Here is a 72,089-nt window from a genome sequence, read left to right as displayed (position 1 = left end):
TGGGCTTCGTGCAACATAATTCTGGGTGCCATTTAAAAACCATAAGTGCTAATGACTCCATTCCTTTTTGTGGTTGTAGGGGCTGTTGATTGGAGTATACTAAAACAAACCTGATCTCTCTAGGACATTCAGAAGCCAAGTTATAAGCCCACAAATGTGTAACTGGACTACTTCTTTAAATTGACACCAGATCCGGTGACCTTTGGGACATGGTTTGACCCCCTTAGGAAAGTGCTATCATCTTGAAATGTTCAGATCACTTACAACTCAATAGATTCTACCTTCCTGTAACGTTTCAGCCTGATTGGACCTTGTTTTCACACAAATGGACCCAGAATGATGTGAAATTGTGCTTCGTGCAACATAATTCTGGGTGCCATTTAAAAATCATAAGTGCTAATGTCTCCATTCCTTTTTGTGGTTGTAGGGGCTGTTGATTGGAGTACATTAAAACAAACCTGATCTCTCTAGGACATTCAGAAGCCAAGTTATAAGCCCACAAATGTGTAACTGGACTACTTTAAATTGACACCAGATCCGGTGACCTTTGGGACATGGTTTGACCCCCTTAGGAAAGTGCTATCATCATGAAACGTTCAGATCACTTACAACTCAATAGATTCTACCTTCCTGTAACATTTCAGCCTGATTGGACCTTGTTTTCACACAAATGAACCCAGAATGATGTGAAATTGTGCTTCGTGCAACATAATTCTGGGTGCCATTTACAAACCATAAGTGCTTATGACTCCATTCCTTTTTGTGGTTGTAGGGGCTGTTGATTGGAGTACACTAAAACAAACCTGATCTCTCTAGGACATTCAGAAGCCAAGTTATAAGCCCACAAATGTGTAACTGGACTACTTCTTTAAATTGACACCAGATCCGGTGACCTTTGGGACATGGTTTGACCCCCTTTGGAAAGTGCTATCATCATGAAACGTTCAGATCACTTACAACTCAATAGATTCTACCTTCTCGTAGCGTTTCAGCCTGATTGGACCTTGTTTTCACACAAATGAACCCAGAATGATGTGAAATTGTGCTTCGTGCAACATAATTCTGGGTGCCATTTACAAACCATAAGTGCTAATGACTCCATTCCTTTTTGTGGTTGTAGGGGCTGTTGATTGGAGTACATTAAAACAAACCTGATCTCTCTAGGACATTCAGAAGCCAAGTTATAAGCCCACAAATGTGTAACTGGACTACTTTAAATTGACACCAGATCCGGTGACCTTTGGGATATGGTTTGACCCCCTTAGGAAAGTGCTATCATCATGAAACGTTCAGATCACTTACAACTCAATAGATTCTACCTTCCTGTAACATTTCAGCCTGATTGGACCTTGTTTTCACACAAATGAACCCAGAATGATGTGAAATTGTGCTTCGTGCAACATAATTCTGGGTGCCATTTACAAACCATAAGTGCTTATGACTCCATTCCTTTTTGTGGTTGTAGGGGCTGTTGATTGGAGTACACTAAAACAAACCTGATCTCTCTAGGACATTCAGAAGCCAAGTTATAAGCCCACAAATGTGTAACTGGACTACTTCTTTAAATTGACACCAGATCCGGTGACCTTTGGGACATGGTTTGACCCCCTTAGGAAAGTGCTATCATCATGAAACGTTCAGATCACTTACAACTCAATAGATTCTACCTTCTTGTAGCGTTTCAGCCTGATTGGACCTTGTTTTCACACAAATGGACCCAGAATGATGTGAAATTGTGCTTCATGCAACATAATTCTGGGTGCCATTTACAAACCATAAGTGCTAATGACTCCATTCCTTTTTGTGGTTGTAGGGGCTGTTGATTGGAGTACATTAAAACAAACCTGATCTCTCTAGGACATTCAGAAGCCAAGTTATAAGCCCACAAATGTGTAACTGGACTACTTTAAATTGACACCAGATCCGGTGACCTTTGGGACATGGTTTGACCCCCTTAGGAAAGTGCTATCATCATGAAACGTTCAGATCACTTACAACTCAATAGATTCTACCTTCCTGTAACGTTTCAGCCTGATTGGACCTTGTTTTCACACAAATGAACCCAGAATGATGTGAAATTGTGCTTCATGCAACATAATTCTGGGTGCCATTTACAAACCATAAGTGCTTATGACTCCATTCCTTTTTGTGGTTGTAGGGGCTGTTGATTGGAGTACATTAAAACAAACCTGATCCCTCTAGGACATTCAGAAGCCAAGTTATAAGCCCGCAAATGTGTAACTGGACTACTTCTTTAAATTGACACCAGATCTGGTGACCTTTGGGACATGGTTTGACCCCCTTAGGAAAGTGCTATCATCATGAAACGTTCAGATCACTTACAACTCAATAGATTCTACCTTCCTGTAACGTTTCAGCCTGACTGGACCTTGTTTTCACACAAATGAACCCAGAATGACGTGAAATTGGGCTTCGTGCAACATAATTCTGGGTGCCATTTAAAAACCATAAGTGCTAATGACTCCATTCCTTTTTGTGGTTGTAGGGGCTGTTGATTGGAGTATACTAAAACAAACCTGATCTCTCTAGGACATTCAGAAGCCAAGTTATAAGCCCACAAATGTGTAACTGGACTACTTTTTTAAATTGACACCAGATCCGGTGACCTTTGGGACATGGTTTGACCCCCTTAGGAAAGTGCTATCATCATGAAACGTTCAGATCACTTACAACTCAATAGATTCTACCTTTCTGTAACGTTTCAGCCTGATTGGACCTTGTTTTCACACAAATGAACCCAGAATGATGTGAAATTGTGCTTCGTGCAACATAATTCTGGGTGCCATTTAAAAACCATAAGTGCTAATGTCTCCATTCCTTTTTGTGGTTGTAGGGGCTGTTGATTGGAGTACACTAAAACAAACCTGATCTCTCTAGGACATTCAGAAGCCAAGTTATAAGCCCACAAATGTGTAACTGGACTACTTCTTTAAATTGACACCAGATCCGGTGACCTTTGGGACATGGTTTGACCCCCTTTGGAAAGTGCTATCATCATGAAACGTTCAGATCAATTACAACTCAATAGATTCTACCTTCTTGTAGCGTTTCAGCCTGATTGGACCTTGTTTTCACACAAATGAACCCAGAATGATGTGAAATTGTGCTTCGTGCAACATAATTCTGGGTGCCATTTACAAACCATAAGTGCTAATGACTCCATTCCTTTTTGTGGTTGTAGGGGCTGTTGATTGGAGTACATTAAAACAAACCTGATCTCTCTAGGACATTCAGAAGCCAAGTTATAAGCCCACAAATGTGTAACTGGACTACTTTAAATTGACACCAGATCCGGTGACCTTTGGGACATGGTTTGACCCCCTTAGGAAAGTGCTATCATCATGAAACGTTCAGATCACTTACAACTCAATAGATTCTACCTTCCTGTAACATTTCAGCCTGATTGGACCTTGTTTTCACACAAATGAACCCAGAATGATGTGAAATTGTGCTTCGTGCAACATAATTCTGGGTGCCATTTACAAACCATAAGTGCTTATGACTCCATTCCTTTTTGTGGTTGTAGGGGCTGTTGATTGGAGTACACTAAAACAAACCTGATCTCTCTAGGACATTCAGAAGCCAAGTTATAAGCCCACAAATGTGTAACTGGACTACTTCTTTAAATTGACACCAGATCCGGTGACCTTTGGGACATGGTTTGACCCCCTTAGGAAAGTGCTATCATCATGAAACGTTCAGATCACTTACAACTCAATAGATTCTACCTTCTTGTAGCGTTTCAGCCTGATTGGACCTTGTTTTCACACAAATGGACCCAGAATGATGTGAAATTGTGCTTCGTGCAACATAATTCTGGGTGCCATTTACAAACCATAAGTGCTAATGACTCCATTCCTTTTTGTGGTTGTAGGGGCTGTTGATTGGAGTACATTAAAACAAACCTGATCTCTCTAGGACATTCAGAAGCCAAGTTATAAGCCCACAAATGTGTAACTGGATTTCTTTAAATTGACACCAGATCCGGTGACCTTTGGGACATGGATTTGACCCCCTTAGGAAAGTGCTATCATCATGAAACGTTCAGATCACTTACAACTCAATAGATTCTACCTTCCTGTAACGTTTCAGCCTGATTGGACCTTGTTTTCACACAAATGAACCCAGAATGATGTGAAATTGTGCTTCGTGCAACATAATTCTGGGTGCCATTTAAAAACCATAAGTGCTTATGACTCCATTCCTTTTTGTGGTTGTAGGGGCTGTTGATTGGAGTACATTAAAACAAATCTGATCCCTCTAGGACATTCAGAAGCCAAGTTATAAGCCCGCAAATGTGTAACTGGACTACTTCTTTAAATTGACACCAGATCTGGTGACCTTTGGGACATGGTTTGACCCCCTTAGGAAAGTGCTATCATCATGAAACGTTCAGATCACTTACAACTCAATAGATTCTACCTTCCTGTAACGTTTCAGCCTGACTGGACCTTGTTTTCACACAAATGAACCCAGAATGATGTGAAATTGGGCTTCGTGCAACATAATTCTGGGTGCCATTTAAAAACCATAAGTGCTAATGACTCCATTCCTTTTTGTGGTTGTAGGGGCTGTTGATTGGAGTATACTAAAACAAACCTGATCTCTCTAGGACATTCAGAAGCCAAGTTATAAGCCCACAAATGTGTAACTGGACTACTTCTTTAAATTGACACCAGATCCGGTGACCTTTGGGACATGGTTTGACCCCCTTAGGAAAGTGCTATCATCTTGAAATGTTCAGATCACTTACAACTCAATAGATTCTACCTTCCTGTAACGTTTCAGCCTGATTGGACCTTGTTTTCACACAAATGGACCCAGAATGATGTGAAATTGTGCTTCGTGCAACATAATTCTGGGTGCCATTTAAAAATCATAAGTGCTAATGTCTCCATTCCTTTTTGTGGTTGTAGGGGCTGTTGATTGGAGTACATTAAAACAAACCTGATCTCTCTAGGACATTCAGAAGCCAAGTTATAAGCCCACAAATGTGTAACTGGACTACTTTAAATTGACACCAGATCCGGTGACCTTTGGGACATGGTTTGACCCCCTTAGGAAAGTGCTATCATCATGAAACGTTCAGATCACTTACAACTCAATAGATTCTACCTTCCTGTAACATTTCAGCCTGATTGGACCTTGTTTTCACACAAATGAACCCAGAATGATGTGAAATTGTGCTTCGTGCAACATAATTCTGGGTGCCATTTACAAACCATAAGTGCTTATGACTCCATTCCTTTTTGTGGTTGTAGGGGCTGTTGATTGGAGTACACTAAAACAAACCTGATCTCTCTAGGACATTCAGAAGCCAAGTTATAAGCCCACAAATGTGTAACTGGACTACTTCTTTAAATTGACACCAGATCCGGTGACCTTTGGGACATGGTTTGACCCCCTTTGGAAAGTGCTATCATCATGAAACGTTCAGATCACTTACAACTCAATAGATTCTACCTTCTCGTAGCGTTTCAGCCTGATTGGACCTTGTTTTCACACAAATGAACCCAGAATGATGTGAAATTGTGCTTCGTGCAACATAATTCTGGGTGCCATTTACAAACCATAAGTGCTAATGACTCCATTCCTTTTTGTGGTTGTAGGGGCTGTTGATTGGAGTACATTAAAACAAACCTGATCTCTCTAGGACATTCAGAAGCCAAGTTATAAGCCCACAAATGTGTAACTGGACTACTTTAAATTGACACCAGATCCGGTGACCTTTGGGATATGGTTTGACCCCCTTAGGAAAGTGCTATCATCATGAAACGTTCAGATCACTTACAACTCAATAGATTCTACCTTCCTGTAACATTTCAGCCTGATTGGACCTTGTTTTCACACAAATGAACCCAGAATGATGTGAAATTGTGCTTCGTGCAACATAATTCTGGGTGCCATTTACAAACCATAAGTGCTTATGACTCCATTCCTTTTTGTGGTTGTAGGGGCTGTTGATTGGAGTACACTAAAACAAACCTGATCTCTCTAGGACATTCAGAAGCCAAGTTATAAGCCCACAAATGTGTAACTGGACTACTTCTTTAAATTGACACCAGATCCGGTGACCTTTGGGACATGGTTTGACCCCCTTAGGAAAGTGCTATCATCATGAAACGTTCAGATCACTTACAACTCAATAGATTCTACCTTCTTGTAGCGTTTCAGCCTGATTGGACCTTGTTTTCACACAAATGGACCCAGAATGATGTGAAATTGTGCTTCATGCAACATAATTCTGGGTGCCATTTACAAACCATAAGTGCTAATGACTCCATTCCTTTTTGTGGTTGTAGGGGCTGTTGATTGGAGTACATTAAAACAAACCTGATCTCTCTAGGACATTCAGAAGCCAAGTTATAAGCCCACAAATGTGTAACTGGACTACTTTAAATTGACACCAGATCCGGTGACCTTTGGGACATGGTTTGACCCCCTTAGGAAAGTGCTATCATCATGAAACGTTCAGATCACTTACAACTCAATAGATTCTACCTTCCTGTAACGTTTCAGCCTGATTGGACCTTGTTTTCACACAAATGAACCCAGAATGATGTGAAATTGTGCTTCATGCAACATAATTCTGGGTGCCATTTACAAACCATAAGTGCTTATGACTCCATTCCTTTTTGTGGTTGTAGGGGCTGTTGATTGGAGTACATTAAAACAAACCTGATCCCTCTAGGACATTCAGAAGCCAAGTTATAAGCCCGCAAATGTGTAACTGGACTACTTCTTTAAATTGACACCAGATCTGGTGACCTTTGGGACATGGTTTGACCCCCTTAGGAAAGTGCTATCATCATGAAACGTTCAGATCACTTACAACTCAATAGATTCTACCTTCCTGTAACGTTTCAGCCTGACTGGACCTTGTTTTCACACAAATGAACCCAGAATGACGTGAAATTGGGCTTCGTGCAACATAATTCTGGGTGCCATTTAAAAACCATAAGTGCTAATGACTCCATTCCTTTTTGTGGTTGTAGGGGCTGTTGATTGGAGTATACTAAAACAAACCTGATCTCTCTAGGACATTCAGAAGCCAAGTTATAAGCCCACAAATGTGTAACTGGACTACTTCTTTAAATTGACACCAGATCCGGTGACCTTTGGGACATGGTTTGACCCCCTTAGGAAAGTGCTATCATCTTGAAATGTTCAGATCACTTACACCTCAATAGATTCTACCTTCCTGTAACGTTTCAGCCTGATTGGACCTTGTTTTCACACAAATGGACCCAGAATGATGTGAAATTGTGCTTCGTGCAACATAATTCTGGGTGCCATTTACAAACCATAAGTGCTAAAGACTCCATTCCTTTTTGTGGTTGTAGGGGCTGTTGATTGGAGTACACTAAAACAAACCTGACCTCTCTAGGACATTCAGAAGCCAAGTTATAAGCCCACAAAGGTGTAACTGGACTACTTCTTTAAAGTGACACCAGGCCCGGTGACCTTTGGGACATGGTTTGACCCCCTATAGGAATGTTCGATCATCATGAAACGTTCAGATCACTTACAACTCAATAGATTCTACCTTCTTGTAACGTTTCAGCCTGATTGGACCTTGTTTTCACACAAATGAACCCAGAATGATGTGAAATTGTGCTTCGTGCAACATAATTCTGGGTGCCATTTACAAACCATAAGTGCTAATGACTCCATTCCTTTTTGTGGTTGTAGGGGCTGTTGATTAGAGTACACTAAAAAAATTCTGACCTCTCTAGGACATTCAGAAGCCAAGTTATAAGCCCACAAAGGTGTAACTGGACTACTTCTTTAAAGTGACACCAGGCCCGGTGACCTTTGGGACATGGTTTAACCCCCTATAGGAATGTGCGATCATCATTAAACGTTCAGATCACTTACAACTCAATAGATTCTACCTTCTTGTAACGTTTCAGCCTGATTGGACCTTGTTTTCACACAAATGGACCCAGAATGATGTGAAATTGTGCTTTGTGCAACATAATTCTGGGTGCCATTTACAAACCATAAGTGCTAATGACTCCATTCCTTTTTGTGGTTGTAGGGACTGTTGATTGGAGTACACTAAAACAAACCTGACCTCTCTAGGACATTCAGAAGCCAAGTTATAAGCCCACAAAGGTGTAACTGGACTACTTCTTTAAAGTGACACCAGGCCCGGTGACCTTTGGGACATGGTTTGACCCCCTATAGGAATGTGCGATCATCATGAAACGTTCAGATCACTTACAACTCAATAGATTCTACCTTTTTGTAACGTTTCAGCCTGATTGGACCTTGTTTTCACACAAATGGACCCAGAATGATGTGAAATTGTGCTTTGTGCAACATAATTCTGGGTGCCATTTACAAACCATAAGTGCTAATGACTCCATTCCTTTTTGTGGTTGTAGGGACTGTTGATTGGAGTACACTAAAACAAACCTGACCTCTCTAGGACATTCAGAAGCCAAGCTATAAGCCCACAAATGTGTAACTGGACTACTTCTTTAAAGTGACACCAGATCCGGTGACCTTTGGGACATGGTTTGACCCCCTTAGGAAAGTGCTATCATCATGAAACGTTCAGATCACTTACAACTCAATAGATTCTACCTTCCTGTAACGTTTCAGCCTGATTGGACCTTGTTTTCATACAAATGAACCCAGAATGATGTGAAATTTTGCTTCGTGCAACATAATTCTGGGTGCCATTTACAAACCATAAGTGCTAATGACTCCATTCCTTTTTGTGGTTGTAGGGGCTGTTGATTGGAGTACACTAAAACAAACCTAACCTCTCTAGGACATTCAGAAGCCAAGTTATAAGCCCACAAATGTGTAACTGGACTACTTCTTTAAATTGACACCAGATCCGGTGACCTTTGGGACATGGTTTTACCCCCTTAGGAAAGTGCAATCATCATGAAACGTTCAGATCACTTACAACTCAATAGATTCTACCTTCCTGTAACGTTTCAGCCTGATTGGACCTTGTTTTCACACAAATGAACCCAGAATGATGTGAAATTGTGCTTCGTGCAACATAATTCTGGGTGCCATTTAAAAACCATAAGTGCTAATGACTCCATTCCTTTTTGTGGTTGTAGAGGCTGTTGATTGGAGTACCGTAAAACAAACCTGATCTCTCTAGGACATTCAGAAGCCAAATTATAAGCCCACAAAGGTGTAACTGGACTACTTCTTTAAATTGACACCAGATCCGGTGACATTTGGGACATGGTTTGACCCCCTTAGGAAAGTGCTATCATCATGAAACGTTCAGATCACTTACAACTCAATAGATTCTACCTTCCTGTAACGTTTCAGCCTGATTGGACCTTGTTTTCACACAAATGAACCCAGAATGATGTGAAATTGTGCTTCGTGCAACATAATTCTGGGTGCCATTTACAAACCATAAGTGCTAATGTCTCCATTCCTTTTTGTGGTTGTAGGGGCTGTTGATTGGAGTACAATAAAAAAAAACCTGACCTCTCTAGGACATTCAGAAGCCAAGTTGTAAGCCCACAAATGTGCAACTGGACTACTTCTTTAAAGTGACACCAGATCCGGTGACCTTTGGGACATGGTTTGACCCCCTTAGGAAAGTGCTATCATCATGAAACGTTCAGATCACTTACAACTCAATAGATTCTACCTTCCTGTAACGTTTCAGCCTGATTGGACCTTGTTTTCACACAAATGAACCCAGAATGATGTGAAATTGTGCTTCGTGCAACATAATTCTGGGTGCCATTTGAAAACCATAAGTGCTAATGTCTCCATTCCTTTTTGTGGTTGTAGGGGCTGTTGATTGGAGTACACTAAAACAAACCTGATCGCTCTAGGACATTCCGAAGCCAAGTTATAAGCCCACAAATGTGTAACTGGACAACTTCTTTAAATTGACACCAGATCCGGTGACCTTTGGGACATGGTTTGACCCCCTTAGGAAAGTGCTATCATCATGAAACGTTCAGATCACTTACAACTCAATAGATTCTACCTTCCTGTAACGTTTCAGCCTGATTGGACCTTGTTTTCACACAAATGAACCCAGAATGATGTGAAATTGTGCTTCGTGCAACATAATTCTGGGTGCCATTTACAAACCATAAGTGCTAATGTCTCCATTCCTTTTTGTGGTTGTAGGGGCTGTTGATTGGAGTACAATAAAAAAAAACCTGACCTCTCTAGGACATTCAGAAGCCAAGTTGTAAGCCCACAAATGTGCAACTGGACTACTTCTTTAAAGTGACACCAGATCCGGTGACCTTTGGGACATGGTTTGACCCCCTTAGGAAAGTGCTATCATCATGAAACGTTCAGATCACTTACAACTCAATAGATTCTACCTTCCTGTAACGTTTCAGCCTGATTGGACCTTGTTTTCACACAAATGAACCCAGAATGATGTGAAATTGTGCTTCGTGCAACATAATTCTGGGTGCCATTTGAAAACCATAAGTGCTTATGACTCCATTCCTTTTTGTGGTTGTAGGGGCTGTTGATTGGAGTACACTAAAACAAACCTGATCGCTCTAGGACATTCCGAAGCCAAGTTATAAGCCCACAAATGTGTAACTGGACAACTTCTTTAAATTGACACCAGATCCGGTGACCTTTGGGACATGGTTTGACCCCCTTAGGAAAGTGCTATCATCATGAAACGTTCAGATCACTTACAACTCAATAGATTCTACCTTCCTGTAACGTTTCAGCCTGACTGGACCTTGTTTTCACACAAATGAACCCAGAATGATGTGAAATTGGGCTTCGTGCAACATAATTCTGGGTGCCATTTAAAAACCATAAATGCTAATGACTCCATTCCTTTTTGTGGTTGTAGGGGCTGTTGATTGGAGTATACTAAAACAAACCTGATCTCTCTAGGACATTCAGAAGCCAAGTTATAAGCCCACAAATGTGTAACTGGGACTAATTCTTTAAATTGACACCAGATCCGGTGACCTTTGGGACATGGTTTGACCCCCTTAGGAAAATGCTATCATCTTGAAACGTTCAGATCACTTACAACTCAATAGATTCTACCTTCCTGTAACGTTTCAGCCTGATTGGACCTTGTTTTCACACAAATGGACCCAGAATGATGTGAAATTGTGCTTTGTGCAACATAATTCTGGGTGCCATTTTCAAACCATAAGTGCTAATGACTCCATTCCTTTTTGTGGTTTTAGGGGCTGTTGATTGGAGTACACTAAAACAAACCTGATCTCTCTAGGACATTCAGAAGCCAAGTTATAAGCCCACAAATGTGTAACTGGACTACTTCTTTAAATTGACACCAGATCCGGTGACCTTTGGGACATGGTTTGACCCCCTTAGGAAAGTGCTATCATCATGAAACGTTCAGATCACTTACAACTCAATAGATTCTACCTTCCTGTAACGTTTCAGCCTGATTGGACCTTGTTTTCACACAAATGAACCCAGAATTATGTGAAATTGGGCTTCGTTCAACATAATTCTGGGTGCCATTTACAAAGCATAAGTGCTAATGACTCCATTCCTTTTTGTGGTTGTAGGGGCTGTTGATTGGAGTATACTAAAACAAACCTGATCTCTCTAGGACATTCAGAAGCCAAGTTATAAGCCCACAAATGTGTAACTGGACTACTTCTTTAAATTGACACCAGATCCGGTGACCTTTGGGACATGGTTTGACCCCCTTAGGAAAGTGCTATCATCATGAAACATTCAGATCACTTACAACTCAATAGATTCTACCTTCCTGTAACGTTTCAGCCTGACTGGACCTTGTTTTCACACAAATGAACCCAGAATGATGTGAAATTGGGCTTCGTGCAACATAATTCTGGGTGCCATTTAAAAATCATAAGTGCTAATGTCTCCATTCCTTTTTGTGGTTGTAGGGGCTGTTGATTGGAGTACACTAAAACAAACCTGACCTCTCTAGGACATTCAGAAGCCAAGTTATAAGCCCACAAATGTGTAACTGGACTACTTCTTTAAAGTGACACCAGATCCAGTGACCTTTGGGACATGGTTTGACCCCCTTAGGAAAGTGCTTTCATCATGAAACGTTCAGATCACTTACAACTCAATAGATTCTACCTTCCTGTAACGTTTCAGCCTGACTGGACCTTGTTTTCACACAAATGAACCCAGAATGATGTGAAATTGTGCTTCGTGCAACATAATTCTGGGTGCCATTTACAAACCATAAGTGCTAATGACTCCATTCCTTTTTCTGGCTGTAGGGGCTTTTGATTGGAGTACACTAAAACAAACCTAACCTCTCTAGGACATTCAGAAGCCAAGTTATAAGCCCACAAAGGTGTAACTGGACTACATCTTTAAAGTGACACCAGGCCCGGTGACCTTTGGGACATGGTTTTACCCCCTATAGGAATGTGCGATCATCTTGAAACGTTCAGATCACTTACAACTGAATAGATTCTACCTTCCTGTAACGTTTCAGCCTGATTGGACCTTGTTTTCACACAAATGGACCCAGAATGATGTGAAATTGTGCTTCGTGCAACATAATTCTGGGTGCCATTTACAAAGCATAAGTGCTAATGACTCCATTCCTTTTTGTGGTTGTAGGGGCTGTTGATTGGAGTATACTAAAACAAACCTTATCTCTCTAGGACATTCAGATGCCAAGTTATAAGCCCACAAATGTGTAACTGGACTACTTCTTTAAATTGACACCAGATCCGTTGACCTATGGGACATGGTTTGACCCCCTTAGGAAAGTGCTATCATCATGAAACGTTCAGATCACTTACAACTCAATAGATTCTACCTTCCTGTAACGTTTCAGCCTGATTGGACCTTGTTTTCACACAAATGAACCCAGAATGATGTGAAATTGTGCTTCGTTCAACATAATTCTGGGTGCCATTTACAAAGCATAAGTGCTAATGACTCCATTCCTTTTTGTGGTTGTAGGGGCTGTTGATTGGAGTATACTAAAACAAACCTGATCTCTCTAGGACATTCAGAAGCCAAGTTATAAGCCCACAAATGTGTAACTGGACTACTTCTTTAAATTGACACCAGATCCGGTGACCTTTGGGACATGGTTTGACACCCTTAGGAAAGTGCTATCATCATGAAACGTTCAGATCACTTACAACTCAATAGATTCTACCTTCCTGTAACGTTTCAGCCTGATTGGACCTTGTTTTCACACAAATGGACCTAGAATGATGTGAAATTGTGCTTCGTGCAACATAATTCTGGGTGCCATTTAAAAACCATAAGTGCTAATGACTCCATTCCTTTTTGTGGTTGTAGGGGCTGTTGATTGGAGTATACTAAAACAAACCTGATCTCTCAGGGACATTCAGAAGCCAAGTTATAAGCCCACAAATGTGTAACTGGACTACTTCTTTAAATTGACACCAGATCCGGTGACCTTTGGGACATGGTTTGACCCCCTTAGGAAAGTGCTATCATCATGAAACATTCAGATCACTTACAACTCAATAGATTCTACCTTCCTGTAACGTTTCAGCCTGATTGGACCTTGTTTTCACACAAATGGACCCAGAATGATGTGAAATTGTGCTTCGTGCAACATAATTCTGGGTGCCATTTAAAAATCATAAGTGCTAATGTCTCCATTCCTTTTTGTGGTTGTAGTGGCTGTTGATTGGAGTACACTAAAACAAACCTGACCTCTCTAGGACATTCAGAAGCCAAGTTATAAGCCCACAAATGTGTAACTGGACTACTTCTTTAAAGTGACACCAGATCCGGTGACCTTTGGGACATGGTTTGACCCCCTTAGGAAAGTGCTATCATCATGAAACGTTCAGATCACTTACAACTCAATAGATTCTACCTTCCTGTAACGTTTCAGCCTGATTGGACCTTGTTTTCACACAAATGAACCCAGAATGATGTGAAATTGTGCTTCGTGCAACATAATTCTGGGTGCCATTTACAAACCATAAGTGCTAATGACACCATTCCTTTTTGTGGCTGTAGGGGCTTTTGATTGGAGTACACTAAAACAAACCTAACCTCTCTAGGACATTCAGAAGCCAAGTTATAAGCCCACAAAGGTGTAACTGGACTACATCTTTAAAGTGACACCAGGCCCGGTGACCTTTGGGACATGGTTTTACCCCCTATAGGAATGTGCGATCATCTTGAAACGTTCAGATCACTTACAACTCAATAGATTCTACCTTCCTGTAACGTTTCAGCCTGATTGGACCTTGTTTTCACACAAATGGACCCAGAATGATGTGAAATTGTGCTTCGTGCAACATAATTCTGGGTGCAATTTACAAAGCATAAGTGCTAATGACTCCATTCCTTTTTGTGGTTGTAGGGGCTGTTGATTGGAGTATACTAAAACAAACCTGATCTCTCTAGGACATTCAGAAGCCAAGTTATAAGCCCACAAATGTGTAACTGGACTACTTCTTTAAATTGACACCAGATCCGTTGACCTTTGGGACATGGTTTGACCCCCTTAGGAAAGTGCTATCATCATGAAACGTTCAGATCACTTACAACTCAATAGATTCTACCTTCTTGTAACGTTTCAGCCTGATTGGACCTTGTTTTCACACAAATGGACCAAGAATGATGTGAAATTGTGCTTCGTGCAACATAATTCTGGGTGCCATTTACAAACCATAAGTGCTAATGTCTCCATTCCTTTTTGTGGTTGTAGAGGCTGTTGATTGGAGTACAATAAAATAAACCTGACCTCTCTAGGACATTCAGAAGCCAAGTTATAAGCCCACAAATGTGTAACTGGACTACTTCTTTAAAGTGACACCAGATCCGGTGACCTTTGGGACATGGTTTGACCCCCTTAGGAAAGTGCTATCATCATGAAACGTTCAGATCACTTACAACTCAATAGATTCTACCTTCCTGTAACGTTTCAGCCTGATTGGACCTTGTTTTCACACAAATGAACCCAGAATGATGTGAAATTGTGCTTCGAGCAACATAATTCTGGGTGCCATTTAAAAACCATAAGTGATAATGTCTCCATTCCTTTTTGTGGTTGTAGGGGCTGTTGATTGGAGTACACTAAAACAAACCTGATCGCTCTAGGACATTCAGAAGCCAAGTTATAAGCCCACAAATGTGTAACTGGACAACTTCTTCAAATTGACACCAGATCCGGTGACCTTTGGGACATGGTTTGACCCCCTTAGGAAAGTGCTATCATCATGAAACGTTCAGATCACTTACAACTCAATAGATTCTACCTTCCTGTAACGTTTCAGCCTGACTGGACCTTGTTTTCACACAAATGAACCCAGAATGATGTGAAATTGGGCTTCGTGCAACATAATTCTGGGTGCCATTTAAAAACCATAAGTGCTAATGACTCCATTCCTTTTTGTGGTTGTAGGGGCTGTTGATTGGAGTATATTAAAACAAACCTGATCTCTCTAGGACATTCAGAAGCCAAGTTATAAGCCCACAAATGTGTAACTGGACTACTTCTTTAAAGTGACACCAGATCCGGTGACCTTTGGGACATGGTTTGACCCCCTTAGGAAAGTGCTATCATCATGAAACGTTCAGATCACTTACAACTCAATAGATTCTACCTTCCTGTAACGTTTCAGCCTGATTGGACCTTGTTTTCACACAAATGAACCCAGAATGATGTGAAATTGTGCTTCGTGCAACATAATTCTGGTTGCCATTTACAAACCATAAGTGCTAATGACTCCATTCCTTTTTGTGGTTGTAGGGGCTGTTGATTGGAGTACACTAAAACAAACCTAACCTCTCTAGGACATTCAGAAGCCAAGTTATAAGCCCACAAATGTGTAACTGGACAACTTCTTTAAATTGACACCAGATCCGGTGACCTTTGGGACATGGTTTGACCCCCTTAGGAAAGTGCTATCATCATGAAACGTTCAGATCACTTACAACTCAATAGATTCTACCTTCCTGTAACGTTTCAGCCTGACTGGACCTTGTTTTCACACAAATGAACCCAGAATGATGTGAAATTGGGCTTCGTGCAACATAATTCTGGGTGCCATTTAAAAACCATAAGTGCTAATGACTCCATTCCTTTTTGTGGTTGTAGGGGCTGTTGATTGGAGTATATTAAAACAAACCTGATCTCTCTAGCACATTCAGAAGCCAAGTTATAAGCCCACAAATGTGTAACTGGACTACTTCTTTAAAGTGACACCAGATCCGGTGACCTTTGGGACATGGTTTGACCCCCTTAGGAAAGTGCTATCATCATGAAACGTTCAGATCACTTACAACTCAATAGATTCTACCTTCCTGTAACGTTTCAGCCTGATTGGACCTTGTTTTCACACAAATGAACACAGAATGATGTGAAATTGTGCTTCGTGCAACATAATTCTGGGTGCCATTTAAAAACCATAAGTGCTAATGTCTCCATTCCTTTTTGTGGTTGTAGGGGCTGTTGATTGGAGTACACTAAAACAAACCTGATCGCTCTAGGACATTCAGAAGCCAAGTTATAAGCCCACAAATGTGTAACTGGACAACTTCTTTAAATTGACACCAGATCCGGTGACCTTTGGGACATGGTTTGACCCCCTTAGGAAAGTGCTATCATCATGAAACATTCAGATCACTTACAACTCAATAGATTCTACCTTCCTGTAACGTTTCAGCCTGACTGGACCTTGTTTTCACACAAATGAACCCAGAATGATGTGAAATTGGGCTTCGTGCAACATAATTCTGGGTGCCATTTAAAAACCATAAGTGCTAATGACTCCATTCCTTTTTGTGGTTGTAGGGGCTGTTGATTGGAGTATACTAAAACAAACCTGATCTCTCTAGGACATTCAGAAGCCAAGTTATAAGCCCACAAATGTGTAACTGGACTACTTCTTTAAATTGACACCAGATCCGGTGACCTTTGGGACATGGTTTGACCCCCTTAGGAAAATGCTATCATCTTGAAACGTTCAGATCACTTACAACTCAATAGATTCTACCTTCCTGTAACGTTTCAGCCTGATTGGACCTTGTTTTCACACAAATGGACCCAGAATGATGTGAAATTGTGCTTCGTGCAACATAATTCTGGGTGCAATTTACAAACCATAAGTGCTAATGACTCCATTCCTTTTTGTGATTTTAGGGGCTGTTGATTGGAGTACATTAAAACAAACCTGATCTCTATAGGACATTCAGAAGCCAAGTTATAAGCCCACAAATCTGTAACTGGACTACTTCTTTAAATTGACACCAGATCCGGTGACCTTTGGGACATGGTTTGACCCCCTTAGGAAAGTGCTATCATCATGAAACGTTCAGATCACTTACAACTCAATAGATTCTACCTTCCTGTAACGTTTCAGCCTGATTGGACCTTGTTTTCACACAAATGAACCCAGAATTATGTGAAATTGTGCTTCGTTCAACATAATTCTGGGTGCCATTTACAAAGCATAAGTGCTAATGACTCCATTCCTTTTTGTGGTTGTAGGGGCTGTTGATTGGAGTATACTAAAACAAACCTGATCTCTCTAGGACATTCAGAAGCCAAGTTATAAGCCCACAAATGTGTAACTGGACTATTTCTTTAAATTGACACCAGATCCGGTGACCTTTGGGACATGGTTTGACCCCCTTAGGAAAGTGCTATCATCATGAAACATTCAGATCACTTACAACTCAATAGATTCTACCTTCCTGTAACGTTTCAGCCTGACTGGACCTTGTTTTCACACAAATGAACCCAGAATGATGTGAAATTGGGCTTCGTGCAACATAATTCTGGGTGCCATTTAAAAACCATAAGTGCTAATGACTCCATTCCTTTTTGTGGTTGTAGGGGCTGTTGATTGGAGTATACTAAAACAAACCTGATCTCTCTAGGACATTCAGAAGCCAAGTTATAAGCCCACAAATGTGTAACTGGACTACTTCTTTAAATTGACACCAGATCCGGTGACCTTTGGGACATGGTTTGACCCCCTTAGGAAAATGCTATCATCTTGAAACGTTCAGATCACTTACAACTCAATAGATTCTACCTTCCTGTAACGTTTCAGCCTGATTGGACCTTGTTTTCACACAAATGGACCCAGAATGATGTGAAATTGTGCTTCGTGCAACATAATTCTGGGTGCAATTTACAAACCATAAGTGCTAATGACTCCATTCCTTTTTGTGATTTTAGGGGCTGTTGATTGGAGTACATTAAAACAAACCTGATCTCTATAGGACATTCAGAAGCCAAGTTATAAGCCCACAAATGTGTAACTGGACTACTTCTTTAAATTGACACCAGATCCGGTGACCTTTGGGACATGGTTTGACCCCCTTAGGAAAGTGCTATCATCATGAAACGTTCAGATCACTTACAACTCAATAGATTCTACCTTCCTGTAACGTTTCAGCCTGATTGGACCTTGTTTTCACACAAATGAACCCAGAATTATGTGAAATTGTGCTTCGTTCAACATAATTCTGGGTGCCATTTACAAAGCATAAGTGCTAATGACTCCATTCCTTTTTGTGGTTGTAGGGGCTGTTGATTGGAGTATACTAAAACAAACCTGATCTCTCTAGGACATTCAGAAGCCAAGTTATAAGCCCACAAATGTGTAACTGGACTATTTCTTTAAATTGACACCAGATCCGGTGACCTTTGGGACATGGTTTGACCCCCTTAGGAAAGTGCTATCATCATGAAACGTTCAGATCACTTACAACTCAATAGATTCTACCTTCCTGTAACGTTTCAGCCTGATTGGACCTTGTTTTCACACAAATGGACCTAGAATGATGTGAAATTGTGCTTCGTGCAACATAATTCTGGGTGCCATTTAAAAACCATAAGTGCTAATGACTCCATTCCTTTTTGTGGTTGTAGGGGCTGTTGATTGGAGTATACTAAAACAAACCTGATCTCTCAGGGACATTCAGAAGCCAAGTTATAAGCCCACAAATGTGTAACTGGACTATTTCTTTAAATTGACACCAGGCCCGGTGACCTTTGGGACATGGTTTGACCCCCTTAGGAAAGTGCTATCATCATGAAACATTCAGATCACTTACAACTCAATAGATTCTACCTTCCTGTAACGTTTCAGCCTGATTGGACCTTGTTTTCACACAAATGGACCCAGAATGATGTGAAATTGTGCTTCGTGCAACATAATTCTGGGTGCCATTTAAAAATCATAAGTGCTAATGTCTCCATTCCTTTTTGTAGTTGTAGGGGCTGTTGATTGGAGTACACTAAAACAAACCTGACCTCTCTAGGATATTCAGAAGCCAAGTTATAAGCCCACAAATGTGTAACTGGACTACTTCTTTAAAGTGACACCAGATCCGGTGACCTTTGGGACATGGTTTGACCCCCTTAGGAAAGTGCTATCATCATGAAACGTTCAGATCACTTACAACTCAATAGATTCTACCTTCCTGTAACTTTTCAGCCTGATTGGACCTTGTTTTCACACAAATGAACCCAGAATGATGTGAAATTGTGCTTCGTGCAACATAATTCTGGGTGCCATTTACAAACCATAAGTGCTAATGACTCCATTCCTTTTTGTGGCTGTAGGGGCTTTTGATTGGAGTACACTAAAACAAACCTAACCTCTCTAGGACATTCAGAAGCCAAGTTATAAGCCCACAAAGGTGTAACTGGACTACATCTTTAAAGTGACACCAGGCCCGGTGACCTTTGGGACATGGTTTTACCCCCTATAGGAATGTGCGATCATCTTGAAACGTTCAGATCACTTACAACTCAATAGATTCTACCTTCTTGTAGCGTTTCAGCCTGATTGGACCTTGTTTTCACACAAATGGACACAGAATGATGTGAAATTGTGCTTCGTGCAACATAATTCTGGGTGCCATTTACAAACCATAAGTGCTAATGACTCCATTCCTTTTTGTGGTTGTAGGGGCTGTTGATTGGAGTATACTAAAACAAACCTGATCTCTCTAGGACATTCAGAAGCCAAGTTATAAGCCCACAAATGTGTAACGGGACTACTTCTTTAAATTGACACCAGATCCGTTGACCTTTGGGACATGGTTTGACCCCCTTAGGAAAGTGCTATCATCATGAAACGTTCAGATCACTTACAACTCAATAGACTCTACCTTCCTGTAACGTTTCAGCCTGATTGGACCTTGTTTTCACACAAATGGACCCAGAATGATGTGAAATTGTGCTTCGTGCAACATAATTCTGGGTGCCATTTACAAACCATAAGTGCTAATGTCTCCATTCCTTTTTGTGGTTGTAGAGGCTGTTGATTGGAGTACAATAAAACAAACCTGACCTCTCTAGGACATTCAGAAGCCAAGTTATAAGCCCACAAATGTGTAACTGGACTACTTCTTTAAAGTGACACCAGATCCGGTGACCTTTGGGACATGGTTTGACACCCTTAGGAAAGTGCTATCATCATGAAACGTTCAGATCACTTACAACTCAATAGATTCTACCTTCCTGTAACGTTTCAGCCTGATTGGACCTTGTTTTCACACAAATGAACCCAGAATGATGTGAAATTGTGCTTCGTGCAACATAATTCTGGGTGCCATTTAAAAACCATAAGTGCTAATGTCTCCATTCCTTTTTGTGGTTGTAGGGGCTGTTGATTGGAGTACACTAAAACAAACCTGATCGCTCTAGGACATTCAGAAGCCAAGTTATAAGCCCACAAATGTGTAACTGGACAACTTCTTTAAATTGACACCAGATCGGGTGACATTTGGGACATGGTTTGACCCCCTTAGGAAAGTGCTATCATCATGAAACGTTCAGATCACTTACAACTCAATAGATTCTACCTTCCTGTAACGATTCAGCCTGACTGGACCTTGTTTTCACACAAATGAACCCAGAATGATGTGAAATTGGGCTTCATGCAACATAATTCTGGGTGCCATTTAAAAACCATAAGTGCTAATGACTCCATTCCTTTTTGTGGTTGTAGGGGCTGTTGATATGAGTATAGTAAAACAAACCTGATCTCTCTAGGACATTCAGAAGCCAAGTTATAAGCCCACAAATGTGTAACTGGACTACTTCTTTAAATTGACACCAGATCCGGTGACCTTTGGGACATGGTTTGACCCCCTTAGGAAAATGCTATCATCTTGAAACGTTCAGATCACTTACAACTCAATAGATTCTACCTTCCTGTAACGTTTCAGCCTGATTGGACCTTGTTTTCACACAAATGGACCCAGAATGATGTGAAATTGTGCTTCGTGCAACATAATTCTGGGTGCCATTTACAAACCATAAGTGCTAATGACTCCATTCCTTTTTGTGGTTGTAGGGGCTGTTGATTGGAGTACACTAAAACAAACCTGATCTCTCGAGGACATTCAGAAGCCAAGTTATAAGCCCACAAATGTGTAACTGGACTACTTCTTTAAATTGACACCAGATCCGGTGACCTTTGGGACATGGTTTGACCCCCTTAGGAAAGTGCTATCATCATGAAACCTTCAGATCACTTACAACTCAATAGATTCTACCTTCTTGTAGCGTTTCAGCCTGATTGGACCTTGTTTTCACACAAATGGACCCAGAATGATGTGAAATTGTGCTTCGTGCAACATAATTCTGGGTGCCATTTACAAACCATAAGTGCTAATGACTCCATTACTTTTTGTGGTTGTAGGGGCTGTTGATTGGAGTACATTAAAACAAACCCTATCTCTATAGGACATTCAGAAGCCAAGTTATAAGCCCACAAATGTGTAACTGGACTACTTCTTTAAATTGACACCAGATCCGGTGACCTTTGGGACATGGTTTGACCCCCTTAGGAAAGTGCTATCATCATGAAACGTTCAGATCACTTACAAATCAATAGATTCTACCTTCCTGTAACGTTTCAGCCTGATTGGACCTTGTTTTCACACAAATGGACCTAGAATGATGTGAAATTGTGCTTCGTGCAACATAATTCTGGGTGCCATTTAAAAACCATAAGTGCTAATGACTCCATTCCTTTTTGTGGTTGTAGGGGCTGTTGATTGGAGTATACTAAAACAAACCTGATCTCTCAGGGACATTCAGAAGCCAAGTTATAAGCCCACAAATGTGTAACTGGACTACTTCTTTAAATTGACACCAGATCCGGTGACCTTTGGGACATGGTTTGACCCCCTTAGGAAAGTGCTATCATCATGAAACATTCAGATCACTTACAACTCAATAGATTCTACCTTCCTGTAACGTTTCAGCCTGATTGGACCTTGTTTTCACACAAATGGACCCAGAATGATGTGAAATTGTGCTTCGTGCAACATAATTCTGGGTGCCATTTAAAAATCATAAGTGCTAATGTCTCCATTCCTTTTTGTGGTTGTAGGGGCTGTTGATTGGAGTACACTAAAACAAACCTGACCTCTCTAGGACATTCAGAAGCCAAGTTATAAGCCCACAAATGTGTAACTGGACTACTTCTTTAAAGTGACACCAGATCCGGTGACCTTTGGGACATGGTTTGACCCCCTTAGGAAAGTGCTATCATCATGAAACGTTCAGATCACTTACAACTCAATAGATTCTACCTTCCTGTAACGTTTCAGCCTGATTGGACCTTGTTTTCACACAAATGAACCCAGAATGATGTGAAATTGTGCTTCGTGCAACATAATTCTGGGTGCCATTTACAAACCATAAGTGCTAATGACTCCATTCCTTTTTGTGGCTGTAGGGGCTGTTGATTGGAGTACACTAAAACAAACTTAACCTCTCTAGGACTTTCAGAAGCCAAGTTATAAGCCCACAAAGGTGTAACTGGACTACATCTTTAAAGTGACACCAGGCCCGGTGACCTTTGGGACATGGTTTTACCCCCTATAGGAATGTGCGATCATCTTGAAACGTTCAGATCACTTACAACTCAATAGATTCTACCTTCCTGTAATTTTTCAGCCTGATTGGACCTTGTTTTCACACAAATGGACCCAGAATGATGTGAAATTGTGCTTCGTGCAACATAATTCTGTGTGCCATTTACAAACCATAAGTGCTAATGACTCCATTTCTTTTTGTGGTTGTAGGGGCTGTTGATTGGAGTACACTAAAACAAACCTGATCTCTCTAGGACATTCAGAAGCCAAGTTATAAGCCCACAAATGTGTAACTGGACTACTTCTTTAAATTGACACCAGATCCGGTGACCTTTGGGACATGGTTTGACCCCCTTAGGAAAGTGCTATCATCATGAAACGTTCAGATCACTTACAACTCAATAGATTCTACCTTCTTGTAACGTTTCAGCCTGATTGGACCTTGTTTTCACACAAATGGACCCAGAATGATGTGAAATTGTGCTTCGTGCAACATAATTCTGGGTGCCATTTACAAACCATAAGTGCTAATGACTCCATTCCTTTTTGAGGTTGTAGGGGCTGTTGATTGGAGTACATTAAAACAAACCTGATCTCTCTAGGACATTCAGAAGCCAAGTTATAAGCCCACAAATGTGTAACTGGACTACTTTAAATTGACACCAGATCCGTTGACCTTTGGGACATGGTTTGACCCCCTTAGGAAAGTGCTATCATCATGAAACGTTCAGATCACTTACAACTCAATAGATTCTACCTTCCTGTAACGTTTCAGCCTGATTGGAACTTGTTTTCACACAAATGAACCCAGAATGATGTGAAATTGTGCTTCGTGCAACATAATTCTGGGTGCCATTTACAAACCATAAGTGCTAATGACTCCATTCCTTTTTGTGGTTGTAGGGGCTGTTGATTGGAGTACATTAAAACAAACCTGATCTCTCTAGGACATTCAGAAGCCAAGTTATAAGCCCACAAACGTGTAACTGGACTACTTCTTTAAATTGACACCAGATCCGGTGACCTTTGGGACATGGTTTGACCCCCTTAGGAAAGTGCTATCATCATGAAACGTTCAGATCACTTACAACTCAATAGATTCTACCTTCCTGTAACGTTTCAGCCTGACTGGACCTTGTTTTCACACAAATGAACCCAGAATGATGTGAAATTGTGCTTCGTTCAACATAATTCTGGGTGCCATTTACAAAGCATAAGTGCTAATGACTCCATTCCTTTTTGTGGTTGTAGGGGCTGTTGATTGGAGTATACTAAAACAAACCTGATCTCTCTAGGACATTCAGAAGCCAAGTTATAAGCCCACAAATGTGTAACTGGACTACTTCTTTAAATTGACACCAGATCCGGTGACCTTTGGGACATGGTTTGACCCCCTTAGGAAAGTGCTATCATCATGAAACGTTCAGATCACTTACAACTCAATAGATTCTACCTTTCTGTAACGTTTCAGCCTGATTGGACCTTGTTTTCAGACAAATGGACCCAGAATGATGTGAAATTGTGCTTCGTGCAACATAATTCTGGGTGCCATTTAAAAATCATAAGTGCTAATGTCTCCATTCCTTTTTGTGGTTGTAGGGGCTGTTGATTGGAGTACACTAAAACAAACCTGACCTCTCTAGGACATTCAGAAGCCAAGTTATAAGCCCACAAATGTGTAACTGGACTACTTCTTTAAAGTGACACCAGATCCGTTGACCTTTGGGACATGGTTTGACCCCCTTAGGAAAGTGCTACCATCATGAAACGTTCAGATCACTTACAACTCAATAGATTCTACCTTCCTGTAACGTTTCAGCCTGATTGGACCTTGTTTTCACACAAATGAACCCAGAATGATGTGAAATTGTGCTTCGTGCAACATAATTCTGGGTGCCATTTACAAACCATAAGTGCTAATGACTCCATTCCTTTTTGTGGTTGTAGGGGCTTTTGATTGGAGTACACTAAAACAAACCTAACCTCTCTAGGACATTCAGAAGCCAAGTTATAAGCCCACAAAGGTGTAACTGGACTACATCTTTAAAGTGACACCAGGCCCGGTGACCTTTGGGACATGGTTTTACCCCCTATAGGAATGTGCGATCATCTTGAAACGTTCAGATCACTTACAACTCAATAGAATCTACCTTCTTGTAGCGTTTCAGCCTGATTGGACCTTGTTTTCACACAATTGGACCCAAAATGATGTGAAATTGTGCTTCGTACAACATAATTCTGGGTGCCATTTACAAACCATAAGTGCTAATGTCTCCATTCCTTTTTGTGGTTGTAGGGGCTGTTGATTGGAGTACAATAAAACAAACCTGACCTCTCTAGGACATTCAGAAGCCAAGTTATAAGCCCACAAATGTGTAACTGGACTACTTCTTTAAAGTGACACCAGATCCGGTGACCTTTGGGACAGGTTTGACCCCCTTAGGAAAGTGCTATCATCATGAAACGTTCAGATCACTTACAACTCAATAGATTCTACCTTCCTGTAACGTTTCAGCCTGATTGGACCTTGTTTTCACACAAATGAACCCAGAATGATGTGAAATTGTGCTTCGTGCAACATAATTCTGGGTGCCATTTAAAAACCATAAGTGCTAATGTCTCCATTCCTTTTTGTGGTTGTAGGGGCTGTTGATTGGAGTACACTAAAACAAACCTGATCGCTCTAGGACATTCAGAAGCCAAGTTATAAGCCCACAAATGTGTAACTGGACAACTTCTTTAAATTGACACCAGATCCGGTGACCTTTGGGACATGGTTTGACCCCCTTAGGAAAGTGCTATCATCATGAAACGTTCAGATCACTTACAACTCAATAGATTCTACCTTCCTGTAACGTTTCAGCCTGACTGGACCTTGTTTTCACACAAATGAACCCAGAATGATGTGAAGTTGGGCTTCGTGCAACATAATTCTGGGTGCCATTTAAAAATCATAAGTGCTAATGTCTCCATTCCTTTTTGTGGTTGTAGGGGCTGTTGATTGGAGTACACGAAAACAAACCTGATCTCTCTAGGACATTCAGAAGCCAAGTTATAAGCCCACAAATGTGTAACTGGACTACTTCTTTAAATTGACACCAGATCCGGTGACCTTTGGGACATGGTTTGACCCCCTTTGGAAAGTGCTATCATCATGAAACGTTCAGATCACTTACAACTCAATAGATTCTACCTTCTTGTAGCGTTTCAGCCTGATTGGACCTTGTTTTCACACAAATGGACCCAGAATGATGTGAAATTGTGCTTCGTGCAACATAATTCTGGGTGCCATTTACAAACCATAAGTGCTAATGACTCCATTCCTTTTTGTGGTTGTAGGGGCTGTTGATTGGAGTACATTAAAACAAACCTGATCTCTCTAGGACATTCAGAAGCCAAGTTATAAGCCCACAAATGTGTAACTGGACTACTTTAAATTGACACCAGATCCGGTGACCTTTGGGACATGGTTTGACCCCCTTAGGTAAGTGCTATCATCATGAAACGTTCAGATCACTTACAACTCAATAGATTCTACCTTCCTGTAACGTTTCAGCCTGATTGGACCTTGTTTTCACACAAATGAACCCAGAATGATGTGAAATTGTGCTTCGTGCAACATAATTCTGGGTGCCATTTACAAACCATAAGTGCTTATGACTCCATTCCTTTTTGTGGTTGTAGGGGCTGTTGATTGGAGTACACTAAAACAAACCTGATCTCTCTAGGACATTCAGAAGCCAAGTTATAAGCCCACAAATGTGTAACTGGACTACTTCTTTAAATTGACACCAGATCCGGTGACCTTTGGGACATGGTTTGACCCCCTTAGGAAAGTGCTATCATCATGAAACGTTCAGATCACTTACAACTCAATAGATTCTACCTTCTTGTAGCGTTTCAGCCTGACTGGACCTTGTTTTCACACAAATGGACCCAGAATGATGTGAAATTGTGCTTCGTGCAACATAATTCTGGGTGCCATTTACAAACCATAAGTGCTAATGACTCCATTCCTTTTTGTGGCTGTAGGGGCTTTTGATTGGAGTACACTAAAACAAACCTAACCTCTCTAGGACATTCAGAAGCCAAGTTATAAGCCCACAAAGGTGTAACTGGACTACATCTTTAAAGTGACACCAGGCCCGGTGACCTTTGGGACATGGTTTTACCCCCTATAGGAATGTGCGATCATCTTGAAACGTTCAGATCACTTACAACTCAATAGATTCTACCTTCCTGTAACGTTTCAGCCTGATTGGACCTTGTTTTCACACAAATGGACCCAGAATGATGTGAAATTGTGCTTCGTGCAACATAATTCTGGGTGCCATTTACAAAGCATAAGTGCTAATGACTCCATTCCTTTTTGTGGTTGTAGGGGCTGTTAATTGGAGTATACTAAAACAAACCTGATCTCTCTAGGACATTCAGAAGCCAAGTTATAAGCCCACAAATGTGTAACTGGACTACTTTTTTAAATTGACACCAGATCCGTTGACCTTTGGGACATGGTTTGACCCCCTTAGGAAAGTGCTATCATCATGAAACGTTCAGATCACTTACAACTCAATAGATTCTACCTTCCTGTAACGTTTCAGCCTGATTGGACCTTGTTTTCACACAAATGGACCAAGAATGATGTGAAATTGTGCTTCGTGCAACATAATTCTGGGTGCCATTTACAAACCATAAGTGCTAATGTCTCCATTCCTTTTTGTGGTTGTAGAGGCTGTTGATTGGAGTACAATAAAACAAACCTGACCTCTCTAGGACATTCAGAAGCCAAGTTATAAGCCCACAAATGTGTAACTGGACTACTTCTTTAAAGTGACACCAGATCCGGTGACCTTTGGGACATGGTTTGACCCCCTTAGGAAAGTGCTATCATCATGAAACGTTCAGATCACTTACAACTCAATAGATTCTACCTTCCTGTAACGTTTCAGCCTGATTGGACCTTGTTTTCACACAAATGGACCCAGAATGATGTGAAATTGTGCTTCGTGCAACATAATTCTGGGTGCCATTTAAAAATCATAAGTGCTAATGTCTCCATTCCTTTTTGTGGTTGTAGGGGCTGTTGATTGGAGTACACTAAAACAAACCTGACCTCTCTAGGACATTCAGAAGCCAAGTTATAAGCCCACAAATGTGTAACTGGACTACTTCTTTAAAGTGACACCAGATCCGTTGACCTTTGGGACATGGTTTGACCCCCTTAGGAAAGTGCTACCATCATGAAACGTTCAGATCACTTACAACTCAATAGATTTTACCTTCCTGTAACGTTTCAGCCTGATTGGACCTTGTTTTCACACAAATGAACCCAGAATGATGTGAAATTGTGCTTCGTGCAACATAATTCTGGGTGCCATTTACAAACCATAAGTGCTAATGACTCCATTCCTTTTTGTGGTTGTAGGGGCTTTTGATTGGAGTACACTAAAACAAACCTAACCTCTCTAGGACATTCAGAAGCCAAGTTATAAGCCCACAAAGGTGTAACTGGACTACATCTTTAAAGTGACACCAGATCCGGTGACCTTTGGGACATGGTTTGACCCCCTTAGGAAAGTGCTATCATCATGAAACATTCAGATCACTTACAACTCAATAGATTCTACCTTCCTGTAACGTTTCAGCCTGATTGGACCTTGTTTTCACACAAATGAACCCAGAATGATGTGAAATTGTGCTTCGTGCAACATAATTCTGGGTGCCATTTAAAAACCATAAGTGCTAATGTCTCCATTCCTTTTTGTGGTTGTAGGGGCTGTTGATTGGAGTACACTAAAACAAACCTGATCGCTCTAGGACATTCAGAAGCCAAGTTATAAGCCCACAAATGTGTAACTGGACAACTTCTTTAAATTGACACCAGATCCGGTGACCTTTGGGACATGGTTTGACCCCCTTAGGAAAGTGCTATCATCATGAAACGCTCAGATCACTTACAACTCAATAGATTCTACCTTCCTGTAACGTTTCAGCCGGACTGGACCTTGTTTTCACACAAATGAACCCAGAATGATGTGAAGTTGGGCTTCGTGCAACATAATTCTGGGTGCCATTTAAAAATCATAAGTGCTAATGTCTCCATTCCTTTTTGTGGTTGTAGGGGCTGTTGATTGGAGTACACTAAAACAAACCTGACCTCTCTAGGGCATTCAGAAGCCAAGTTATAAGCCCACAAAGGTGTAACTGGACTACATCTTTAAAGTGACACCAGGCCCGGTGACCTTTGGGACATGGTTTTACCCCCTATAGGAATGTGCGATCATCTTGAAACGTTCAGATCACTTACAACTCAATAGAATCTACCTTCTTGTAGCGTTTCAGCCTGATTGGACCTTGTTTTCACACAAATGGACCCAGAATGATGTGAAATTGTGCTTCGTGCAACATAATTCTGGGTGCCATTTACAAACCATAAGTGCTAATGTCTCCATTCCTTTTTGTGGCTGTAGGGGCTGTTGATTGGAGTACAATAAAACAAACCTGACCTCTCTAGGACATTCAGAAGCCAAGTTATAAGCCCACAAATGTGTAACTGGACTACTTCTTTAAAGTGACACCAGATCCGGTGACCTTTGGGACATGGTTTGACCCCCTTAGGAAAGTGCTATCATCATGAAACGTTCAGATCACTTACAACTCAATAGATTCTACCTTCCTGTAACGTTTCAGCCTGATTGGACCTTGTTTTCACACAAATGAACCCAGAATGATGTGAAATTGTGCTTCGTGCAACATAATTCTGGGTGCCATTTAAAAACCATAAGTGCTAATGTCTCCATTCCTTTTTGTGGTTGTAGGGGCTGTTGATTGGAGTACACTAAAACAAACCTGATCTCTCTAGGACATTCAGAAGCCAAGTTATAAGCCCACAAATGTGTAACTGGACTACTTCTTTAAATTGACACCAGATCCGGTGACCTTTGGGACATGGTTTGACCCCCTTTGGAAAGTGCTATCATCATGAAACGTTCAGATCACTTACAACTCATTAGATTCTACCTTCTTGTAGCGTTTCAGCCTGATTGGACCTTGTTTTCACACAAATGGACCCAGAATGATGTGAAATTGTGCTTCGTGCAACATAATTCTGGGTGCCATTTACAAACCATAAGTGCTAATGACTCCATTCCTTTTTGTGGTTGTAGGGGCTGTTGATTGGAGTACACTAAAACAAACCTGATCTCTCTAGGACATTCAGAAGCCAAGTTATAAGCCCACAAATGTGTAACTGGACTACTTCTTTAAATTGACACCAGATCCGGTGACCTTTGGGACATGGTTTGACCCCCTTAGGAAAGTGCTATCATCATGAAACGTTCAGATCACTTACAACTCAATAGATTCTACCTTCTTGTAGCGTTTCAGCCTGAGTGGACCTTGTTTTCACACAAATGGACCCAGAATGATGTGAAATTGTGCTTCGTGCAACATAATTCTGGGTGCCATTTACAAACCATAAGTGCTAATGACTCCATTCCTTTTTGTGGTTGTAGGGGCTGTTGATTGGAGTACATTAAAACAAACCTGATCTCTCTAGGACATTCAGAAGCCAAGTTATAAGCCCACAAATGTGTAACTGGACTACTTTAAATTGACACCAGATCGGGTGACCTTTGGGACATGGTTTGACCCCCTTAGGAAAGTGCTATCATCATGAAACGTTCAGATCACTTACAACTCAATAGATTCTACCTTCCTGTAACGTTTCAGCCTGATTGGACCTTGTTTTCACACAAATGGACCCAGAATGATGTGAAATTGTGCTTCGTGCAACATAATTCTGGGTGCCATTTACAAACCATAAGTGCTAATGTCTCCATTCCTTTTTGTGGTTGTAGGGGCTGTTGATTGGAGTACAATAAAACAAACCTGACCTCTCTAGGACATTCAGAAGCCAAGTTATAAGCCCACAAATGTGTAACTGGACTACTTCTTTAAATTGACACCAGATCCGGTGACCTTTGGGACATGGTTTGACCCCCTTAGGAAAGTGCTATCATCATGAAACGTTCAGATCACTTAAAACTCAATAGATTCTACCTTCCTGTAACGTTTCAGCCTGATTGGACCTTGTTTTCACACAAATGAACCCAGAATGATGTGAAATTGTGCTTCGTGCAACATAATTCTGGGTGCCATTTAAAAACCATAAGTGCTAATGTCTCCATTCCTTTTTGTGGTTGTAGGGGCTGTTGATTGGAGTACACTAAAACAAACCTGATCGCTCTAGGACATTCAGAAGCCAAGTTATAAGCCCACAAATGTGTAACTGGACAACTTCTTTAAATTGACACCAGATCCGGTGACCTTTGGGACATGGTTTGACCCCCTTAGGAAAGTGCTATCATCATGAAACGTTCAGATCACTTACAACTCAATAGATTCTACCTTGCTGTAACGTTTCAGCCTGACTGGACCTTGTTTTCACACAAATGAACCCAGAATGATGTGAAGTTGGGCTTCGTGCAACATAATTCTGGGTGCCATTTAAAAATCATAAGTGCTAATGTCTCCATTCCTTTTTGTGGTTGTAGGGGCTGTTGATTGGAGTACACTAAAACAAACCTGACCTCTCTAGGGCATTCAGAAGCCAAGTTATAAGCCCACAAAGGTGTAACTGGACTACATCTTTAAAGTGACACCAGGCCCGGTGACCTTTGGGACATGGTTTTACCCCCTATAGGAATGTGCGATCATCTTGAAACGTTCAGATCACTTACAACTCAATAGAATCTACCTTCTTGTAGCGTTTCAGCCTGATTGGACCTTGTTTTCACACAAATGGACCCAGAATGATGTGAAATTGTGCTTCGTGCAACATAATTCTGGGTGCCATTTACAAACCATAAGTGCTAATGTCTCCATTCCTTTTTGTGGCTGTAGGGGCTGTTGATTGGAGTACAATAAAACAAACCTGACCTCTCTAGGACATTCAGAAGCCAAGTTATAAGCCCACAAATGTGTAACTGGACTACTTCTTTAAAGTGACACCAGATCCGGTGACCTTTGGGACATGGTTTGACCCCCTTAGGAAAGTGCTATCATCATGAAACGTTCAGATCACTTACAACTCAATAGATTCTACCTTCCTGTAACGTTTCAGCCTGATTGGACCTTGTTTTCACACAAATGAACCCAGAATGATGTGAAATTGTGCTTCGTGCAACATAATTCTGGGTGCCATTTAAAAACCATAAGTGCTAATGTCTCCATTCCTTTTTGTGGTTGTAGGGGCTGTTGATTGGAGTATACTAAAACAAACCTGATCTCTCTAGGACATTCAGAAGCCAAGTTATGAGCCCACAAATGTGTAACTGGACTACTTCTTTAAATTGACACCAGATCCGGTGACCTTTGGGACATGGTTTGACCCCCTTTGGAAAGTGCTATCATCATGAAACGTTCAGATCACTTACAACTCAATAGATTCTACCTTCGTGTAGCGTTTCAGCCTGATTGGACCTTGTTTTCACACAAATGGACCCAGAATGATGTGAAATTGTGCTTCGTGCAACATAATTCTGGGTGCCATTTACAAACCATAAGTGCTAATGACTCCATTCCTTTTTGTGGTTGTAGGGGCTGTTGATTGGAGTACATTAAAACAAACCTGATCTCTCTAGGACAGTCAGAAGCCAAGTTATAAGCCCACAAATGTGTAACTGGACTACTTTAAATTGACACCAGATCCGGTGACCTTTGGGACATGGTTTGACCCCCTTAGGTAAGTGCTATCATCATGAAACGTTCAGATCACTTACAACTCAATAGATTCTACCTTCCTGTAACGTTTCAGCCTGATTGGACCTTGTTTTCACACAAATGAACCCAGAATGATGTGAAATTGTGCTTCGTGCAACATAATTCTGGGTGCCATTTACAAACCATAAGTGCTTATGACTCCATTCCTTTTTGTGGTTGTAGGGGCTGTTGATTGGAGTACACTAAAACAAACCTGATCTCTCTAGGACATTCAGAAGCCAAGTTATAAGCCCACAAATGTGTAACTGGACTACTTCTTTAAATTGACACCAGATCCGGTGACCTTTGGGACATGGTTTGACCCCCTTAGGAAAGTGCTATCATCATGAAACGTTCAGATCACTTACAACTCAATAGAATCTACCTTCTTGTAGCGTTTCAGCCTGATTGGACCTTGTTTTCACACAAATGGACCAAGAATGATGTGAAATTGTGCTTCGTGCAACATAATTCTGGGTGCCATTTACAAACCATAAGTGCTAATGTCTCCATTCCTTTTTGTGGTTGTAGGGGCTGTTGATTGGAGTACAATAAAACAAACCTGACCTCTCTAGGACATTCAGAAGCCAAGTTATAAGCCCACAAATGTGTAACTGGACTACTTCTTTAAAGTGACACCAGATCCGGTGACCTTTGGGACATGGTTTGACCCCCTTAGGAAAGTGCTATCATCATGAAACGTTCAGATCACTTACAACTCAATAGATTCTACCTTCCTGTAACGTTTCAGCCTGATTGGACCTTGTTTTCACACAAATGAACCCAGAATGATGTGAAATTGTGCTTCGTGCAACATAATTCTGGGTGCCATTTAAAAACCATAAGTGCTAATGTCTCCATTCCTTTTTGTGGTTGTAGGGGCTGTTGATTGGAGTACACTAAAACAAACCTGATCGCTCTAGGACATTCAGAAGCCAAGCTATAAGCCCACAAATGTGTAACTGGACAACTTCTTTAAATTGACACCAGATCCGGTGACCTTTGGGACATGGTTTGACCCCCTTAGGAAAGTGCTATCATCATGAAACGTTCAGATCACTTACAACTCAATAGATTCTACCTTCCTGTAACGTTTCAGCCTGACTGGACCTTGTTTTCACACAAATGAACCCAGAATGATGTGAAGTTGGGCTTCGTGCAACATAATTCTGGGTGCCATTTAAAAATCATAAGTGCTAATGTCTCCATTCCTTTTTGTGGTTGTAGGGGCTGTTGATTGGAGTACACTAAAACAAACCTGACCTCTCTAGGACATTCAGAAGCCAAGTTATAAGCCCACAAATGTGTAACTGGACTACATCTTTAAAGTGACACCAGGCCCGGTGACCTTTGGGACATGGTTTTACCCCCTATAGGAATGTGCGATCATCTTGAAACGTTCAGATCACTTACAACTCAATAGAATCTACCTTATTGTAGCGTTTCAGCCTGATTGGACCTTGTTTTCACACAAATGGACCCAGAATGATGTGAAATTGTGCTTCGTGCAACATAATTCTGGGTGCCATTTACAAACCATAAGTGCTAATGTCTCCATTCCTTTTTGTGGCTGTAGGGGCTGTTGATTGGAGTACAATAAAACAAACCTGACCTCTCTAGGACATTCAGAAGCCAAGTTATAAGCCCACAAATGTGTAACTGGACTACTTCTTTAAAGTGACACCAGATCCGGTGACCTTTGGGACATGGTTTGACCCCCTTAGGAAAGTGCTATCATCATGAAACGTTCAGATCACTTAAAACTCAATAGATTCTACCTTCCTGTAACGTTTCAGCCTGATTGGACCTTGTTTTCACACAAATGAACCCAGAATGATGTGAAATTGTGCTTCGTGCAACATAATTCTGGGTGCCATTTAAAAACCATAAGTGCTAATGTCTCCATTCCTTTTTGTGGTTGTAGGGGCTGTTGATTGGAGTACACTAAAACAAACCTGATCTCTCTAGGACATTCAGAAGCCAAGTTATAAGCCCACAAATGTGTAACTGGACTACTTCTTTAAATTGACACCAGATCCGGTGACCTTTGGGACATGGTTTGACCCCCTTTGGAAAGTGCTATCATCATGAAACGTTCAGATCACTTACAACTCATTAGATTCTACCTTCTTGTAGCGTTTCAGCCTGATTGGACCTTGTTTTCACACAAATGGACCCAGAATGATGTGAAATTGTGCTTCGTGCAACATAATTCTGGGTGCCATTTACAAACCATAAGTGCTAATGACTCCATTCCTTGTTGTGGTTGTAGGGGCTGTTGATTGGAGTACACTAAAACAAACCTGATCTCTCTAGGACATTCAGAAGCCAAGTTATAAGCCCACAAATGTGTAACTGGACTACTTCTTTAAATTGACACCAGATCCGGTGACCTTTGGGACATGGTTTGACCCCCTTAGGAAAGTGCTATCATCATGAAACGTTCAGATCACTTACAACTCAATAGATTCTACCTTCTTGTAGCGTTTCAGCCTGACTGGACCTTGTTTTCACACAAATGGACCCAGAATGATGTGAAATTGTGCTTCGTGCAACATAATTCTGGGTGCCATTTACAAACCATAAGTGCTAATGACTCCATTCCTTTTTGTGGTTGTAGGGGCTGTTGATTGGAGTACACTAAAACAAACCTGATCTCTCTAGGACATTCAGAAGCCAAGTTATAAGCCCACAAATGTGTAACTGGACTACTTCTTTAAATTGACACCAGATCCGGTGACCTTTGGGACATGGTTTGACCCCCTTAGGAAAGTGCTATCATCATGAAACGTTCAGATCACTTACAACTCAATAGATTCTACCTTCTTGTAGCGTTTCAGCCTGACTGGACCTTGTTTTCACACAAATGGACCCAGAATGATGTGAAATTGTGCTTCGTGCAACATAATTCTGGGTGCCATTTACAAACCATAAGTGCTAATGACTCCATTCCTTTTTGTGGTTGTAGGGGCTGTTGATTGGAGGTCATTAAAACAAACCTGATCTCTCTAGGACATTCAGAAGCCAAGTTATAAGCCCACAAATGTGTAACTGGACTACTTCTTTAAATTGACACCAGATCCGGTGACCTTTGGGACATGGTTTGACCCCCTTAGGAAAGTGCTATCATCATGAAACGTTCAGATCACTTAAAACTCAATAGATTCTACCTTCCTGTAACGTTTCAGCCTGATTGGACCTTGTTTTCACACAAATGAACCCAGAATGATGTGAAATTGTGCTTCGTGCAACATAATTCTGGGTGCCATTTAAAAACCATAAGTGCTAATGTCTCCATTCCTTTTTGTGGTTGTAGGGGCTGTTGATTGGAGTACACTAAAACAAACCTGATCGCTCTAGGACATTCAGAAGCCAAGTTATAAGCCCACAAATGTGTAACTGGACTACTTCTTTAAATTGACACCAGATCCGGTGACCTTTGGGACATGGTTTGACCCCCTTAGGAAAGTGCTATCATCATGAAACGTTCAGATCACTTACAACTCAATAGATTCTACCTTGATGTAACGTTTCAGCCTGACTGGACCTTGTTTTCACACAAATGAACCCAGAATGATGTGAAGTTGGGCTTCGTGCAACATAATTCTGGGTGCCATTTAAAAATCATAAGTGCTAATGTCTCCATTCCTTTTTGTGGTTGTAGGGGCTGTTGATTGGAGTACACTAAAACAAACCTGACCTCTCTAGGGCATTCAGAAGCCAAGTTATAAGCCCACAAAGGTGTAACTGGACTACATCTTTAAAGTGACACCAGGCCCGGTGACCTTTGGGACATGGTTTTACCCCCTATAGGAATGTGCGATCATCTTGAAACGTTCAGATCACTTACAACTCAATAGAATCTACCTTCTTGTAGCGTTTCAGCCTGATTGGACCTTGTTTTCACACAAATGGACCCAGAATGATGTGAAATTGTGCTTCGTGCAACATAATTCTGGGTGCCATTTACAAACCATAAGTGCTAATGTCTCCATTCCTTTTTGTGGCTGTAGGGGCTGTTGATTGGAGTACAATAAAACAAACCTGACCTCTCTAGGACATTCAGAAGCCAAGTTATAAGCCCACAAATGTGTAACTGGACTACTTCTTTAAAGTGACACCAGATCCGGTGACCTTTGGGACATGGTTTGACCCCCTTAGGAAAGTGCTATCATCATGAAACGTTCAGATCACTTACAACTCAATAGATTCTACCTTCCTGTAACGTTTCAGCCTGATTGGACCTTGTTTTCACACAAATGAACCCAGAATGATGTGAAATTGTGCTTCGTGCAACATAATTCTGGGTGCCATTTAAAAACCATAAGTGCTAATGTCTCCATTCCTTTTTGTGGTTGTAGGGGCTGTTGATTGGAGTATACTAAAACAAACCTGATCTCTCTAGGACATTCAGAAGCCAAGTTATGAGCCCACAAATGTGTAACTGGACTACTTCTTTAAATTGACACCAGATCCGGTGACCTTTGGGACATGGTTTGACCCCCTTTGGAAAGTGCTATCATCATGAAACGTTCAGATCACTTACAACTCAATAGATTCTACCTTCCTGTAACGTTTCAGCCTGATTGGACCTTGTTTTCACACAAATGAACCCAGAATGATGTGAAATTGTGCTTCGTGCAACATAATTCTGGGTGCCATTTACAAACCATAAGTGCTTATGACTCCATTCCTTTTTGTGGTTGTAGGGGCTGTTGATTGGAGTACACTAAAACAAACCTGATCTCTCTAGGACAGTCAGAAGCCAAGTTATAAGCCCACAAATGTGTAACTGGACTACTTTAAATTGACACCAAATCCGGTGACCTTTGGGACATGGTTTGACCCCCTTAGGTAAGTGCTATCATCATGAAACGTTCAGATCACTTACAACTCAATAGATTCTACCTTCCTGTAACGTTTCAGCCTGATTGGACCTTGTTTTCACACAAATGAACCCAGAATGATGTGAAATTGTGCTTCGTGCAACATAATTCTGGGTGCCATTTACAAACCATAAGTGCTTATGACTCCATTCCTTTTTGTGGTTGTAGGGGCTGTTGATTGGAGTACACTAAAACAAACCTGATCTCTCTAGGACATTCAGAAGCCAAGTTATAAGCCCACAAATGTGTAACTGGACTACTTCTTTAAATTGACACCAGATCCGGTGACCTTTGGGACATGGTTTGACGCCCTTAGGAAAGTGCTATCATCATGAAACGTTCAGATCACTTACAACTCAATAGAATCTACCTTCTTGTAGCGTTTCAGCCTGATTGGACCTTGTTTTCAAACAAATGGACCCAGAATGATGTGAAATTGTGCTTCGTGCAACATAATTCTGGGTGCCATTTACAAACCATAAGTGCTAATGTCTCCATTCCTTTTTGTGGTTGTAGGGGCTGTTGATTGGAGTACAATAAAACAAACCTGACCTCTCTAGGACATTCAGAAGCCAAGTTATAAGCCCACAAATGTGTAACTGGACTACTTCTTTAAAGTGACACCAGATCCGGTGACCTTTGGGACATGGTTTGACCCCCTTAGGAAAGTGCTATCATCATGAAACGTTCAGATCACTTACAACTCAATAGATTCTACCTTCCTGTAACGTTTCAGCCTGATTGGACCTTGTTTTCACACAAATGAACCCAGAATGATGTGAAATTGTGCTTCGTGCAACATAATTCTGGGTGCCATTTAAAAACCATAAGTGCTAATGTCTCCATTCCTTTTTGTGGTTGTAGGGGCTGTTGATTGGAGTACACTAAAACAAACCTGATCGCTCTAGGACATTCAGAAGCCAAGTTATAAGCCCACAAATGTGTAACTGGACAACTTCTTTAAATTGACACCAGATCCGGTGACCTTTGGGACATGGTTTGACCCCCTTAGGAAAGTGCTATCATCATGAAACGTTCAGATCACTTACAACTCAATAGATTCTACCTTCCTGTAACGTTTCAGCCTGACTGGACCTTGTTTTCACACAAATGAACCCAGAATGATGTGAAGTTGGGCTTCGTGCAACATAATTCTGGGTGCCATTTAAAAATCATAAGTGCTAATGTCTCCATTCCTTTTTGTGGTTGTAGGGGCTGTTGATTGGAGTACACTAAAACAAACCTGACCTCTCTAGGACATTCAGAAGCCAAGTTATAAGCCCACAAATGTGTAACTGGACTACATCTTTAAAGTGACACCATGCCCGGTGACCTTTGGGACATGGTTTTACCCCCTATAGGAATGTGCGATCATCTTGAAACGTTCAGATCACTTACAACTCAATAGAATCTACCTTCTTGTAGCGTTTCAGCCTGATTGGACCTTGTTTTCACACAAATGGACCCAGAATGATGTGAAATTGTGCTTCGTGCAACATAATTCTGGGTGCCATTTAGAAACCATAAGTGCTAATGTCTCCATTCCTTTTTGTGGCTGTAGGGGCTGTTGATTGGAGTACAATAAAACAAACCTGACCTCTCTAGGACATTCAGAAGCCAAGTTATAAGCCCACAAATGTGTAACTGGACTACTTCTTTAAAGTGACACCAGATCCGGTGACCTTTGGGACATGGTTTGACCCCCTTAGGAAAGTGCTATCATCATGAAACGTTCAGATCACTTACAACTCAATAGATTCTACCTTCCTGTAACGTTTCAGCCTGATTGGACCTTGTTTTCACACAAATGAACCCAGAATGATGTGAAATTGTGCTTCGTGCAACATAATTCTGGGTGCCATTTAAAAACCATAAGTGCTAATGTCTCCATTCCTTTTTGTGGTTGTAGGGGCTGTTGATTGGAGTATACTAAAACAAACCTGATCTCTCTAGGACATTCAGAAGCCAAGTTATGAGCCCACAAATGTGTAACTGGACTACTTCTTTAAATTGACACCAGATCCGGTGACCTTTGGGACATGGTTTGACCCCCTTTGGAAAGTGCTATCATCATGAAACGTTCAGATCACTTACAACTCAATAGATTCTACCTTCTTGTAGCGTTTCAGCCTGATTGGACCTTGTTTTCACACAAATGGACCCAGAATGATGTGAAATTGTGCTTCGTGCAACATAATTCTGGGTGCCATTTACAAACCATAAGTGCTAATGACTCCATTCCTTTTTGTGGTTGTAGGGGCTGTTGATTGGAGTACATTAAAACAAACCTGATCTCTCTAGGACATTCAGAAGCCAAGTTATAAGCCCACAAATGTGTAACTGGACTACTTTAAATTGACACCAGATCCGGTGACCTTTGGGACATGGTTTGACCCCCTTAGGTAAGTGCTATCATCATGAAACGTTCAGATCACTTACAACTCAATAAATTCTACCTTCCTGTAACGTTTCAGCCTGATTGGACCTTGTTTTCACACAAATGAACCCAGAATGATGTGAAATTGTGCTTCGTGCAACATAATTCTGGGTGCCATTTACAAACCATAAGTGCTTATGACTCCATTCCTTTTTGTGGTTGTAGGGGCTGTTGATTGGAGTACACTAAAACAAACCTGATCTCTCTAGGACATTCAGAAGCCAAGTTATAAGCCCACAAATGTGTAACTGGACTACTTCTTTAAATTGACACCAGATCCGGTGACCTTTGGGACATGGTTTGACCCCCTTAGGAAAGTGCTATCATCATGAAACGTTCAGATCACTTACAACTCAATAGAATCTACCTTCTTGTAGCGTTTCAGCCTGATTGGACCTTGTTTTCACACAAATGGACCCAGAATGATGTGAAATTGTGCTTCGTGCAACATAATTCTGGGTGCCATTTACAAACCATAAGTGCTAATGTCTCCATTCCTTTTTGTGGTTGTAGGGGCTGTTGATTGGAGTACAATAAAACAAACCTGACCTCTCTAGGACATTCAGAAGCCAAGTTATAAGCCCACAAATGTGTAACTGGACTACTTCTTTAAAGTGACACCAGATCCGGTGACCTTTGGGACATGGTTTGACCCCCTTAGGAAAGTGCTATCATCATGAAACGTTCAGATCACTTACAACTCAATAGATTCTACCTTCCTGTAACGTTTCAGCCTGATTGGACCTTGTTTTCACACAAATGAACCCAGAATGATGTGAAATTGTGCTTCGTGCAACATAATTCTGGGTGCCATTTAAAAACCATAAGTGCTAATGTCTCCATTCCTTTTTGTGGTTGTAGGGGCTGTTGATTGGAGTACACTAAAACAAACCTGATCGCTCTAGGACATTCAGAAGCCAAGTTATAAGCCCACAAATGTGTAACTGGACAACTTCTTTAAATTGACACCAGATCCGGTGACCTTTGGGACATGGTTTGACCCCCTTAGGAAAGTGCTATCATCATGAAACGTTCAGATCACTTACAACTCAATAGATTCTACCTTCCTGTAACGTTTCAGCCTGACTGGACCTTGTTTTCACACAAATGAACCCAGAATGATGTGAAGTTGGGCTTCGTGCAACATAATTCTGGGTGCCATTTAAAAATCATAAGTGCTAATGTCTCCATTCCTTTTTGTGGTTGTAGGGGCTGTTGATTGGAATACACTAAAACAAACCTGACCTCTCTAGGACATTCAGAAGCCAAGTTATAAGCCCACAAATGTGTAACTGGACTACATCTTTAAAGTGACACCAGGCCCGGTGACCTTTGGGACATGGTTTTACCCCCTATAGGAATGTGCGATCATCTTGAAACGTTCAGATCACTTACAACTCAATAGAATCTACCTTCTTGTAGCGTTTCAGCCTGATTGGACCTTGTTTTCACACAAATGGACCCAGAATGATGTGAAATTGTGCTTCGTGCAACATAATTCTGGGTGCCATTTACAAACCATAAGTGCTAATGTCTCCATTCCTTTTTGTGGCTGTAGGGGCTGTTGATTGGAGTACAATAAAACAAACCTGACCTCTCTAGGACATTCAGAAGCCAAGTTATAAGCCCACAAATGTGTAACTGGACTACTTCTTTAAAGTGACACCAGATCCGGTGACCTTTGGGACATGGTTTGACCCCCTTAGGAAAGTGCTATCATCATGAAACGTTCAGATCACTTACAACTCAATAGATTCTACCTTCCTGTAACGTTTCAGCCTGACTGGACCTTGTTTTCACACAAATGAACCCAGAATGATGTGAAGTTGGGCTTCGTGCAACATAATTCTGGGTGCCATTTAAAAATCATAAGTGCTAATGTCTCCATTCCTTTTTGTGGTTGTAGGGGCTGTTGATTGGAGTATACTAAAACAAACCTGATCTCTCTAGGACATTCAGAAGCCAAGTTATGAGCCCACAAATGTGTAACTGGACTACTTCTTTAAATTGACACCAGATCCGGTGACCTTTGGGACATGGTTTGACCCCCTTTGGAAAGTGCTATCATCATGAAACGTTCAGATCACTTACAACTCAATAGATTCTACCTTCTTGTAGCGTTTCAGCCTGATTGGACCTTGTTTTCACACAAATGGACCCAGAATGATGTGAAATTGTGCTTCGTGCAACATAATTCTGGGTGCCATTTACAAACCATAAGTGCTAATGACTCCATTCCTTTTTGTGGTTGTAGGGGCTGTTGATTGGAGTACATTAAAACAAACCTGATCTCTCTAGGACATTCAGAAGCCAAGTTATAAGCCCACAAATGTGTAACTGGACTACTTTAAATTGACACCAGATCCGGTGACCTTTGGGACATGGTTTGACCCCCTTAGGTAAGTGCTATCATCATGAAACGTTCAGATCACTTACAACTCAATAAATTCTACCTTCCTGTAACGTTTCAGCCTGATTGGACCTTGTTTTCACACAAATGAACCCAGAATGATGTGAAATTGTGCTTCGTGCAACATAATTCTGGGTGCCATTTACAAACCATAAGTGCTTATGACTCCATTCCTTTTTGTGGTTGTAGGGGCTGTTGATTGGAGTACACTAAAACAAACCTGATCTCTCTAGGACATTCAGAAGCCAAGTTATAAGCCCACAAATGTGTAACTGGACTACTTCTTTAAATTGACACCAGATCCGGTGACCTTTGGGACATGGTTTGACCCCCTTAGGAAAGTGCTATCATCATGAAACGTTCAGATCACTTACAACTCAATAGAATCTACCTTCTTGTAGCGTTTCAGCCTGATTGGACCTTGTTTTCACACAAATGGACCCAGAATGATGTGAAATTGTGCTTCGTGCAACATAATTCTGGGTGCCATTTACAAACCATAAGTGCTAATGTCTCCATTCCTTTTTGTGGTTGTAGGGGCTGTTGATTGGAGTACAATAAAACAAACCTGACCTCTCTAGGACATTCAGAAGCCAAGTTATAAGCCCACAAATGTGTAACTGGACTACTTCTTTAAAGTGACACCAGATCCGGTGACCTTTGGGACATGGTTTGACCCCCTTAGGAAAGTGCTATCATCATGAAACGTTCAGATCACTTACAACTCAATAGATTCTACCTTCCTGTAACGTTTCAGCCTGATTGGACCTTGTTTTCACACAAATGAACCCAGAATGATGTGAAATTGTGCTTCGTGCAACATAATTCTGGGTGCCATTTAAAAACCATAAGTGCTAATGTCTCCATTCCTTTTTGTGGTTGTAGGGGCTGTTGATTGGAGTACACTAAAACAAACCTGATCGCTCTAGGACATTCAGAAGCCAAGTTATAAGCCCACAAATGTGTAACTGGACAACTTCTTTAAATTGACACCAGATCCGGTGACCTTTGGGACATGGTTTGACCCCCTTAGGAAAGTGCTATCATCATGAAACGTTCAGATCACTTACAACTCAATAGATTCTACCTTCCTGTAACGTTTCAGCCTGACTGGACCTTGTTTTCACACAAATGAACCCAGAATGATGTGAAGTTGGGCTTCGTGCAACATAATTCTGGGTGCCATTTAAAAATCATAAGTGCTAATGTCTCCATTCCTTTTTGTGGTTGTAGGGGCTGTTGATTGGAATACACTAAAACAAACCTGACCTCTCTAGGACATTCAGAAGCCAAGTTATAAGCCCACAAATGTGTAACTGGACTACATCTTTAAAGTGACACCAGGCCCGGTGACCTTTGGGACATGGTTTTACCCCCTATAGGAATGTGCGATCATCTTGAAACGTTCAGATCACTTACAACTCAATAGAATCTACCTTCTTGTAGCGTTTCAGCCTGATTGGACCTTGTTTTCACACAAATGGACCCAGAATGATGTGAAATTGTGCTTCGTGCAACATAATTCTGGGTGCCATTTACAAACCATAAGTGCTAATGTCTCCATTCCTTTTTGTGGCTGTAGGGGCTGTTGATTGGAGTACAATAAAACAAACCTGACCTCTCTAGGACATTCAGAAGCCAAGTTATAAGCCCACAAATGTGTAACTGGACTACTTCTTTAAAGTGACACCAGATCCGGTGACCTTTGGGACATGGTTTGACCCCCTTAGGAAAGTGCTATCATCATGAAACGTTCAGATCACTTACAACTCAATAGATTCTACCTTCCTGTAACGTTTCAGCCTGATTGGACCTTGTTTTCACACAAATGAACCCAGAATGATGTGAAATTGTGCTTCGTGCAACATAATTCTGGGTGCCATTTACAAACCATAAGTGCTTATGACTCCATTCCTTTTTGTGGTTGTAGGGGCTGTTGATTGGAGTACACTAAAACAAACCTGATCTCTCTAGGACATTCAGAAGCCAAGTTATAAGCCCACAAATGTGTAACTGGACTACTTCTTTAAATTGACACCAGATCCGGTGACCTTTGGGACATGGTTTGACCCCCTTAGGAAAGTGCTATCATCATGAAACGTTCAGATCACTTACAACTCAATAGATTCTACCTTCTTGTAGCGTTTCAGCCTGATTGGACCTTGTTTTCACACAAATGGACCCAGAATGATGTAAAATTGTGCTTCGTGCAACATAATTCTGGGTGCCATTTACAAACCATAAGTGCTAATGACTCCATTCCTTTTTGTGGTTGTAGGGGCAGTTGATTGGAGTACATTAAAACAAACCTGATCTCTCTAGGACATTCAGAAGCCAAGTTATAAGCCCACAAATGTGTAACTGGACTACTTTAAATTGACACCAGATCCGGTGACATTTGGGACATGGTTTGACCCCCTTAGGAAAGTGCTATCATCATGAAACGTTCAGATCACTTACAACTCAATAGATTCTACCTTCCTGTAACGTTTCAGCCTGATTGGACCTTGTTTTCACACAAATGAACCCAGAATGATGTGAAATTGTGCTTCGTGCAACATAATTCTGGGTGCCATTTACAAACCATAAGTGCTTATGACTCCATTCCTTTTTGTGGTTGTAGGGGCTGTTGATTGGAGTACATTAAAACAAACCTGATCTCTCTAGGACATTCAGAAGCCAAGTTATAAGCCCACAAATGTGTAACTGGACACTTCTTTAAATTGACACCAGATCCGGTGACCTTTGGGACATGGTTTGACCCCCTTAGGAAAGTGCTATCATCATGAAACGTTCAGATCACTTACAACTCAATAGATTCTACCTTCCTGTAACGTTTCCGCCTGATTGGACCTTGTTTTCACACAAATGAACCCAGAATGATGTGAAATTGTGCTTCGTTCAACATAATTCTGGGTGCCATTTACAAAGCATAAGTGCTAATGACTCCATTCCTTTTTGTGGTTGTAGGGGCTGTTGATTGGAGTATACTAAAACAAACCTGATCTCTCTAGGACATTCAGAAACCAAGTTATAAGCCCACAAATGTGTAACTGGACTACTTCTTTAAATTGACACCAGATCAGGTGACCTTTGGGACATGGTTTGACCCCCTTAGAAAAGTGCTATCATCATGAAACGTTCAGATCACTTACAACTCAATAGATTCTACCTTCCTGTAACGTTTCAGCCTGATTGGACCTTGTTTTCACACAAATGGACCCAGAATGATGTGAAATTGTGCTTCGTGCAACATAATTCTGGGTGCCATTTAAAAACCATACGTGCTAATGACTCCATTCCTTTTTGTGGTTGTAGGGGCTGTTGATTGGAGTATACTAAAAAAAAACCTGATCTCTCAGGGACATTCAGAAGCCAAGTTATAAGCCCACAAATGTGTAACTGGACTACTTCTTTAAATTGACACCAGATCCGGTGACCTTTGGGACATGGTTTGACCCCCTTAGGAAAGTGCTATCATCATGAAACGTTCAGATCACTTACAACTCAATAGATTCTACCTTCCTGTAACGTTTCAGCCTGATTGGACCTTGTTTTCACACAAATGGACCCAGAATGATGTGAAATTGTGCTTCGTGCAACATAATTCTGGGTGCCATTTCCAAACCATAAGTGCTAATGACTCCATTCCTTTTTGTGGTTGTAGGGGCTGTTGATTGGAGTACCCTAAAACAAACCTGACCTCTCTAGGACATTCAGAAGCCAAGTTATAAGCCCACAAAGGTGTAACTGGACTACTTCTTTAAAGTGACACCTGATCCGGTGACCTTTGGGACATGGTTTGACCCCCTTTAGGAATGTGCGATCATCATGAAACGTTCAGATCACTTACAACTCAATAGATTCTACCTTCTTGTAACGTTTCAGCCTGATTGGACCTTGTTTTCACACAAATGGACCCAGAATGATGTTAAATTGTGCTTCGTGCAACATAATTCTGGGTGCCATTTACAAACCATAAGTGCTAATGACTCCAATCCTTTTTGTGGTTGTAGGGGCTGTTTGTTGGAGTACACTAAAACAAACCTGACCTCTCTAGGACATTCAGAAGCCAAGTTATAAGCCCACAAATGTGTAACTGGACTACTTCTTTAAATTGACACCAGATCCGGTGACCTTTGGGACATGGTTTGACCCCCTTAGGAAAGTGCTATCATCATGAAATGTTCAGATCACTTACAACTCAATAGATTCTACCTTCCTGTAACGTTTCAGCCTGAATGGACCTTGTTTTCACACAAATGAACCCAGAATGATGTGAAATTGTGCTTCGTGCAACATAATTCTGGGTGCCATTTACAAACCATAAGTGCTAATGACTCCATTCCTTTTTGTGGTTGTAGGGGCTGTTGATTGGAGTACACTAAAACAAACCTAACCTCTCTAGGACATTCAGAAGCCAAGTTATAAGCCCACAAAGGTGTAACTGGACTATTCTTTAAAGTGACACAAGGCCCGGTGACCTTTGGGACATGGTTTTACCCCCTATAGGAATGTGCGATCATCTTGAAACGTTCAGATCACTTACAACTCAATAGATTCTACCTTCTTGTAGCGTTTCAGCCTGATTGGACATTGTTTTCACACAAATGGACCCAGAATGATCTGAAATTGTGCTTCGTGCAATATAATTCTGGGTGCCATTTACAAAGCATAAGTGCTAATGACTCCATTCCTTTTTGTGGTTGTAGGGGCTGTTGATTGGAGTACAGTAAAACAAACCTGATCTCTCTAGGACATTCAGAAGCCAAGTTATAAGCCCACAAATGTGTAACTGGACTACTTCTTTAAATTGACACCAGGTCCGGTGACCTTTGGGACATGGTTTGACCCCCTTAGGAAAGTGCTATCATCATGAAACATTCAGATCACTTACATCTCAATAGATTCTACCTTCCTGTAACGTTTCAGCCTGATTGGACCTTGTTTTCACACAAATGGACCCAGAATGATGTGAAATTGTGCTTCGTGCAACATAATTCTGGGTGCCATTTACAAACCATAAGAGCTAATGACTCCATTCCTTTTTGTGGTTGTAGGAGCTGTTGATTGGAGTACCCTAAAACAAACCTGATCTCTCTAGGACATTCAGAAGCCAAGTTATAAGCCCACAAATGTGTAACTGGACTACTTCTTTAAATTGACACCAGATCCGGTGACATTTGGGACATGGTTTGACCCCCTTAGGAAATGCTATCATCATGAAACATTCAGATCACTTACATCTCAATAGATTCTACCTTCCTGTAACGTTTCAGCCTGATTGGACCTTGTTTTCACACAAATGGACCCAGAATGATGTGAAATTGTGCTTCGTGCAACATAATTCTGGGTGCCATTTAAAAACCATAAGTGCTAATGACTCCATTCCTTTTTGTGGTTGTAGGGGCTGTTGATTGGAGTACACTAAAACAAACCTGATCTCTCTAGGACATTCAGAAGCCAAGTTATAAGCCCACAAATGTGTAACTGGACTACTTCTTTAAATTGACACCAGATCCGGTGACCTTTGGGACATGGTTTGACCCCCTTAGGAAAGTGCTATCATCATGAAACGTTCAGATACCTTACAACTCAATAGATTCTACCTTCTTGTAGCGTTTCAGCCTGATTGGACCTTGTTTTCACACAAATGGACCCAGAATGATGTAAAATTGTGCTTCGTGCAACATAATTCTGGGTGCCATTTACAAACCATAAGTGCTAATGACTCCATTCCTTTTTGTGGTTGTAGGGGCTGTTGATTGGAGTACATTAAAACAAACCTGATCTCTCTAGGACATTCAGAAGCCAAGTTATAAGCCCACAAATGTGTAACTGGACTACTTTAAATTGACACCATATCCGGTGACATTTGGGACATGGTTTGACCCCCTTCGGAAAGTGCTATCATCATGAAACGTTCAGATCACTTACAACTCAATAGATTCTACCTTCCTGTAACGTTTCCGCCTGATTGGACCTTGTTTTCACACAAATGGACCCAGAATGATGTGAAATTGTGCTTCGTGCAACATAATTCTGGGTGCCATTTAAAAACCATAAGTGCTAATGACTCCATTCCTTTTTGTGGTTGTAGGGGCTGTTGATTGGAGTACACTAAAACAAACCTGATCTCTCTAGGACATTCAGAAGCCAAGTTATAAGCCCACAAATGTGTAACTGGACTACTTCTTTAAATTGACACCAGATCCGGTGACCTTTGGGACATGGTTTGACCCCCTTAGGAAAGTGCTATCATCATGAAACGTTCAGATCACTTACAACTCAATAGATTCTACCTTCTTGTAGCGTTTCAGCCTGATTGGACCTTGTTTTCACACAAATGGACCCAGAATGATGTAAAATTGTGCTTCGTGCAACATAATTCTGGGTGCCATTTACAAACCATAAGTGCTAATGACTCCATTCCTTTTTGTGGTTGTAGGGGCTGTTGATTGAAGTACATTAAAACAAACCTGATCTCTCTAGGACATTCAGAAGCCAAGTTATAAGCCCACAAATGTGTAACTGGACTACTTTAAATTGACACCAGATCCGGTGACATTTGGGACATGGTTTGACCCCCTTAGGAAAGTGCTATCATCATGAAACGTTCAGATCACTTACAACTCAATAGATTCTACCTTCCTGTAACGTTTCCGCCTGATTGGACCTTGTTTTCACACAAATGAACCCAGAATGATGTGAAATTGTGCTTCGTTCAACATAATTCTGGGTGCCATTTACAAAGCATACGTGCTAATGACTCCATTCCTTTTTGTGGTTGTAGGGGCTGTTGATTGGAGTATACTAAAACAAACCTGATCTCTCTAGGACATTCAGAAACCAAGTTATAAGCCCACAAATGTGTAACTGGACTACTTCTTTAAATTGACACCAGATCAGGTGACCTTTGGGACATGGTTTGACCCCCTTAGGAAAGTGCTATCATCATGAAACGTTCAGAACACTTACAACTCAATAGATTCTACCTTCCTGTAACGTTTCAGCCTGATTGGACCTTGTTTTCACACAAATGGACCCAGAATGATGTGAAATTGTGCTTCGTGCAACATAATTCTGGGTGCCATTTAAAAACCATACGTGCTAATGACTCCATTCCTTTTTGTGGTTGTAGGGGCTGTTGATTGGAGTATACTAAAACAAACCTGATCTCTCAGGGACATTCAGAAGCCAAGTTATAAGCCCACAAATGTGTAACTGGACTACTTCTTTAAATTGACACCAGATCCGGTGACCTTTGGGACATGGTTTGACCCCCTTAGGAAAGTGCTATCATCATGAAACGTTCAGATCACTTACAACTCAATAGATTCTACCTTCCTGTAACGTTTCAGCCTGATTGGACCTTGTTTTCACACAAATGGACCCAGAATGATGTGAAATTGTGCTTCGTGCAACATAATTCTGGGTGCCATTTACAAACCATAAGTGCTAATGACTCCATTCCTTTTTGTGGTTGTAGGGGCTGTTGATTGGAGTACCCTAAAACAAACCTGACCTCTCTAGGACATTCAGAAGCCAAGTTATAAGCCCACAAAGGTGTAACTGGACTACTTCTTTAAAGTGACACCAGGCCCGGTGACCTTTTGAACATGGTTTGACCCCTTATAGGAATGTGCGATCATCATGAAACGTTCAGATCACTTACAACTCAATAGATTCTACCTTCTTGTAACGTTTCAGCCTGATTGGACCTTGTTTTCACACAAATGGACCCAGAATGATGTGAAATTGTGCTTCGTGCAACATAATTCTGGGTGCCATTTAAAAACCATAAGTGCTAATGACTCCATTGCTTTTTGTGGTTGTAGGGGCTGTTGATTGGAGTACACTAAAACAAACCTGATCTCTCTAGGACATTCAGAAGCCAAGTTATAAGCCCACAAATGTGTAACTGGACTACTTCTTTAAATTGACACCAGATCCGGTGACCTTTGGGACATGGTTTGACCTCCTTAGGAAAGTGCTATCATCATGAAACGTTCAGATCACTTACAACTCAATAGATTCTACCTTCTTGTAGCGTTTCAGCCTGATTGGACCTTGTTTTCACACAAATGGACCCAGAATGATGTAAAATTGTGCTTCGTGCAACATAATTCTGGGTGCCATTTACAAACCATAAGTGCTAATGACTCCATTCCTTTTTGTGGTTGTAGGGGCTGTTGATTGGAGTACATTAAAACAAACCTGATCTCTCTAGGACATTCAGAAGCCAAGTTATAAGCCCACAAATGTGTAACTGGACTACTTTAAATTGACACCAGATCCGGTGACATTTGGGACATGGTTTGACCCCCTTAGGAAAGTGCTATCATCATGAAACGTTCAGATCACTTACAACTCAATAGATTCTACCTTCCTGTAACGTTTCAGCCTGATTGGACCTTGTTTTCACACAAATGAACCCAGAATGATGTGAAATTGTGCTTCGTGCAACATAATTCTGGGTGCCATTTACAAACCATAAGTGCTTATGACTCCATTCCTTTTTGTGGTTGTAGGGGCTGTTGATTGGAGTACATTAAAACAAACCTGATCTTTCTAGGACATTCAGAAGCCAAGTTATAAGCCCACAAATGTGTAACTGGACTACTTCTTTAAATTGACACCAGATAAGGTGACCTTTGGGACATGGTTTGACCCCCTTAGGAAAGTGCTATCATCATGAAACGTTCAGATCACTTACAACTCAATAGATTCTACCTTCCTGTAACGTTTCAGCCTGATTGGACCTTGTTTTCACACAAATGGACCCAGAATGATGTGAAATTGTGCTTCGTGCAACATAATTCTGGGTGCCATTTAAAAACCATACGTGCTAATGACTCCATTCCTTTTTGTGGTTGTAGGGGCTGTTGATTGGAGTATACTAAAACAAACCTGATCTCTCAGGGACATTCAGAAGCCAAGTTATAAGCCCACAAATGTGTAACTGGACTACTTCTTTAAATTGACACCAGATCCGGTGACCTTTGGGACATGGTTTGACCCCCTTAGGAAAGTGCTATCATCATGAAACGTTCAGATCACTTACAACTCAATAGATTCTACCTTCCTGTAACGTTTCAGCCTGATTGGACCTTGTTTTCACACAAATGGACCCAGAATGATGTGAAATTGTGCTTCGTGCAACATAATTCTGGGTGCCATTTACAAACCATAAGTGCTAATGACTCCATTCCTTTTTGTGGTTGTAGGGGCTGTTGATTGGAGTACCCTAAAACAAACCTGACCTCTCTAGGACATTCAGAAGCCAAGTTATAAGCCCACAAAGGTGTAACTGGACTACTTCTTTAAAGTGACACCAGGCCCGGTGACCTTTTGGACATGGTTTGACCCCTTATAGGAATGTGCGATCATCATGAAACGTTCAGATCACTTACAACTCAATAGATTCTACCTTCTTGTAACGTTTCAGCCTGATTGGACCTTGTTTTCACACAAATGGACCCAGAATGATGTTAAATTGTGCTTCGTGCAACATAATTCTGGGTGCCATTTACAAACCATAAGTGCTAATGACTCCAATCCTTTTTGTGGTTGTAGGGGCTGTTTGTTGGAGTACACTAAAACAAACCTGACCTCTCTAGGACATTCAGAAGCCAAGTTATAAGCCCACAAATGTGTAACTGGACTACTTCTTTAAATTGACACCAGATCCGGTGACCTTTGGGACATGGTTTGACCCCCTTAGGAAAGTGCTATCATCATGAAATGTTCAGATCACTTACAACTCAATAGATTCTACCTTCCTGTAACGTTTCAGCCTGAATGGACCTTGTTTTCACACAAATGAACCCAGAATGATGTGAAATTGTGCTTCGTGCAACATAATTCTGGGTGCCATTTACAAACCATAAGTGCTAATGACTCCATTCCTTTTTGTGGTTGTAGGGGCTTTTGATTGGAGTACACTAAAACAAACCTAACCTCTCTAGGACATTCAGAAGCCAAGTTATAAGCCCACAAAGGTGTAACTGGACTATTCTTTAAAGTGACACAAGGCCCGGTGACCTTTGGGACATGGTTTTACCCCCTATAGGAATGTGCGATCATCTTGAAACGTTCAGATCACTTACAACTCAATAGATTCTACCTTCTTGTAGCGTTTCAGCCTGATTGGACATTGTTTTCACACAAATGGACCCAGAATGATCTGAAATTGTGCTTCGTGCAACATAATTCTGGGTGCCATTTACAAAGCATAAGTGCTAATGACTCCATTCCTTTTTGTGGTTGTAGGGGCTGTTGATTGGAGTACAGTAAAACAAACCTGATCTCTCTAGGACATTCAGAAGCCAAGTTATAAGCCCACAAATGTGTAACTGGACTACTTCTTTAAATTGACACCAGATCCGGTGACCTTTGGGACATGGTTTGACCCCCTTAGGAAAGTGCTATCATCATGAAACATTCAGATCACTTACATCTCAATAGATTCTACCTTCCTGTAACGTTTCAGCCTGATTGGACCTTGTTTTCACACAAATGGACCCAGAATGATGTGAAATTGTGCTTCGTGCAACATAATTCTCGGTGCCATTTAAAAACCATAAGTGCTAATGACTCCATTCCTTTTTGTGGTTGTAGGGGCTGTTGATTGGAGTACAGTAAAACAAACCAGATCTCTCTAGGACATTCAGAAGCCAAGTTATGAGCCCACAAATGTGTAACTGGACTACTTCTTTAAATTGACACCAGATCCGGTGACATTTGGGACATGGTTTGACCCCCTTAGGAAAGTGCTATCATCATGAAACGTTCAGATCACTTACAACTCAGTAGATTCTACCTTCCTGTAACGTTTCAGCCTGATTGGACCTTGTTTTCACACAAATGAACCCAGAATGATGTGAAATTGTGCTTTGTGCAACATAATTCTGGGTGCCATTTACAAACCATAAGTGCTAATGACTCCATTCCTTTTTGTGGTTGTAGGAGCTGTTGATTGGAGTACCCTAAAACAAACCTGATCTCTCTAGGACATTCAGAAGCCAAGTTATAAGCCCACAAATGTGTAACTGGACTACTTCTTTAAATTTACACCAGATCCGGTGACATTTGGGACATGGTTTGACCCCCTTAGGAAAGTGCTATTATCATGAAACGTTAAGATCACTTACAACTCAATAGATTCTACCTTCCTGTAACGTTTCAGACTGATTGGACCTTGTTTTCACACAAATGAACCCAGAATGATGTGAAATTGTGATTCGTGCAACATAATTCTGGGTGCCATTTAAAAACCATAAGTGCTAATGTCTCCATTCCTTTTTGTGGTTGTAGGGGCTGTTGATTGGAGTACACTAAAACAAACCTGACCTCTCTAGGACATTCAGAAGCCAAGTTATAAGCCCACAAATGTGTAACTGGACTACTTCTTTAAAGTGACACCAGATCCGGTGACCTTTGGGACATGGTTTGTCCCCCTTAGGAAAGTGCTATCATCATGAAACGTTCAGATCACTTACAACTCAATAGATTCTACCTTCCTGTAACATTTCATCCTGATTGGACCTTGTTTTCACACAAATGAACCCAGAATGATGTGAAATTGTGCTTCGTGCAACATAATTCTGGGTGCCATTTACAAACCATAAGTGCTAATGACTCCATTCCTTTTGTGGTTGTAGGGGCTTTTGATTGGAGTACACTAAAACAAACCTAACCTCTCTAGGACAATCAGAAGCCAAGTTATAAGCCCACAAATGTGTAACTGGACTACTTCTTTAAATTGACACCTGATCCGGTGACCTTTGGGACATGGTTTGACCCCCTTAGGAAAGTGCTATCATGATGAAACGTTCAGATCACTTACAACTCAATAGATTCTACCTTCCTGTAACGTTTCAGCCTGATTGGACCTTGTTTTAACACAAATGGACCCAGAATGATGTGAAATTGTGCTTCGTGCAACATAATTCTGGGTGCCATTTACAAACCATAAGTGCTAATGACTCCATTCCTTTTTGTGGTTGTAGGGGCTTTTGATTGGAGTACACTAAAACAAACCTAACCTCTCTAGGACATTCAGAAGCCAAGTTATAAGCCCACAAAGGTGTAACTGGACTACATCTTTAAAGTGACACCAGGCCCGGTGACCTTTGGGACATGGTTTTACCCCCTATAGGAATGTGCGATCATCTTGAAACGTTCAGATCACTTACAACTCAATAGATTCTACCTTCTTGTAGCGTTTCAGCCTGATTGGACCTTGTTTTCACACAAATGGACACAGAATGATGTGAAATTGTGCTTCGTGCAACATAATTCTGGGTGCCATTTACAAACCATAAGTGCTAATGACTCCATTCCTTTTTGTGGTTGTAGGGGCTGTTGATTGGAGTACACTAAAACAAACCTGATCGCTCTAGGACATTCAGAAGCCAAGTTATAAGCCCACAAATGTGTAACTGGACTACTTCTTTAAATTGACACCTGATCCGGTGACCTTTGGGACATGGTTTGACCCCCTTAGGAAAGTTCTATCATGATGAAACGTTCAGATCACTTACAACTCAATAGATTCTACCTTCCTGTAACGTTTCAGCCTGATTGGACCTTGTTTTCACACAAATGAACCCAGAATGATGTGAAATTGTGCTTCGTGCAACATAATTCTGGGTGCCATTTAAAAACCATAAGTGCTAATGTCTCCATTCCTTTTTGTGGTTGTAGGGGCTGTTGATTGGAGTACACTAAAACAAACCTGATCGCTCTAGGACATTCAGAAGCCAAGTTATAAGCCCACAAATGTGTAACTGGACAACTTCTTTAAATTGACACCAGATCCGGTGACCTTTGGGACATGGTTTGACCCCCTTAGGAAAGTGCTATCATCATGAAACATTCAGATCACTTACAACTCAATAGATTCTACCTTCCTGTAACGTTTCAGCCTGATTGGACCTTGTTTTCACACAAATGAACCCAGAATGATGTGAAATTGTGCTTCGTGCAACATAATTCTGGGTGCCCTTTAAAAACCATAAGTGCTAATGACTCCGATCCTTTTTGTGGTTGTAGGGGCTGTTGATTGGAGTATACTAAAACAAACCTGATCTCTCTAGGACATTCAGAAGCCAAGTTAGAAGCCCACAAATGTGTAACTGGACTACTTCATTAAAGTGACACCAGATCCGGTGACCTTTGGGACATGGTTTGACCCCCTTAGGAAAGTCCTATCATCATGAAACGTTCAGATCACTTACAACTCAATAGATTCTACCTTCCTGTAACGTTTCAGCCTGATTGGACCTTGTTTTCACACAAATGAACGCAGAATGTTGTGAAATTGTGCTTCGTGCAACATAATTCTGGGTGCCATTAAAAAACAATAAGTGCTAATGACTCCATTCCTTTTTGTGGTTGTAGGGGCTGTTGATTGGAGTACACTAAAACAAACCTCATCGCTCCAGGACATTCAGAAGCCAAGTTATAAGCCCACAAATGTGTAACTGGACTACTTCTTTAAATTGACACCAGATCCGGTGACCTTTGGGACATGGTTTGACCCCCTTAGGAAAGTGCTATCATCATGAAACGTTCAGATCACTTACAACTCAATAGATTCTACCTTCCTGTAACGTTTCAGCCTGATTGGACCTTGTTTTCACACAAATGAACCCAGAATGATGTGAAATTGTGCTTCGTGCAACATAATTCTGGGTGCCATTTACAAACCATAAGTGCTAATGACTCCATTCCTTTTTGTGGTTGTAGGGGCTGTTGATTGGAGTACACTAAAACAAACCTAACCTCTCTAGGACATTCAGAAGCCAAGTTATAAGCCCACAAAGGTGTAACTGGACTATTCTTTAAAGTGACACAAGGCCCGGTGACCTTTGGGACATGGTTTTACCCCCTATAGGAATGTGCGATCATCTTGAAACGTTCAGATCACTTACAACTCAATAGATTCTACCTTCTTGTAGTGTTTCAGCCTGATTGGACATTGTTTTCACACAAATGGACCCAGAATGATCTGAAATTGTGCTTCGTGCAACATAATTCTGGGTGCCATTTACAAAGCATAAGTGCTAATGACTCCATTCCTTTTTGTGGTTGTAGGGGCTGTTGATTGGAGTACATTAAAACAAACCTGATCTCTCTAGGACATTCAGAAGCCAAGTTATAAGCCCACAAATGTGTAACTGGACTACTTCTTTAAAATGACACCAGATCTGGTGACCTTTGGGACATGGTTTTACCCCCTTAGGAAAGTGCTATCATCATGAAACGTTCAGATCACTTACAACTCAATAGATTCTACCTTCCTGTAACGTTTCAGCCTGATTGGACCTTGTTTTCACACAAATGAACCCAGAATGATGTGAAATTGTGCTTCGTGCAACATAATTCTGGGTGCCATTTAAAAACCATAAGTGCTAATGACTCCATTCCTTTTTGTGGTTGTAGGAGCTGTTTATTGGAGTACCCTAAAACAAACCTGATCTCTCTAGGACATTCAGAAGCCAAGTTATAAGCCCACAAATGTGTAACTGGACAACTTCTTTAAATTGACACCAGATCCGGTGACATTTGGGACATGGTTTGACCCCCTTAGGAAAGTGCTATCATCATGAAACATTAAGATCACTTACAACTCAATAGATTCTACCTTCCTGTAACGTTTCAGCCTGATTGGACCTTGTTTTCACACAAATGAACCCAGAATGATGTGAAATTGTGCTTCGTGCAACATAATTCTGGGTGCCATTTAAAAACCATAAGTGCTAATGTCTCCATTCCTTTTTGTGGTTGTAGGGGCTGTTGATTGGAGTACACTAAAACAAACCTGACCTCTCTAGGACATTCAGAAGCCAAGTTATAAGCCCACAAATGTGTAACTGGACTACTTCTTTAAAGTGACACCAGATCCGGTGACCTTTGGGACATGGTTTGACCCCCTTAGGAAAGTGCTATCATCATGAAACAATCAGATCACTTACAACTCAATAGATTCTACCTTCCTGTAACGTTTCAGCCTGATTGGACCTTGTTTTCACACAAATGAACCCAGAATGATGTGAAATTGTGCTTCGTGCAACATAATTCTGGGTGCCATTTACAAACCATAAGTGCTAATGACTCCATTCCTTTTTGTGGTTGTAGGGGCTTTTGATTGGAGTACACTAAAACAAACCTAACCTCTCTAGGACATTCAGAAGCCAAGTTATAAGCCCACAAAGGTGTAACTGGACTACATCTTTAAAGTGACACCAGGCCCGGTGACCTTTGGGACATGGTTTTACCCCCTATAGGAATGTGCGATCATCTTGAAACGTTCAGGTCACTTACAACTCAATAGATTCTACCTTCTTGTAGCGTTTCAGCCTGATTGGACCTTGTTTTCACACAAATGGACCCAGAATGATGTGAAATTGTGCTTCGTGCAACATAATTCTGGGTGCCATTTACAAACCATAAGTGCTAATGACTCCATTCCTTTTTGTGGTTGTAGGGGCTGTTGATTGGAGTACACTAAAACAAACCTGATCTCTCTAGGACATTCAGAAGCCAAGTTATAAGCCCACAAATGTGTAACTGGACTACTTCTTTAAATTGACACCTGATCCGGTGACCTTTGGGACATGGTTTGACCCCCTTAGGAAAGTGCTATCATCATGAAACGTTCAGATCACTTACAACTCAGTAGATTCTACCTTCCTGTAACGTTTCAGCCTGATTGGACCTTGTTTTCACACAAATGGACACAGAATGATGTGAAATTGTGCTTCGTGCAACATAATTCTGGGTGCCATTTACAAACCATAAGTGCTAATGACTCCATTCCTTTTTGTGGTTGTAGGGGCTGTTGATTGGAGTACACTAAAACAAACCTGATCGCTCTAGGACATTCAGAAGCCAAGTTATAAGCCCACAAATGTGTAACTGGACTACTTCTTTAAATTGACACCTGATCCGGTGACCTTTGGGACATGGTTTGACCACCTTAGGAAAGTGCTATCATGATGAAACGTTCAGATAACTTACAACTCAATAGATTCTACCTTCCTGTAATGTTTCAGCCTGATTGGACCTTGTTTTCACACAAATGAAGCCAGAATGATGTGAAATTGTGCTTCGTGCAACATAATTCTGGGTGCCATTTAAAAACCATAAGTGCTAATGTCTCCATTCCTTTTTGTGGTTGTAGGGGCTGTTCATTGGAGTACACTAAAACAAACCTGATCGCTCTAGGACATTCAGAAGCCAAGTTATAAGCCCACAAATGTGTAACTGGACAACTTCTTTAAATTGACACCAGATCCGGTGACCTTTGGGACATGGTTTGACCCCCTTAGGAAAGTGCTATCATCATGAAACGTTCAGATCACTTACAACTCAATAGATTCTACCTTCCTGTAACGTTTCAGCCTGATTGGACCTTGTTTTCACACAAATGAACCCAGAATGATGTGAAATTGTGCTTCATGCAACATAATTCTGGGTGCCATTTAAAAACCATAAGTGCTAATGACTCCGATCCTTTTTGTGGTATTAGGGGCTGTTGATTGGAGTATACTAAAACAAACCTGATCTCTCTAGGACATTCAGAAGCCAAGTTAGAAGCCCACAAATGTGTAACTGGACTACTTCATTAAAGTGACACCAGATCCGGTGACCTTTGGGACATGGTTTGACCCCCTTAGGAAAGTGCTATCATCATGAAACGTTCAGATCACTTACAACTCAATAGATTCTACCTTCCTGTAACGTTTCAGCCTGATTGGACCTTGTTTTCACACAAATGAACGCAGAATGTTGTGAAATTGTGCTTCGTGCAACATAATTCTGGGTGCCATTAAAAAACCATAAGTGCTAATGACTCCATTCCTTTTTGTGGTTGTAGGGGCTGTTGATTGGAGTACACTAAAACAAACCTCATCGCTCCAGGACATTCAGAAGCCAAGTTATAAGCCCACAAATGTGTAACTGGACTACTTCTTTAAATTGACACCAGATCCAGTGACCTTTGGGACATGGTTTGACCCCCTTAGGAAAGTGCTATCATCATGAAATGTTCAGATCACTTACAACTCAATAGATTCTACCATCCTGTAACGTTTCAGCCTGATTGGACCTTGTTTTCACACAAATGAACCCAGAATGATGTGAAATTGTGCTTCGTGCAACATAATTCTGGGTGCCATTTACAAACCATAAGTGCTAATGACTCCATTCCTTTTTGTGGTTGTAGGGGCTGTTGATTGGAGTACACTAAAACAAACCTAACCTCTCTAGGACATTCAGAAGCCAAGTTATAAGCCCACAAAGGTGTAACTGGACTATTCTTTAAAGTGACACAAGGCCCGGTGACCTTTGGGACATGGTTTTACCCCCTATAGGAATGTGCGATCATCTTGAAACGTTCAGATCACTTACAACTCAATAGATTCTACCTTCTTGTAGCGTTTCAGCCTGATTGGACATTGTTTTCACACAAATGGACCCAGAATGATCTGAAATTGTGCTTCGTGCAACATAATTCTGGGTGCCATTTACAAAGCATAAGTGCTAATGACTCCATTCCTTTTTGTGGTTGTAGGGGCTGTTGATTGGAGTACACTAAAACAAACCTAACCTCTCTAGGACATTCAGAAGCCAAGTTATAAGCCCACAAAGGTGTAACTGGACTATTCTTTAAAGTGACACAAGGCCCGGTGACCTTTGGGACATGGTTTTACCCCCTATAGGAATGTGCGATCATCTTGAAACGTTCAGATCACTTACAACTCAATAGATTCTACCTTCTTGTAGCGTTTCAGCCTGATTGGACATTGTTTTCACACAAATGGACCCAGAATGATCTGAAATTGTGCTTCGTGCAACATAATTCTGGGTGCCATTTACAAAGCATAAGTGCTAATGACTCCATTCCTTTTTGTGGTTGTAGGGGCTTTTGATTGGAGTACACTAAAACAAACCTGACCTCTCTAGGGCATTCAGAAGCCAAGTTATAAGCCCACAAATGTGTAACTGGACTACTTCTTTAAAGTGACACCAGATCCGGTGACCTTTGGGACATGGTTTGACCCCCTTAGGAAAGTGCTATCATCATGAAACAATCAGATCACTTACAACTCAATAGATTCTACCTTCCTGTAACGTTTCAGCCTGATTGGACCTTGTTTTCACACAAATGAACCCAGAATGATGTGAAATTGTGCTTCGTGCAACATAATTCTGGGTGCCATTTACAAACCATAAGTGCTAATGACTCCATTCCTTTTTGTGGTTGTAGGGGCTTTTGATTGGAGTACACTAAAACAAACCTAACCTCTCTAGGACATTCAGAAGCCAAGTTATAAGCCCACAAAGGTGTAACTGGACTACATCTTTAAAGTGACACCAGGCCCGGTGACCTTTGGGACATGGTTTTACCCCCTATAGGAATGTGCGATCATCTTGAAACGTTCAGGTCACTTACAACTCAATAGATTCTACCTTCTTGTAGCGTTTCAGCCTGATTGGACCTTGTTTTCACACAAATGGACCCAGAATGATGTGAAATTGTGCTTCGTGCAACATAATTCTGGGTGCCATTTACAAACCATAAGTGCTAATGACTCCATTCCTTTTTGTGGTTGTAGGGGCTGTTGATTGGAGTACACTAAAACAAACCTGATCTCTCTAGGACATTCAGAAGCCAAGTTATAAGCCCACAAATGTGTAACTGGACTACTTCTTTAAATTGACACCTGATCCGGTGACCTTTGGGACATGGTTTGACCCCCTTAGGAAAGTGCTATCATCATGAAACGTTCAGATCACTTACAACTCAGTAGATTCTACCTTCCTGTAACGTTTCAGCCTGATTGGACCTTGTTTTCACACAAATGGACACAGAATGATGTGAAATTGTGCTTCGTGCAACATAATTCTGGGTGCCATTTACAAACCATAAGTGCTAATGACTCCATTCCTTTTTGTGGTTGTAGGGGCTGTTGATTGGAGTACACTAAAACAAACCTGATCGCTCTAGGACATTCAGAAGCCAAGTTATAAGCCCACAAATGTGTAACTGGACTACTTCTTTAAATTGACACCTGATCCGGTGACCTTTGGGACATGGTTTGACCACCTTAGGAAAGTGCTATCATGATGAAACGTTCAGATCACTTACAACTCAATAGATTCTACCTTCCTGTAACGTTTCAGCCTGATTGGACCTTGTTTTCACACAAATGAAGCCAGAATGATGTGAAATTGTGCTTCGTGCAACATAATTCTGGGTGCCATTTAAAAACCATAAGTGCTAATGTCTCCATTCCTTTTTGTGGTTGTAGGGGCTGTTCATTGGAGTACACTAAAACAAACCTGATCGCTCTAGGACATTCAGAAGCCAAGTTATAAGCCCACAAATGTGTAACTGGACAACTTCTTTAAATTGACACCAGATCCGGTGACCTTTGGGACATGGTTTGACCCCCTTAGGAAAGTGCTATCATCATGAAACGTTCAGATCACTTACAACTCAATAGATTCTACCTTCCTGTAACGTTTCAGCCTGATTGGACCTTGTTTTCACACAAATGAACCCAGAATGATGTGAAATTGTGCTTCATGCAACATAATTCTGGGTGCCATTTAAAAACCATAAGTGCTAATGACTCCGATCCTTTTTGTGGTTGTAGGGGCTGTTGATTGGAGTATACTAAAACAAACCTGATCTCTCTAGGACATTCAGAAGCCAAGTTAGAAGCCCACAAATGTGTAACTGGACTACTTCATTAAAGTGACACCAGATCCGGTGACCTTTGGGACATGGTTTGACCCCCTTAGGAAAGTGCTATCATCATGAAACGTTCAGATCACTTACAACTCAATAGATTCTACCTTCCTGTAACGTTTCAGCCTGATTGGACCTTGTTTTCACACAAATGAACGCAGAATGTTGTGAAATTGTGCTTCGTGCAACATAATTCTGGGTGCCATTAAAAAACCATAAGTGCTAATGACTCCATTCCTTTTTGTGGTTGTAGGGGCTGTTGATTGGAGTACACTAAAACAAACCTCATCGCTCCAGGACATTCAGAAGCCAAGTTATAAGCCCACAAATGTGTAACTGGACTACTTCTTTAAATTGACACCAGATCCAGTGACCTTTGGGACATGGTTTGACCCCCTTAGGAAAGTGCTATCATCATGAAATGTTCAGATCACTTACAACTCAATAGATTCTACCATCCTGTAACGTTTCAGCCTGATTGGACCTTGTTTTCACACAAATGAACCCAGAATGATGTAAAATTGTGCTTCGTGCAACATAATTCTGGGTGCCATTTACAAACCATAAGTGCTAATGACTCCATTCCTTTTTGTGGTTGTAGGGGCTGTTGATTGGAGTACACTAAAACAAACCTAACCTCTCTAGGACATTCAGAAGCCAAGTTATAAGCCCACAAAGGTGTAACTGGACTATTCTTTAAAGTGACACAAGGCCCGGTGACCTTTGGGACATGGTTTTACCCCCTATAGGAATGTGCGATCATCTTGAAACGTTCAGATCACTTACAACTCAATAGATTCTACCTTCTTGTAGCGTTTCAGCCTGATTGGACATTGTTTTCACACAAATGGACCCAGAATGATCTGAAATTGTGCTTCGTGCAACATAATTCTGGGTGCCATTTACAAAGCATAAGTGCTAATGACTCCATTCCTTTTTGTGGTTGTAGGGGCTGTTGATTGGAGTACAGTAAAACAAACCTGATCTCTCTAGGACATTCAGAAGCCAAGTTATAAGCCCACAAATGTGTAACTGGACTACTTCTTCAAATTGACACCAGATCCGGTGACATTTGGGACATGGTTTGACCCCCTTAGGAAAGTGCTATCATCATGAAACGTTCAGATCACTTACAACTCAGTAGATTCTACCTTCCTGTAACGTTTCAGCCTGATTGGACCTTGTTTTCACACAAATGAACCCAGAATGATGTGAAATTGTGCTTTGTGCAACATAATTCTGGGTGCCATTTACAAACCATAAGTGCTAATGACTCCATTCCTTTTTGTGGTTGTAGGGGCTGTTGATTGGAGTACATTAAAACAAACCTGATCTCTCTAGGACATTCAGAAGCCAAGTTATAAGCCCACAAATGTGTAACTGGACTACTTCTTTAAATTGACACCAGATCCGGTGACCTTTGGGACATGGTTTTACCCCCTTAGGAAAGTGCTATCATCATGAAACGTTCAGATCACTTACAACTCAATAGATTCTACCTTCCTGTAACGTTTCAGCCTGATTGGACCTTGTTTTCACACAAATGAACCCAGAATGATGTGAAATTGTGCTTCGTGCAACATAATTCTGGGTGCCATTTAAAAACCATAAGTGCTAATGACGCCATTCCTTTTTGTGGTTGTAGGAGCTGTTGATTGGAGTACCCTAAAACAAACCTGATCTCTCTAGGACATTCAGAAGCCAAGTTATAAGCCCACAAATGTGTAACTGGACTACTTCTTTAAATTGACACCAGATCCGGTGACATTTGGGACATGGTTTGACCCCCTTAGGAAAGTGCTATCATCATGAAACGTTAAGATCACTTACAACTCAATAGATTCTACCTTCCTGTAACGTTTCAGCCTGATTGGACCTTGTTTTCACACAAATGAACCCAGAATGATGTGAAATTGTGCTTCGTGCAACATAATTCTGGGTGCCATTTAAAAACCATAAGTGCTAATGTCTCCATTCCTTTTTGTGGTTGTAGGGGCTGTTGATTGGAGTACACTAAAACAAACCTGACCTCTCTAGGGCATTCAGAAGCCAAGTTATAAGCCCACAAATGTGTAACTGGACTACTTCTTTAAAGTGACACCAGATCCGGTGACCTTTGGGACATGGTTTGACCCCCTTAGGAAAGTGCTATCATCATGAAACGTTCAGATCACTTACAACTCAATAGATTCTACCTTCCTGTAACGTTTCAGCCTGATTGGACCTTGTTTTCACACAAATGAACCCAGAATGATGTGAAATTGTGCTTCGTGCAACATAATTCTGGGTGCCATTTACAAACCATAAGTGCTAATGACTCCATTCCTTTTTGTGGTTGTAGGGGCTTTTGATTGGAGTACACTAAAACAAACCTAACCTCTCTAGGACATTCAGAAGCCAAGTTATAAGCCCACAAAGGTGTAACTGGACTACATCTTTAAAGTGACACCAGGCCCGGTGACCTTTGGGACATGGTTTTACCCCCTATAGGAATGTGCGATCATCTTGAAACGTTCAGATCACTTACAACTCAATAGATTCTACCTTCTTGTAGCGTTTCAGCCTGATTGGACCTTGTTTTCACACAAATGGACACAGAATGATGTGAAATTGTGCTTCGTGCAACATAATTCTGGGTGCCATTTACAAACCATAAGTGCTATTGACTCCATTCCTTTTTGTGGTTGTAGGGGCTGTTGATTGGAGTACACTAAAACAAACCTGATCTCTCTAGGACATTCAGAAGCCAAGTTATAAGCCCACAAATGTGTAACTGGACTACTTCTTTAAATTGACACCAGATCCGGTGACCTTTGGGACATGGTTTGACCCCCTTAGGAAAGTGCTATCATGATGAAACGTTCAGATCACTTACAACTCAATAGATTCTACCTTCCTGTAACGTTTCAGCCTGATTGGACCTTGTTTTCACACAAATGAACCCAGAATGATGTGAAATTGTGCTTCGTGCAACATAATTCTGGGTGCCATTTACAAACCATAAGTGCTAATAACTCCATTCCTTTTTGTGGTTGTAGGGGCTGTTGATTGGAGTACACTAAAACAAACCTAACCTCTCTAGGACATTCAGAAGCCAAGTTATAAGCCCACAAAGGTGTAACTGGACTATTCTTTAAAGTGACACAAGGCCCGGTGACCTTTGGGACATGGTTTGACCCCCTTAGGAAAGTGCTATCATCATGAAACGTTCAGATCACTTACAACTCAATAGATTCTACCTTCCTGTAACGTTTCAGCCTGACTGGACCTTGTTTTCACACAAATGAACCCAGAATGATGTGAAATTGTGCTTCGTGCAACATAATTCTGGGTGCCATTTAAAAACCATAAGTGCTAATGTCTTCATTCCTTTTTGTGGTTGTAGGGGCTGTTGATTGGAGTACACTAAAACAAACCTGACCTCTCTAGGACATTCAGAAGCCAAGTTATAAGCCCACAAATGTGTAACTGGACTACTTCTTTAAAGTGACACCAGATCCGGTGACCTTTGGGACATGGTTTGACCCCCTTAGGAAAGTGCTATCATCATGAAACGTTCAGATCACTTACAACTCAATAGATTCTACCTTCCTGTAACGTTTCAGCCTGATTGGACCTTGTTTTCACACAAATGAACCCAGAATGATGTGAAATTGTGCTTCGTGCAACATAATTCTGGGTGCCATTTACAAAACATAAGTGCTAATGACTCCATTCCTTTTTGTGGTTGTAGGGGCTTTTGATTGGAGTACACTAAAACAAATCTAACCTCTCTAGGACATTCAGAAGCCAAGTTATAAGCGCACAAAGGTGTAACTGGACTACATCTTTAAAGTGACACCAGGCCCGGTGACCTTTGGGACATGGTTTTACCCCCTTAGGAATGTGCGATCATCTTGAAACGTTCAGATCACTTACAACTCAATAGATTCTACCTTCTTGTAGCGTTTCAGCCTGATTGGACCTTGTTTTCACACAAATGGACACAGAATGATGTGAAATTGTGCTTCGTGCAACAAAATTCTGGGTGCCATTTACAAACCATAAGTGCTAATGACTCCATTCCTTTTTGTGGTTTTAGGAGCTGTTGATTGGAGTACCCTAAAACAAACCTGATCTCTCTAGGACATTCAGAAGCCAAGTTATGAGTCCACAAATGTGTAACTGGACTACTTCTTTAAATTGACACCAGATCCGGTGACATTTGGGACATGGTTTGACCCCCTTAGGAAAGTGCTATCATCATGAAACGTTAAGATCACTTACAACTCAATAGATTCTACCTTCCTGTAACGTTTCAGCCTGATTGGACCTTGTTTTCACACAAATGAACCCAGAATGATGTGAAATTGTGCTTCGTGCAACATAATTCTGGGTGCCATTTAAAAACCATAAGTGCTAATGTCTCCATTCCTTTTTGTGGTTGTAGGGGCTGTTGATTGGAGTACACTAAAACAAACCTGACCTCTCTAGGACATTCAGAAGCCAAGTTATAAGCCCACAAATGTGTAACTGGACTACTTCTTTAAAGTGACACCAGATCCGGTGACCTTTGGGACATGGTTTGACCCCCTTAGGAAAGTGCTATCATCATGAAACGTTCAGATCACTTACAACTCAATAGATTCTACCTTCCCGTAACGTTTCAGCCTGATTGGACCTTGTTTTCACACAAATGAACCCAGAATGATGTGAAATTGTGCTTCGTGCAACATAATTCTGGGTGCCATTTACAAACCATAAGTGCTAATGACTCCATTCCTTTTTGTGGTTGTAGGGGCTTTTGATTGGAGTACACTAAAACAAACCTAACCTCTCTAGGACATTCAGAAGCCAAGTTATAAGCCCACAAAGGTGTAACTGGACTACATCTTTAAAGTGACACCAGGCCCGGTGACCTTTGGGACATGGTTTTACCCCCTATAGGAATGTGCGATCATCTTGAAACGTTCAGATCACTTACAACTCAATAGATTCTACCTTCTTGTAGCGTTTCAGCCTGATTGGACCTTGTTTTCACACAAATGGACACAGAATGATGTGAAATTGTGCTTCGTGCAACATAATTCTGGGTGCCATTTACAAACCATAAGTGCTAATGACTCCATTCCTTTTTGTGGTTGTAGGGGCTGTTGATTGGAGTACACTAAAACAAACCTGATCTCTCTAGGACATTCAGAAGCCAAGTTATAAGCCCACAAATGTGTAACTGGACTACTTCTTTAAATTGACACCTGATCCGGTGACCTTTGGGACATGGTTTGACCCCCTTAGGAAAGTGCTATCATCATGAAACGTTCAGATCACTTACAACTCAATAGATTCTACCTTCCTGTAACGTTTCAGCCTGATTGGACCTTGTTTTCACACAAATGAACCCAGAATGATGTAAAATTGTGCTTCGTGCAACATAATTCTGGGTGCCATTTAAAAACCATAAGTGCTAATGTCTCCATTCCTTTTTGTGGTTGTAGGGGCTGTTGATTGGAGTACACTAAAACAAACCTGATCGCTCTAGGACATTCAGAAGCCAAGTTATAAGCCCACAAATGTGTAACTGGACAACTTCTTTAAATTGACACCAGATCCGGTGACCTTTGGGACATGGTTTGACCCCCTTAGAAAAGTGATATCATCATGAAACGTTCAGATCACTTACAACTTAATAGATTCTACCTTCCTGTAACGTTTCAGCCTGATTGGACCTTGTTTTCACACAAATGAACCCAGAATGATGTGAAATTGTGCTTCGTGCAACATAATTCTGGGTGCTATTTAAAAACCATAAGTGCTAATGACTCCGATCCTTTTTGTGGTTGTAGGGGCTGTTGATTGGAGTACACTAAAACAAACCTGATTGCTCCAGGACATTCAGAAGACAAGTTATAAGCCCACAAATGTGTAACTGGACTACTTCTTTAAGTTGACACCAGATCCGGTGACCTTTGGGACATGGTTTGACCCCCTTAGGAAAGTGCTATCATCATGAAACGTTCAGATCACTTACAACTCAATAGATTCTACCTTCCTGTAACGTTTCAGCCTGACTGGACCTTGTTTTCACACAAATGAACCCAGAATGATGTGAAATTGGGCTTCGTGCAACATAATTCTGGCTGCCATTTAAAAACCATAAGTGCTAATGACTCCATTCCTTTTTGTGGTTGTAGGGGCTGTTGATTGGAGTATACTAAAACAAACCTGATCTCTCTAGGACATTCAGAAGCCAAGTTATAAGCCCACAAATGTGTAACTGGACTACTTCTTTAAATTGACACCAGATCCGGTGACCTTTGGGACATGGTTTGACCCCCTTAGGAAAGTGCTATCATCTTGAAACTTTCAGATCACTTACAACTCAATAGATTCTACCTTCCTGTAACGTTTCAGCCTGATTGGACCTTGTTTTCACACAAATGGACCCAGAATGATGTGAAATTGTGCTTCGTGCAACATAATTCTGGGTGCCATTTAAAAACCATAAGTGCTAATGTCTCCATTCCTTTTTGTGGTTGTAGGGGCTGTTGATTGGAGTACACTAAAACAAACCTGACCTCTCTAGGGCATTCAGAAGCCAAGTTATAAGCCCACAAATGTGTAACTGGACTACTTCTTTAAATTGACACCTGATCCGGTGACCTTTGGGACATGGTTTGACCCCCTTAGGAAAGTGCTATCATGATGAAACGTTCAGATCACTTACAACTCAATAGATTCTACCTTCCTGTAACGTTTCAGCCTGATTGGACCTTGTTTTCACACAAATGAACCCAGAATGATGTGAAATTGTGCTTCGTGCAACATAATTCTGGGTGCCATTTAAAAACCATAAGTGCTAATGTCTCCATTCCTTTTTGTGGTTGTAGGGGCTGTTGATTGGAGTACACTAAAACAAACCTGATCGCTCTAGGACATTCAGAAGCCAAGTTATAAGCCCACAAATGTGTAACTGGACAACTTCTTTAAATTGACACCAGATCCGGTGACCTTTGGGACATGGTTTGACCCCCTTAGGAAAGTGCTATCATCATGAAACGTTCAGATCACTTACAACTTAATAGATTCTACCTTCCTGTAACGTTTCAGCCTGATTGGACCTTGTTTTCACACAAATGAACCCAGAATGATGTGAAATTGTGCTTCGTGCAACATAATTCTGGGTGCTATTTAAAAACCATAAGTGCTAATGACTCCGATCCTTTTTGTGGTTGTAGGGGCTGTTGATTGGAGTACACTAAAACAAACCTGATTGCTCCAGGACATTCAGAAGCCAAGTTATAAGCCCACAAATGTGTAACTGGACTACTTCTTTAAGTTGACACCAGATCCGGTGACCTTTGGGACATGGTTTGACCCCCTTAGGAAAGTGCTATCATCATGAAACGTTCAGATCACTTACAACTCAATAGATTCTACCTTCCTGTAACGTTTCAGCCTGACTGGACCTTGTTTTCACACAAATGAACCCAGAATGATGTGAAATTGGGCTTCGTGCAACATAATTCTGGGTGCCATTTAAAAACCATAAGTGCTAATGACTCCATTCCTTTTTGTGGTTGTAGGGGCTGTTGATTGGAGTATACTAAAACAAACCTGATCTCTCTAGGACATTCAGAAGCCAAGTTATAAGCCCACAAATGTGTAACTGGACTACTTCTTTAAATTGACACCAGATCCGGTGACCTTTGGGACATGGTTTGACCCCCTTAGGAAAGTGCTATCATCTTGAAACTTTCAGATCACTTACAACTCAATAGATTCTACCTTCCTGTAACGTTTCAGCCTGATTGGACCTTGTTTTCACACAAATGGACCCAGAATGATGTGAAATTGTGCTTCGTGCAACATAATTCTGGGTGCCATTTAAAAACCATAAGTGCTAATGTCTCCATTCCTTTTTGTGGTTGTAGGGGCTGTTGATTGGAGTACACTAAAACAAACCTGACCTCTCTAGGGCATTCAGAAGCCAAGTTATAAGCCCACAAATGTGTAACTGGACTACTTCTTTAAAGTGACACCAGATCCGGTGACCTTTGGGACATGGTTTGACCCCCTTAGGAAAGTGCTATCATCATGAAACGTTCAGATCACTTACAACTCAATAGATTCTACCTTCCTGTAACGTTTCAGCCTGATTGGACCTTGTTTTCACACAAATGAACCCAGAATGATGTGAAATTGTGCTTCGTGCAACATAATTCTGGGTGCCATTTACAAACCATAAGTGCTAATGACTCCATTCCTTTTTGTGGTTGTAGGGGCTTTTGATTGGAGTACACTAAAACAAACCTAACCTCTTTAGGACATTCAGAAGCCAAGTTATAAGCCCACAAAGGTGTAACTGGACTACATCTTTAAAGTGACACCAGGCCCGGTGACCTTTGGGACATGGTTTTACCCCCTATAGGAATGTGCGATCATCTTGAAACGTTCAGATCACTTACAACTCTATAGATTCTACCTTCTTGTAGCGTTTCAGCCTGATTGGACCTTGTTTTCACACAAATGGACACAGAATGATGTGAAATTGTGCTTCGTGCAACATAATTCTGGGTGCCATTTACAAACCATAAGTGCTAATGACTCCATTCCTTTTTGTGGTTGTAGGGGCTGTTGATTGGAGTACACTAAAACAAACCTGATCTCTCTAGGACATTCAGAAGCCAAGTTATAAGCCCACAAATGTGTAACTGGACTACTTCTTTAAATTGACACCAGATCCGGTGACCTTTGGGACATGGTTTGACCCCCTTAGGAAAGTGCTATCATGATGAAACGTTCAGATCACTTACAACTCAATAGATTCTACCTTCCTGTAACGTTTCAGCCTGATTGGACCTTGTTTTCACACAAATGAACCCAGAATGATGTGAAATTGTGCTTCGTGCAACATAATTCTGGGTGCCATTTACAAACCATAAGTGCTAATAACTCCATTCCTTTTTGTGGTTGTAGGGGCTGTTGATTGGAGTACACTAAAACAAACCTAACCTCTCTAGGACATTCAGAAGCCAAGTTATAAGCCCACAAAGGTGTAACTGGACTATTCTTTAAAGTGACACAAGGCCCGGTGACCTTTGGGACATGGTTTTACCCCCTATAGGAATGTGCGATCATCTTGAAACGTTCAGATCACTTACAACTCAATAGGTTCTACCTTCTTGTAGCGTTTCAGCCTGATTGGACATTGTTTTCACACAAATGGACCCAGAATGATCTGAAATTGTGCTTCGTGCAACATAATTCTGGGTGCCATTTACAAAGCATAAGTGCTAATGACTCCATTCCTTTTTGTGGTTGTAGGGGCTGTTGATTGGAGTACAGTAAAACAAACCTGATCTCTCTAGGACATTCAGAAGCCAAGTTATAAGCCCACAAATGTGTAACTGGACTACTTCTTTAAATTGACACCAGATCCGGTGACATTTGGGACATGGTTTGACCCCCTTAGGAAAGTGCTATCATCATGAAACGTTCAGATCACTTACAACTCAGTATATTCTACCTTCCTGTAACGTTTCAGCCTGATTGGACCTTGTTTTCACACAAATGAACCCAGAATGATGTGAAATTGTGCTTTGTGCAACATAATTCTGGGTGCCATTTACAAACCATAAGTGCTAATGACTCCATTCCTTTTTGTGGTTGTAGGGGCTGTTGATTGGAGTACATTAAAACAAACCTGATCTCTCTAGGACATTCAGAAGCCAAGTTATAAGCCCACAAATGTGTAACTGGACTACTTCTTTAAATTTACACCAGATCCGGTGACCTTTGGGACATGGTTTTACCCCCTTAGGAAAGTGCTATCATCATGAAACGTTCAGATCACTTACAACTCAATAGATTCTACCTTCCTGTAACGTTTCAGCCTGATTGGACCTTGTTTTCACACAAATGAACCCAGAATGATGTGAAATTGTGCTTCGTGCAACATAATTCTGGGTGCCATTTAAAAACCATAAGTGCTAATGACTCCATTCCTTTTTGTGGTTGTAGGGGCTG

This window comes from Nothobranchius furzeri, chromosome 17 (assembly GCF_043380555.1).
Source record: "Nothobranchius furzeri strain GRZ-AD chromosome 17, NfurGRZ-RIMD1, whole genome shotgun sequence".
Classification (NCBI taxonomy): Eukaryota; Metazoa; Chordata; class Actinopteri; order Cyprinodontiformes; family Nothobranchiidae; genus Nothobranchius; species Nothobranchius furzeri.
Note: the sequence above shows the minus strand (reverse complement) of the source record.